The following is a 72,089-nucleotide window of genomic DNA, read 5'->3' as shown; positions in this document are numbered from 1 at the left end:
AATGTTGTTCTAGATACAAGAATTAGCTTTACCTAATTCACAAATATGAAATTAAAGCCAAATAATTAGGACAAAATTGCACCTACTTAAAAGGTGAAAATTAGTATTAACATTAAGTTTATTAGCTTTGAACAATACAGCTTATTTTCTTTCAAGTTCATGAGACTGAGGGTCATTTTAGAGCTTTCTTTTTATGTTAGCCTATTGGCACTTTGCATAACATAATATAAGAGCAGAGCTTTTAAGACATAAGCTCATAATGGCAATTGCATTTCTCAGCTGCACAAGAAGAGATCTTTGCATTTATTTCTAATTTTCAAGAAGTAAATTATAGGCAATACTGGAATATGAATTGAAATGCATAAGTATAAAGATGGAAACATCTCTTCCAAAGTTATTGCTTGTATTACTTGGAAACATGTATATTTGATCAGGATAAATTTGCATGAGATAGATAAAATATCAATCCAGATACATTGCAAAATAAGAGAAGCAAAATGTATCAAAGGAAAATAAAAAGCAAATGAAAAAGTGAATGGCACATTCATTAGCCATTCCCTGAAAACCTTGTCACCATATGATTTTAAATTTTCCTTCAGATAAATTCTTAAAACCACAAAAAAACGATAGCCTATTTGTTTTGCAAATTAAAACTTCACTAACTATATGCAAGAAAGATCATGATATTCTTCCAGACTTAAAATTTAGAACCCTTTATTTTGGCAATGGTTTATTTGTTTATAATAATTTTCTGAAGTACCAACACATTTTATTGCTTCTGTTTCTAAGTTTAGGAGCTAGTTCTATTTTATATCTTTCTGTTCCCCTGCTTTATTCTAGCAGTAAAGGGAAACATAACAGAGCATGATTTTCCTTTCTAGTTGCCTTATGTGCCTTCATTCTTGAAAGTTTCAGTGATTGCCCTCAGACTTGCACTTGCTTCAAGGTCATGCTTAACGCTGAGCATTTGGTTTGTGTCACAAGGGGACTATATCTGTTCACAATAAAAAAAATATGGGCATGGTTTTATCATGACACTGAAGTAAGTCAAAAGGAAATATTTAGGTCAGCTTCCTCTAGTCATACACTTTATGTCAGAACAGATGATAAATTTTAGATTTTTGATGTGAAAAAAAATAAAACTTAACAATGTAGTTTCTTCCACTTATTTTTACCTTACTAGAATTTCTGCTTTGCTTCTTACTTCATTATCCTAGAATATTAATTAATCCATTAAAGTTTATTTCCTTATAAACTAGCCTAGTTCAAGACTTACAATTTGAACAAATATTCAGTTTTGTGGGTGTCTGTTGGGCCAGAGAAGATAGAAGTGCAAATAAAATGAATTTATTTTCATTCTCCACTCTGTCCTAAAGCAAACAGATGGAGTAATGGATGAAAAATGTTACATTTAGAGTCATGGATACATGGTTCATCTTTAGCCAAATAAAGAGAAGTGATCCCTTTACTTCAACCTTTGTTTCCTTTCTTTGCCTTTTCTTCTCTGAAGAGTGATGTTGCAAGACTCATGAGATTCTCTTTTCATCATGGTGCTATCTTTTCTGAGCCTGGCTTAAAGGATGTTCACAAAAATTCATATGAACATTAGTAGAGTGAGAATAGCTCATATATTCCAAGTTTCTTTCCATATGTGTATCCAGCCTCATAGACAATATGTTCAGCAAATGGTTCCTTAGCAAACACACCCAAATCATCATATCCAATACTGAGCTCATGATTTTTGTTCTGAAACCTACTTCTTCTGCTGCTTTTCTTAGGGTATCCATTCACTTTGACGAGTCAAATGCCTAGAAGTCCTTCCTGGCATCCTTCTCTTCCTTTACCCACTTGTTTCCAGGAAGTCAATAAGTCCCGTTGGTGCTTCCTCAAAATCAGCACACAATTCTTTGGATCTCCAGCTTCGCTGTCAACACCATCACAACAACACCAGCATTTCTCACTTTGAGAAGTAACATCACACCTTTCTCTAAACTCAAATCAACTACTGTTGCTTTGACCTCTCTAGATTCATTTCATGCAATATTTTTTTACAAGGCATACCAGATTAGTGGTCCTTTTTCAGTTTTCCTAAGGCTCTGAGCTATACCTGAACCAGAGTCTTCTACAAGTTTTCTTTTCTTCTGATGCACTCCCCTCTCATATCACTCATTCGCCTCCTACACTTTATGACATAACTATTCCTCATTCGTGAGCTTAAGTTTTATGAACTCAGAGAATTTTATGTTATCTCTCTGAGGATATAATCACTTCCAGTTTTGTAATCCTAAAACACTCTGAATGTTTCCTTTACATTAATCATTGCATAATTACATATTTGATATTTGTCATCTCCACCTCCACTATACTGTGCACCCCACGAAGGCAGAGATTAGTTCTGTGAACAGAGACACATTTTGTTATGTTCCTTTTCGGATAATGTGAGAGCCTAACCAAAAAAACAAACTTTTGAAGAGAATTTTATTAAACATCACTATGAAAAGAACACTAAGATCATGCAAATTTATATCACAAACAGGTCATAATTTCTCATTATTTCATTTTAATATGTATTTCATAAAAACTAACTTTTCTCACAAAATTTATTATCAATTTCAGACAAATTTTCACCCCTAATACCTTTCTCCCTCATTCTTGTATCAAACTCATCACTAAATTTTGTTAATTTTATCTATAAGTAATTTCTCCAGTGTGTTTTGCTCCATTTGTGCCTCATGATCTCTCAGTGAGACAATTGCAGTACCTAACTGACTTTTTTTGTCATTTGTTCCAAGTATCTCCAATCCATTTTCCATATTGCAGGTGAAGTGATTCTTCTCAAAGTCAATTGTGATTATAGTATTCTCTGTTAAACGTAGAAAATTTCCATTTCATTTAGGTTAAAACTCCAGATCCTCATCCCCCACCAAAATCATTTCAAATTATCTCCATTCTTCATAAACTTTAGGAGAGTAAAAACATCACAAAACTCGCTTCAAATTCAGCAAATATTCTCTCCTTCAGAGGAAAAAAAAAGCATCAAAAGAGCACTCCCTCCACTTTGCCTTTTCAGTACTAAAAATCTGCCTACGTGGGAAAAGGACTCCTTTTTCTTTCTTTTTTTCTTTTCTTTTTTTTTCCATTTTTCTTTCCTCATTGTAATAGAGGAAAGTTAAGTTTCTTCCTCATCTTTGGGCCAGATCCCAGTTCTTTACCTAGAACATGACTGATTTTTTTCCTTCTGCCTCTTGTACATCAAACCTTTTTTAAATGAGTTTCTTCTATGCAATAGCATTTAAGATATTTTTAAACATTTCCCATTTATTAAATATTTGTTATTTGCACGATCACAAAAAGCACCCAGTGTTTGATTCTATTTTTATAAAATACAAAAGTATGCAAAACTAATGTATGATTTTAGAATTTAGAGCAAAGAGGCAAGTATCTAAGGTACCAATGATTTTTTGCTTTTTTATCTAGCTCCTGGATATGTGGCTAGGTTCACTTGGTGAGTATTTATCAAGATCTCCGCTTCTGAGATATACACTTTCTTGGTAAATATTTACACAATTAAAAGAAAAATATCTTTTTTTTCTACATCTCCTACAAACTATTCTGTTTTTCTCCTTATTGCTTTGCTTGTTTTAAAAAATATTTTATTTTTCCTCTATATAAATTTGTAAAATTTTATTGTACAGATTAATGGGATTTACTGTGATATTTCCATACACATGTACTGTGAATTGTTCCTGTCCATCTAAGTCTTCTTCTACTATTGCCTCCCCTCCTTCCTCTGCAAACTTCCTAGTTCCTAGTAATCTCTCTTCTACTTTTAAGATTCATTTTGCTTTGTCAATTTTTCTTATTTGGTTTCCTCATATGAGAGAGAACATGCAATACTTATTTTTTTGCGTCTGGATTATTTTGTTTAAAATGCTGCCCTCCAGTTTCATTCATTTTGCTACAAATGATGGGATTTCATTCTTCTTTGTGACTGCATAATGGATTATGATTTATTCATCTGTTAATGAATGGATAAAGTCTTTCTTCTTTACCCATTTTTCATAGCCTAGAGATGTCTTGGATTTTTCGATCCTCATCCCTCATTAAAATAAAATTTTATTATCACTTTAATAAAACTTCAATCCTATGGTAAACAACATAATTAACCTATTTCTGCTCTCCTTTCCTTTGACCTCATATTGATATTTGTCATTATGGAGTACCTCATCCTTTTTCAAACAGTCTCCTGCCTTGGCATCCACAATGCCAGGCACTTTGGTTTCCTAGTGTGTCTCTGGTTACTCCTTTTTAAAATCTCTTTTTCAGATTATAAAACTTTAGATATTGAAATCTTTTTGAGTAAAGATGGCTTTCTTGCCTCATAGTGTACCTTTCCTTTAGGCAGTCTGCTGTCTGTATGATAGTTATTTCAAGAATATTTTTTTCTTGTCCAGAATTTCCCATTGGCTAATTTTTCCAGATGTTTGCTTCATGTTCCCATTTGACTATTTCAAAGGCAGTTCCAATTCACTGTTTCTGATGAATTTATTCACCATTTTTCCTACTCTGCAAAACGTGGTCCTTATTTCTTTTACATCATCAACCTGTTAAATGAGGTTCTCTCCTTTGTGTTCTATTTTAGTTAATTATCATTTAATATCATCCATCACATCATCACCTACCCATTTTTACAAATCAAAATTTAGACAGTCAACTTTAACACTCTCTTCCTCATTCTTATATCAAATCCACTACAGAATTTTGCCATTATGTAATAATGTGATTATGTAACAGTTGTGATTCTGCAATCTGTATTTGGGGTAAAAATGGGAGTTCAAAACCCAATTGAGTCTAATGTATGAAAGATGATATATCATGAGCTCTGTAATGTTTTGAACAATCAATTAAAAAAAATTCTGCAGTTTTTCTTGCTGCATCTGTGCCCTGAAGAACTCTAAATGAGATAATTTGCAGTACTGTTTTAGCTGATTTTCATCCACTCCAAACATTTCCAATCCATTACTACAGGTGAAGGGACAGTTTTCAAAGGCAATTGTGATTACAACATTTTCTGCTAAACTCAGTGAATTTCCACTTCCTGTAGGTTAGAATGCAGGTCCTTCATCAATATACTTCCCTCAATAGCAACTTACCAATTCCTTTTTGCCTATATGGAAGCTTTTTACATAATCTCTGTTTAACTTTCTTAACAATAGTTAGAATTCACTTCCTATAGGGAAGTTATTTTATATGAGCTCATGAGGATTTTTTTACTTTTATTAACTAATAGACATTTGGTGTATAAATTTGATATTTATATCTTTCTTTGAATTCTAGTGGAATTTTGTTAGCCACATAATTTTTTTGACTTGTTTGTTTTCCTGATCTCTACACTTAGTTGCTCTGTTATATTCTCTCACAACATTATATGTTAACACATATCAACATTTATAATTTTACATTTTTTGTGTGTTTTTAGATATACTTACTCTTATAGTAAATAAAAGCTATAAATTTGCAGAAAACTTTATTTTCAGTTTTAAGAAAAAATTAAACAACATAATTTTTTTGCTTACTAGAAGTTTAAATAAGTCTGTAAAATATAAAAAGTGAATTTCATTTATTTTAAATGAGGTAAGTTATAAAGAAAATTTCCCAGTTTTGTTAATGATCATGGTTTTTTTTCTGATTTTCTTTACATTTTAAAAAATGAATCAGGTTATTACTGATTTTCTAAATAAAAATAAATTTCAGTTAATGAGTTTAGATATATTAACTAGTGTTTAAATTTTTTTCATTGTTATACCTTTGCTTATTTCAATTATTTTGTGTGTTTACTTTTCTATTCGTCAAAGTAGAGCTTCAAAAGTATTATTTTCTTGTTGGTTTTCCTAAACAAATAGTACTTGTATTTTTTGTTTCTATACAGTTTAGTAGTATATTCCAATTTTTGCTTTAACAGCTATAAAATGATTTTTACTTTCTCTCATAAATAATTTTGTTTTTTTAAAGATGTATTTCCTTGCATGCTTAAAAAATCTGTATTTTAATCTTTATTAATTATAACACTGTTTAGATCTTTGTACTTTCTCTAATTGAAAGTACAGAAATCAACTTTTGGTAATGTCCTGATTAATTTATCGTATAATATTTTGAATACACAAATTTCTTTTCCTTTTAGCTCATTGTGTTACTTTTTATTTTATTATCTTCTAAATGTTTGGTTTATAATTGGATATTTATACCTGTCTGAATTGCAGTGAAGTTATGTGGCACACACAATTCTAAGTTTCTTTTTTTTTTTTTTTTTTTTTTGAGAGAGAGAGAGAGAGAGAGAGAGAGAGAGAGAGAGAGAGAGAGAGAGAACCACATGAGAACCACATTCCCAGCCCCTCTATGTTTCATTTTGGACAACATTTTTTGTTCTGCCTTATTGATTTTGTCTCTTCAGGTATATGAAGAGAAAATGCTCTTCATGTATTTTGATTTTCAATTTTGGTTTCAGAAACATGATCTTTAAAGTCAAAGTTCCATGTGTTGTAGAGTTTTATCAAGTTTTTAATTTTTTTTACTCATGTTTCTTATTAATTTGGTCTTTGATTTCACTACTCTTATTTGGTATATAGAATTTTATACAAAAAGTTAATATTTTTCTACTTTATTAATATATACAATCTTCAGTCAGTTTGTAATCAAGAACTTAGAATTACTGTGTGTAGTAAAAAATAAAAAGTGTAATAAAGGGAAGTGAAATCCATCTTTGGAAAGCCAGAAAATAGTCACTAATCAGCACTCCTGCAGCACAGGCACAGGCTAATAAAATCAGCTGCAGGGAAGCTGGGGGGGTATCTGTCAAAAGGACCCAGAAAAGGAAGATGGTGGAGACATCTATGGAGGCCTTTGCTGTTCCATCTGGTGGTGGCACTTTGGGCAGCAGTATTAACAGCTGGAAAGATGAATTGGTCACAAAATGGAGGAAGCAAGGATAAGCTTGTTTCTGATAAAACCTTGGAATTATCTTTCCCCTCATCTCACCACAGCCACCTTCAGGGAGGAATAGTTGCTACTTCACTTCTTCCAGTCGTACCTAACACAAATTTCTTTTTAGACAATCTCAACTGCTCATCCATACCAGAAATTCTGAGGACTATATATCCAGTTTTTAAATTTGTACAGTTTAATATTATTATTATTTTTTTTTAAAGAGAGAGTGAGAGAGAGAGAGAGAGAGAGAGAGAGAGAGAGAGAGAGAGAGAGAATTTTTAATATTTATTTTTTAGTTCTTGGCGGACACAACATCTTTGTTGTTATGTGGTGCTGAGGATCGAACCCGGGCCGCACGCATGCTAGGCGAGCACGCTACCGCTTGAGCCACATCCCCAGCCCCAGTTTAATATTATTGCCCACTCTTGAATACTTGGCATTAACCTATCACTTTCCTAATTATATATATTTTTTAAATAAAGTGATAGGAAAAAAACATTTAGCTATCTCTTATACAGTTGAGAGCATGCTCACCTCTTTCCAAAAAGAGAATACAAAGATGATACATATCACTTCATTCATCTTTGAATAATGTGTGTTCTTTTTCCAACTGAGTCACATTATCCTTTGTTAACTATTACTTTAATACTGAAATATAACTTACTTACTATGAACACACTTTATGAATACAGGCATAAATGAAGAAAGACAATTGTGTATTTGTGTGTACATACATACATATACATATAAACATATTTACAGCCTAGACATTTACATATATATATACTATTTATATGCATTATGCAATTATGCAATGTGTACAATAAGAATATACATATATTCTATATGTATAAATACATATACACACACACACACATACATACACATAGGTGTGTATATATATACCCACACAACACATATGTGTGTTGTGTTTGTGTTCATGTGTATAAGCATATGCATATCCACATATTTATCAGCTTGGAGAACATAACTGGTTAGGGAAAAAAAGTACTGTGTGGTTAACAGTAGTTCTTCCTTAAATCGAATACACACATAGACCCATATGTAATTACATTTTGTGCATATAGCTACTGTATAGTCCTTTTTCCCTATAATTATTCATTTGGTCTAGGATGGTATTTGCATCTTCCTTCTCATCTACATATTCATTTTTTTTCTTTTGCCATTGTCTTAGTTAGCTTAGGCTTTCATTACAAATACCACAGAATGGTTGGCATAACAACAGACATTTCTTTCTCATAGTTCTGGAGATTAGGAGGCTCAAGTTCAAGGTGCCCATTGATCAGTTCCTGGCAAGATCCATTTTTGTGACTTGTAGATGGCCAGGAACCTTCTTTCTGTGTCTTTACATGGTGGATGAAGAGTTGTCAATCCTTCTTTCTTATTTTAAAGCCACTTTTCCCATCATAAGTGTTCTATCCTCAGGATCATAGTGTACTATTAAGTACCTTCCCCCAACTCTATTTCCAAGTAAGATCACATTAGACGGTAAGGCTTCAATATATGAATCTGGGAAAGGGGTGCAATTCAGTCCATAGCTGCCCTTGGCAGCCACCTCAGCTGCCATGGTTTCTTGCTGGATTACTTTTCCCAGAAGTTTACTCTTGGTCAAAGTTGCATTCCTGAAGGGTCTGTGACACTGGCTAGTTATGCCTGTATTAGATTGTTGCAATTTTCCTTAGGCTCATTTTAGGACACAAAATTACTAAGTGGTGCCAGGACTTCCCCATTCCAGTCATTCTCTTTTAACTTCCATCATGTAGCACCAACCATTTCCCCTTAATGATCAAAATAATCAGCTCTTTCTGTGCACGTTGGTTCACTAACATGAGGAGCACAAAATGACCCTGTGGCAGTTCCATTTTCCAGTTTAATGAAAACATTGCTGTGTCCCTAGGTAGAAATATTCCTCCCCTTGGAATGAAAATTCTTGACTAGCAGAGTCAGAGTTGCAGTAATGAGCAGGAAAGTTTTCACTAGAGGATCATTAAGGGCAATAATGAGAGGAGCTGCTCACCTTTGCACAGCATTAGTACTGGACTTATTAATGTTGGCTATGGGAGGAACAGCATTAGGTACAAGTCCCTTATTTAGAAGTGTCTCAGGACATCTCCAATCCTAGAAGAACTGCCCAGCCCCACAATATATTACACAGTGTACACAGAAATACATAACAGAGAATTCAAATGACATTCCATTTTTTCTGTCATGAGCTGTTGCAAGGTGATTGCAGACATGGTAATACTAGTAAATTCAAAATTATGAGCCCTTATCACACAGTATGTCCAATGAAGTAAGATTTTGGTTTAACAAAAACAGTGGGGTGGGGAAGGCAAGTCTATTCATAGGAAATGTCTATTCCTATGAGAAAACATGCTGCTGCTTCTGTTTTAGAAATGGGCCAATGTAATCAATCTGTCACCAAGTAGCTGGCTGACCCCTTTTAAAGGATCGTGCCATATCAGCAACTCTATTTATCACTGCTGCTGGCAATTTCTCATTTGGTGATGAGTCTGGGAAGATAAACCTTGGCAAGTGAAGTTAACCCTAATGAGTTCATACACACTACCATACAGTCATTATGACAATTTTTTAATGAGCCCATTGGGTATGAACAAGAGTAACTAGAGAGAGAGCAGAATTAATATCCACAGTAAATGCCATTTATCCACCTGATTTTGGGGCTCCTCTATAAAGGTTGCTATATGTGAACTTTCACAGGAGACAGATGTATTCACTTTCTGGACCCATTCAGGGAGATCTTTTCATGTACCACTTGTATAAAATCTCTTATCACAGATTTTCTAATTTTATTCTTTCCAGTCTTTAACTATGCAGCCAAAATATGAATGGTACACAGGAGTTAGAGAAAATCAATTTTTCTGTTCATCTTCTTCAGGTCAACTTATGAACAATGCTCACCATCCAGCCCACTGGAATTATTTCACTGGATCACTATCCTTCAAGGTTACTTTTGCATAGTGTTTTAATACTACAGCTGCTGCAATTCAAATTTGTGATTTTGAATCAAAAGCCAAAAAATCTGGCATATCACTTCAAATTGAGCATACATATTCAATTATTATTTTGAATTGATGACTCTCTGAGCAGCTGAACAATGTATGGTTACCAGTTTTTACTTATTATTGGGAGTGTGACAGGTGAAGTACAGTTTTGTTCAACACTTTATGCTATAGTTCTTATGTGAACACATAGAATTTTGCACATATTTATAGATTCAGGTTTCCCAGGGAAAGCAGAGAGTAGCTAGAAGAGAACCTGTGTATTCTCACATCACTGTGGTCTATACTTCCTTCCAGATCTACACTGTGAGCTGAGCATGACAGATCCAATGGAGGTATGCATCACTTTATCATTAAAATAACTTATTTTGAATTCAGGCAACCTCAGTATATTTAGGTCTCAATTTGGTATTATGTTGCATCATAGGTAGCTGAAGAGCTTAAATATCTTTTGTAAAGTTATCTGTTCTCTTCTAAATTCACTTTTCTCTTATATTGGAATACACTGACTTATTTATTATTTATTCATTTATTTCCTTTTTTATATTTGGGTCATTTCATTTGGTATTTCAAAACACAAAGGCTCAAATTAACATATTAACTGAAATCTATATTTGTTTATTGGACCCAAATAAAGATAGGAAATTCAATCCTATTAGCCTTGAACTGTTCTTTTGGTCTGCCAAGATCCTCTATATTTCACTTATAAAGCATATATGCTAAATATATATATAAGTGTATACATATATAACTTATATATATAACTTATTTATAGTCACATTTTATTTCACCTTAATATTTGGTAAGTACAACTTATATATCTTCATTTAAGTATTTAATAATCATAGTATAAAAGGACTGACACCTGAATGTTGATCACCAGTGTATTTTAGAAGTTTTTTGAATAAAAGAGAATCATAGAAACTCAATGGATGGAATCTAGTTTTTGACATCATTATATGTTGTTATTTTTTTAAAAAATAACAACTTTTTAAAAAATCAACAACACAATAAAGTATAAATTTAAGGAGAGTATGTGCTGTTTCAATTTCTAAATGTTCTGCTGAGAAAGAAAATACAATCAAGGCTAGTATTAAATACAGAGAGCACTATTTTCGTGAAGCAAGAGGATGATGGAGGTAGATACATGTTCATTGCTGTGTTTCTTTATATTGAGCGATATGCTAAAATATGGAGAGTTACTGGTTTTCCTCTAGGATGCATTATTGATCAGTAAATAGTTGAAATGAAGTCTAAAACAATTTAAGCACATGCTTACTTTTGGAAATAGAACACCTGTCAAGTGCTTTGAAGTCAAATAGGACTCATGACTTTAAAGAGGGTTAAAAGTAGTCGAAGGAGCATTAAAAACTAATGGGTGAATAAATGAAATGAAGAGAAAAAGATTTTGGAAATGTAAAATGGGAATCTTTGGAGTTCATATTAAAGTAATGATTCTAGATGAAAGTAATGGCTTCTCTACAAACAGCATGCAGTCCAAAAATAATTTTAATCAAGTAAAAAAGCTTCTTTTTTAAACTTTGAAAATGTGGCCTTAGAATTCATTGTAATGAAAGTAAAATAATACAAGCCCCTGTAAGAAGATAGACCTCAAGATAGATGAGCTGAGAAATCAGATAATCTTCCATTTTTAGAAAAATCAAAGGCATAAGAAAAGCTCCTCTAAATACATTCTACCTACTTTGAGTACAGGGAAAGGGACCTTGTGCACATTTTCATAAACTTAAACTTTGGTTTCCATTTTTTATTTGTTCTAATTACACATGACAGGAGAATGCATTTTGATACATCATACATAAATGGAACATAACTTCTTATTCTTCTAGTTGTACATGATGTAGAATCACACCAGCCTTGTAGTCATATATGCACCTATGGTAATAATGTCTGATTCATTATACAACCCTTTCTACTCCCATGCCTTCTCCCCTCCCTTCACACCCCTCTCTCTCCATTTTTGCACTTCATTGAAAGTATAAAAGTATAATATAAATCATTAGAATTCCATCATTCCTAGAACATGAATGTCTCCGGACAAATAGGCAAAGTTTTATATGGCAGAGACAATTTTTTTTTGGCAATGTCAGCAAATAAAGATTATATATACAAACCAACAGAGCAAACACATTTGAAATGCTGAATATAAAGGAAATACATATCTGATATACATATGCATACATTCATATTCATACATATTTTCAGTCATATGTGTATATAATACATACATGTTTGTGTCTAATACATGAATGCATGTATCTGTTATAAGGGAGGCACAAGCACATTTTTTTGTAGAATATTAAAAAGAAATATTTAGGTTGCCTCTGATTTAAAGGGTGGGGTACAAAGCTGAGAAAAAGAGAAAATTATTTATATTCTGAAATGATTCAGCAATGACTGGAATCAGGTCTTATCCAGTTCTTGCTAATAGACAGAATCTTTGTCCTGATGATATTTGTAAAGATTATTCTGTGAGGCTGTTCCTTTTCCTCACTATTAGTGCTCCATAACACCTAATTGGACTCTGCCATAGAGCTTGGGATGCCTCCAAAGACATTCTGATTCCCTTTTGTTGGAGGACCCTTTAACTCCTTGTTAAATGTCAGCACAGTGAGCAATTCTCCTGTTCAGCCTGTGTCTGCATAAGCAGGGGGGACGATAATGACAGTGCAGCACAGAGATAAAATGACAGAGGAGCAATGTGTGGTCCCCTGTGTGATGTGGCTTTTATGGGTGCATCTTCTGGAGCCTGGTGGTTACTTAGGAAATTACAAGGCTTGAGTGATTTTGCCAGTTTCTTTCTCCCAACCCAGGAGGATTGTTTAAGAGGAAGGAAACCCAAACAAGAATCTCTGGGGGAATCGACTGGTGAAAAAGATTCATTACAGTTGATTTCTCAAGTCAGGAAACTTGAGAAGTTGAAGGCCCTAAAAGGACTTTAAAGAATTCTCACCCACACAATCTACTCAAGGATCACAGGGGCACATGAAGCACCACATAGCCTAATTGTGTGGCTGTTTCTAATTTGTGCATTTAAAGCTGTAAAGAGAGGAAACTAAAGATAAAATAAGAAAGGAAGAAGCAGTGTTTATCATCTTTGTGGAAGATATATCTTATATCTCTGTTCTCCTCCTTAGGATTTTAAAAGAAAATAAGGTAGGAATAGAGGAAGTGAAGGAACAAAAAAGATGAAAAAACAAGGTTAATGTAAATTATTTCTGGGTACACTACTGTTATTTTGAAAAAATATTAAATGATGAGTGCTTTACAAATGAATGAATGAATATTCAACATGTTTTAAAGCAAAATTATCTTGTCTTGGACTGAGGTGGGAAGTGTCGACTCTGAACAGATAGTGTTTAAAATATTGGTGGTCATGAGTATGTAGACTTTTTATATTTTTTTATTTTGAGGAGAGTAAAACCAAAAGCAGTTTGTATCTCTTTTATTTTCCTTAGGGGAGCCAAGATATTAAAGAGTATCATTATGTTATTTTCTATTTCATTACATTTTTTTCTGTAGCTTCAGGTTTCACTGTTGAATTGTGTCTGTCTCCTCTGAATGTCCTTTGAGGTCCCAAGTTTTGTTTTCTATATACTTTAAAACAGAGAATAAATTCATAAATCCATCAGAATTGCAAATATTTTCATATTCTTAGATAGTTCTTCCAGCACATAAAATTTCTTCCTCTTTTATGTGTTCCAACAAAATAATACTCAGAATGGATTCCAAAGTGAATGATTTTACCAAGCATTTGAGCAGGTATGATATTGTAGTCAAGTTTCTTATGACTATAAGGACAGATATTTTTTTGAAAGGAGAGAACTTTTCATGAAAGATGGAATGATTTCAAATAAGTTTTTTTATAGTAAGCACCTTTGATCCTCAAGGAAGCAATCACAATAACTTCAAAAGCAATGCTTGTCTGATCTGTACAGTATCTCTTTCCACACTCCTGAATTATACTTATCATCAGTCCTTGCAGCCAGAATCAACTAGCTTGATTTTTTTTCTACTATGGAATCACAAAAGTAAGCTCAGATATTGTCTCACAGGACATGCATTCTGGGAGAAAGGATTATAATTTCAGGCTAAGTATAACCAGACCTTTCTCTTTATAATATCAATAGCTATAAAATTTTCAGAAAGACATAGTTGAGCTCACCAAAGCTATTTCTGGGAAGGGATCTTGACAATGATCAGATTTTTTTCCTCCTGATCTAAATGCCTTGTGAACCTATTGCTATACCCTTGTTGAGGTCTTTCGATTGAACTCCCCTGGCTTCAGCTAATTCAATTCCTAACCAGCAGGTATTGCTAAAGCATGCTGTGTGCACATAATCCTAGCTTTGATAATGCAGAGGGAGACTGCCAATGAATCACCAAATCAAGACAAACATGCTGTTCTTGCTATAAATAGTCACATTACCTTGGCATTCTGTTTCTTCTTAATTTCTCCTCTCTTTCATTCATCCATATACTGCCAATCTGCAATTTTAATTTCATGATTGCTTGGAAGGATAATTTGGGCATACACATTAACTATGGAAAGAAACTAGAAATAGTAAATTAATTATAGAATATCAGTGTTACTAGATAAGAATATCCAGTAACTTATTAAAGGATTCTTATTGTCTGGAAAATTAATGGATCAATCTAGCAAATTGATAGTGTATCCTGAAAGAAGCTACAAAGCATTTATATGATATTTTCTTTACCAATATAAAAGCATTGTTAGTAAAAACGAATTTAAGCAACAAATATGTATCAGTGATTGAATATCTTTAAACATTTTTGTTCTCTTATAAAATAAATTGATAAAAATAATATGATTGGGACCAACATAATTACCAAGTAAGATGAATCTGTGATTGTCTCCCCATAGAATCTATTCAAAAAACTATTTGTGCACAAAACTGCCTTCACAAGAGCTGCGGAAGCCAGTTGAGAGAACACAGACCTGCTTTTAGTATTATTATAGGGCAGATCCTGTTTGTCCCTGACTGCAGTTCATTGCCTAATATGTCGGCTCTGGGGGCATGCCCTGGTGCCAAGTGGAGAGTCATGACCCCAGTTAACTAAATTTGTATTTCAACAGGCAGAACTTGTGGCTGATTGCAGTGGCCTTGGCTATGAGTTCACCTCAGTAGTAGGATGCCTCTATCAGCCTCAATCAGCAGGGACTTTACCATATCTTCCTCATATTTTTTAATTGGCTCATTAGAGTTATACATATGATGAGATTTGTTGTTATATACTTACTTGTACATGTACCCAATATAGCAATATAATTTGCACAGTATCATTCCCAAGTATTTCTTGTTTCTCTCCCTGTCCCCGTCTCCCTTTCCTCTACTCTATTGATCTTCCTTTGATGTTCATGAGACACCTGTCACTTCTGGTAAAGAATGAAAGTCAGCATACTCTAGGGGTACACACATACCCATGTTTATAAAAGTACAATTCACAATAACCAAACTTTGGAACCAGCCTAGATGTTTGGTAATGGAAGAATGGATAAAGAAAATGTGGTATATATACACATGGAGTTTTATTTAACCAGAAAAAAGAATGAAATTATGTCATTTGAAGGAAAATGGATGAACTTGAGAACATTATATTAAGAGAAATAAGTCGAACTCAGTCAAGGGTTGCATGTTTTATCTTGTATGTGGAAGAAGGGGAAAAAGGAAAAGAAAGTTGGGATTGGAGTTAACTTGTTCTTGTCCCAGTGATGTACTGGTTTTTGGCAGCCTGTGGGTTTTAGGTATTATCTGTATTATAACATTAGTGGCCATAGGACTGTTCAATCCTCTCTTCCCTAAACCCCTGGCAGCACAACATGGAGAGGGTAATTGTCCATTGCAGAAAGGAAAAAAAAATGGGTCAGTTCTAAGTTGTAGCTAAGGGCCAAAGGCTAGATTCTTTCTGGTGAGATTTAGAGCTGAGCATAATCCTGTGGTTCCTGAGCACAAGCTAGTAATTGTAGATAAGACATCTGAGTCTATGCTGGGCCCAGGTGAAAGGAGGTACAGGAATGGACAACACTTTTTAGATGTTTCCAGTTCATTCTGAAAAATAAACATTGAGTATGGATTTTGGTACAAATCTTAGCCTGGGATGCCCTCTAGTGCTGAAATAGGAACAACACACCAACAGTGGATTTGCAATAAATTTGGATTTAGGTTTCCACCTAGTGCTTAAATGGTAGAAGTGTCCACAGATTCAAAGGAAAAAGGAATACTGATTAGAATTTCTGTTAACCATATGTATAAAGACACATTATGAACTGTAGGATAAACATCCCATCTTTCAATCTGAAGACAATGTTGTATGCTAAAATCCATCAATAACTTTCAGGAAATTATGACCTCACCTGAGGATCTTAAATAAGGCACAAACAAAACAAACAAACAATCATAGAGCAATCAATATCTGCAAACTCCTGGTAAAGAATTCAAAATGGCTGTCCTAAGGAAACTCATGGAGCTTAAACACACACACACACACACACACACACACACACACACACAGAGAGAGAGAGAGAGAGAGAGAGAGAGAGAGAGAAAGAGAGAGAAGAATGTCTCAATACTGAATCATTGAAACTTAACAGAGATTGAATTAATTTAAAAAACTTCAACAGAAATCCTTCAGTTGAAAAAAATATATTACACAAAATTAAAAACATGATATATCAATATTAGAATAGATCATATAGAAGAAAGAATTAGTGAATTAATGATACCCTATTTGAAAATACATAATCAGAGAAGGAAAAAATATAAAAAATGATAAAAAGCTTGCTAGAAATTTGTGACAATATTTATAAAGCAAATATTTGAGTTGCTGAGGTGAAAAGGAACTTGACAATGCCAAAAGGGTAGAAAGCTAACTTAGAGATAACAATGAAAACTTTCCAAACTTAAAAATGGATAGCAATACCCATGTGTAGAAAGGGCAGATAAAAACTCAATAATGTCTATGGAAGGTCATATTATAATCAATATCTCAAAAACAAAGTATAAAGAAAGAATTCTCAGAGCAGCAAGAAAATAGAAACAAATAACCAATAGAAGTGTTCTAATTCATTTGACAGTAGACCTAACGATCCAGGAAAGAGTGGCCTGTGAGGTTTTCACAGAAATTCAGGTAAAACAAAATTGGAGATGAAAAAGGGATATTAAACATTACAACTAATCTCACAGAAATGCAAATAATTGCCAGATATTATTAGGAACAATTGTATACCAACAGCTTGATAATCTAGAAGAAATGAAAAAAAAAATCTTGGACACATTAGAAACATGAGTCTTACCAAGACCGAATCATGAAGAATCATGAAGAAACAGACCAATAATGAAAATGGAGATTGTATCAGTAATAAAATATCTCCCATCAAAGAAACTACCTGACATTTAAAGAATACATACCAATTCATTTAAAATTATTCCAAATAATTGAAGAAGAGGAAATTCTTCCAACCTCATTCTGTGAGACGTGCATTACTCTGATACCAAAATCAGAGAAGTACACAACAGGAAAACTATTGACCAATATCTTGGGTGAATATACAGTCACAATTCCTCAACCCAGTACTAACAAACCAAATCCAACAACTTATTAAAAAAGTATTCATCATGATTAAGTGGGATTCATTTCAATGATGACAAAAAGTTTCAACATATGCTAATCAATAACCATGCTACACCACATGTAAATGATAAAGGGGGAAAAAATCTTAGAATCATCTCAACACATGCAGAAAGGGAATTCATAAAATCTAACACAACTTCATAATTTTTTTAAAAAAATGAACAAATGGGTTTAGAAGGAATGCACTACAATATAGCAAAACCATATCTAATAAGCCAACACCAATGTCATAATGAAATGGGAAAAACTGAAAGCTTTCTCTTTATCTGGAACAAAGCAAGGATGCCTATTTTCACCACTTTTATTTATCATAATATTTAAAGAATTGGGTGCTGGAATTAGGCAGTAGAAAGAAATGAAAGACATCCAAAATACAAAGGAGGAAGTAGAATTATAACTGAAGGCAAATGACATAATCTTATAAACAGAAAATCCCAGCTCTACCAAACAACTATTGAACTAATAAGTGAATTCAGAAAGTTGACATGATACAAATTCAGCACACAAAAATGAGTTTCATGACTGTATATTATTAGTGAATTATCTGAAAAAGAAGTCAAGAAAGCAATCTCATTTTTAATAGTTACAAATATATACAGTAGGAATAAATTTAACCAAAAATGTGAAAGATCTCTACAATAAAACACTGATGAAAAAAAATTGAAGAGGAGATTCATTAGCTACATTCCCAGTTCTTTTCACTTATTTACACATTTTATTCTGAGTCAGGGTCTTGGTAAGTTGCTAAGGCTATCCTCAAACTTTTTATCCTACTGCCTCATCCTCCAGATTCATTGGGATTATAGGTGTACACCACCACACCTAGTTAAAAAACGGGTTTTTTTTTCAATAAATGATCCTGAAAGCACTGGATATCCCTACTCGGAAGAGAAAAACTATACCCCTATTCCTCACCAATGCAAAAGTCAACTCAAAATAAATTAAAGACTTTAATGTGATACCTGAAATTAAAATAATTGAAGAAAGCATGGAGTAAGTGTTTTATACCATATTGGAATAGGCATGGATTTTTTTTGAAAAGTCCTTAAAAATCACAGTAAATAAGAGGAAAATTTAATTGCATCAAACTGTAAAGCTTCAGCACAGCAAAGAACACAGTAACAAGAATTCAGATATAACCTACACAATAGAATGAGATGTTTTAAAACTACTCATCTGAAAAGTGGCTAATATCTAGAATATATGAGACTCAAACAACTGAGTAGAAAAAACAAAACAAATAAACAAAAATCCTAAATAATATGATTAAAAAATTGTCAGTAAAGCTAAATACATATTTCCCAAACGAAGATGTTCAAGCAGTCAATAGGTATTTGAGAAAATACAAACACTCATCATTTAGGAAAATGCCAGTAACACCACAATGAGGTATCACCTCACTGCAGTTAGAATTGCTATTGTCAAAACATGAAATACAACTGTTAGCAAGGATGTAAAGAAAAGGGAACCCATGTACTCTGTTGTAGCCAGTGAAGATTAGTGTAGCCATTATGGAAAATAGTATGAAGACTCCTCAAAACTTAATATAGACTATATGATTCATCAGTCCTACTTTCATTATATATCGAAAGGAAATGAAATCAGTATGCTGAAGAGACTCTTCCACATTTAATGTAGCATTACTCAAAATAGCCAAGAAGCAGAATCAACCTAATTGTCTAGAAACACCTGCATGAATAAAGAAAATGAGGAACATATACACAATAGAATACTTTTCAGCAATAAAAATGAGGAAATCTCATAATTTTCAACAAATTAATGAAACTGGAGTTCATTATGTGAATTAAAATAATCCAGACATAGAAATAAAGTACCACAGAATCTTCCCCACATATGGAATCTAATGTAGTTGATCTCATAGAAGTTGATATTAGAATGGTGATTACCAGAGGCTGGGGAGAATGGAAGTAAGGGAGTCATGTGGAAAGTTGGATTAACAGCTTTATGGGTAGTCAGGGTAGATCTTTTGGTGTTCTCTTGCATAAAAATGGTGATTATAGATAAAGATAATGTGAATGTGTTTATATGCAAAAAGTAGACATCAAGAAGAAATGCTTTTGAATTTTTGCAGTAAATAATTGAGAAATGTTTTAGAAGATCGATAGATTTACCCTTTTCGATAATTACCTGATTATACAAGCTTCAAAACACCATGTTATCCCATTAATAAGTAAATTTTCCATGTTTCAGTTAAAAATTTTAAAACAGAAAAATTTAAAAATTCTCTCAGTGCAGATTATTTTGGGAGTTTTTTTCAAACAAGTTATTCCTAAAAGACATTTTGCAGTGGAGCCATGGATGAATGTCTTTTGCTATTCTTTTATCATATCTATTACACATTTCAATATAATAACATGGATAAAACATCAAAATTAAAGATGTAGAATGTAAACTCTTTTATTGGTGCTTAAGTGCAATTTGAAATACATTTTAACAATTATAAGAACTCTGTTGTAGCACTCTCAGGCATAAATATTTTTTTTGCATGCATCAATAATGAATATAACTTTCTCCCCTCATTCCCTAAGTAGGGAAAGTTGAAAACTTGCCACTGTATTTTCTTATAAGTCAGCCGAGAGAGCCAAAGGGCGAGAAACCAAGTAGAAAATTTCTAATTGAACAACACTGTTACTTCATTTTACTCAATTATCTCTTGTTGATATTAAATGTTTTAATCATGTGGGATTCATTTGATATACAAAGCCTGAGAAAAAATTATTTTTAGATTCAATTAAAATGTGAATACACTCAGTGGTGATAGCAGTTTTAAAATTCTTGTCATATGAAAACACAGAGAAAGTGTATTATTTATTTAGTTTTCAGAATTTTAATTTTATTAAAAAATATTATGTAAGAAATCATCAGTCAACAGAGTGTAGAGACAACATACACAATGGGAGACTATATTTGCAAACTCTACATCTGACAAGGGTTAATACCAATATACATCAGAAGCTCAATCAAGCAAAACTCCAAATAATCTGATTAAAATGGGCAACAAAGGTATTTATAGAAATAATCTATTTAGCTCTATTCAATAGAACCTCTAAATAGCAATAGTATGTATCTATAGCAATAAGGAATAAAAGCTTTTTGTTCTACAGTGGCACATGTATAACTAATAATACAGAAGTATGTAACAATACATATCTAGAGAAACTAAAAATAAATCAGTGTCTCTATTTCAGCTTTCAATGTTTTTTTTTTTTTTCAGGAAGTAGAGAAAATACATATAAGGAGTCAGGTGAAATGGTGTGCACCTTGGGAAGCTGGGGCAGTAGAATCACAAATTCAAAGCCAGTCTTAGCAACTTGATGAGACCCTGTCTGAAAATAAAATAAAAGGGGTTGGAGGTATAGCTCAGTAATGAAGTGCTCCTGGGTTCAATCCTCAGTACTGGAAAAAAGAGAGAGAGAGAGAGAGTTTTATTCATTAATGGTTTCCATGTATCAATAATTTATTATTATTTTCATAGTTGTTAGTAGTCACCATATAAAACTATCAATTTATTGATGAATACTCCTTGTGGTAATCCTATAAGTTTTTTTCTAGAGTTTGAATGTCATGAACAAAGCTTTGAAAAATACAGTACAATATTTTTGTAGATCCATGCACTTAAATCTCATGAGTACATAAAGTGTAGGTTTTCTTTTTACAGACTAGGTATGTGTGCTGGAATGATCTCATATCAGCCCACAGGATATGCTTATTAAATTTTATTATTTTATGAGCTGTTTTTCAAATAAAGACATTACTAACAATTGAATGATATAAATTATCAATGAAATTATATTAAAAGCAAGCTACATAATTTTTCAAGTCCCATTATTTCCCCATTACTATATTTTATTAGTATGATTCAATTAAGGTTACTTAAGGCTTTTATATTTGTATGTTGGAAATGCTACATAAATATGTGCTATTCCACAATTTTCCCAAATTCAACATTCAGTATTATTGCAATTAATATGGAATCCCACATGGCAGGACTATTTATGGGATAAAATTTGATAAATACTTAAATAAGCACTGGATTTATTTTTTGACTTAAATAGACATAAGAATATGATGGAAAAAATGTACTCTTAAAGATTAAACTTAAACTACATGTCATGTTTGTAAGCATTATGTTGTCAGTATCAGAAAAACTTGAACCAATATTGTCTCAATATTATAAAAAGTATTCTCTGATTCAAAAAAAAAAATGAGTTACACAGGTCATTGACAAGAGGTGGTGAAATTACTCATTATTTCACTTTTGTCTGACTGATCAATGACAACAAATATATCAACAAATAGAACTACATTTTTTGGTTAATTACAATCATAGGTTGGCTACAAATATAAAAAAAAAAACAATTCTTTTCAAGCATATTGTTTATATATAAGAATTATGTATCATAGTAGTATTTATATATTTGTTGTCACATCCATCAGAAAAGCAAAATTTAAAATAAATTTATATATGTACTTATATGTATATATTTATTTTTCATAGCTGGTGATAAATATTTTGAATAGTACACATAAATTGAAAAAAATAGTTAATTAAAAACTTAAGTATATGTGCAAGATTTTATAAGGAATGTATAAATATTTTAGTGTTTCCACATATTTTCTAACATTTTATGTAGCCAGACTTTTAAAATCATAATCATTTTGATATTTGGGCATATCAGCATAATTATATACATATTGTCTGTTTTTATCCCCAACATTACTATATGAAAATTGTGTTAAAGTCTATATGCATGTTATTTGCAATTTGGAAATTCCTAATGAAATGATTGTTCAAGAACTTTGTCCATTGAAAAACATTCAAAACATCACATATTGATATTAGGTTTTATAAAATTTATTTAACCTATACATAAAAACAAAAATTGTGCATGTTAATGGGATATACTATGATGTTTTGATAAATGTATACACTGAATAATATTTAGAAGAGGGTAAATATGTCTTTCTCTTTGAACAATTTTCATATTTTATGCTAAAATATTTCAAAATTCATTAAGTTATTGAAATATGCTCTATGATTATATAGGTCACCCTATTCTGTAACAGCACACTAAAACCTCTTACTCTTGGTTAACTGCAACTTAGGAGCCATTGGTCAGTTTTCTCCTGTCTCTCCTCCCACCAATCTCCTCAGTCTCTGGTTATAAGTGTTCTGCTCTCAATTTCTGTAAGATCAAGTTTTTAGATTCTACCCATGAATGACATCCATGTGGTTGCCATGACAGGATTTCATCACTTTTTGTGGATGAATAATAGCCCACTCTTTGTATTTACCACATTCCCATATATCAACTGATGGACACTTAGAGTGTTTCCATTTCTTGGCTCTGTGAATAGTGCTTCAGTTATGGCAGAGCAGATCTCTTGGATATACTGATTTCATTTCCTTTGGACATATGCTCACTAGTGGGACTGATGGATTATACTGCAGTTCTATTTTTAGTTTTTTTTTCAAAAAAACATGCTCTTTTCCATAATGACTGTACTAATTTTCATTCTAACAATATGAAAGACTCCCTTTTGTTTATATTCCCATCAGCACTTGTTATATTTAGTCTTTTTGACAATAGCCATTCTTACTGGAGTGTAGTTTACCATTGTGTTTTTAATTTGCTCTGATGCAGAGTGATGTTGAACTTTTTGTAACATACCAGTTGGCCATTTATATTTCCTCTTTTGAGAAGTGTATATTTAGATCTATTTTTAAATATCTTTTTTTTTTTTTTTTTTCTTTTTTTTTTTTTTATTGATTATTTATCGCATTACATAGTTCATGAAATATCATCTTTCATACATTAGACTCAAATTGTGCTTTGAACTCCCATTTTCACCCCAAATACAGATTGCAGAATCACATCTGTTACATATTCGCATTTTTACATAATGCCATATTAGTGACTGTTGTATTCTGCTACCTTTCCTATCCCCTACTATCCCCCCTCCCCTCCCCTCCCCTCCCATCTTCCCTCTCTACCTCCCCTGCTGTTGTTCAATTCTCTCCCCTTTTTTTTTTTTCCCTCCCCCTTGCCCCTCATAACCTCTTATAATTTTATGTATCCTTGAAGGTCTCCTACCATTTCCATATGCTTTCCCTTCTCTCTCCGTTTCTCTCCCCCGATTCGTCTTTGTTTACTGTAGTCTTTTCCTCATGCTCTTTCTTCATGTTCTGTTCTTAGTTTTTCTCTTTATATCAAAGCAGACATTTGGCATTTGTTTTTTAGGGCTTGGCTAGCTTCGCTTATCATAATCTGCTCTAATGCCATCCATTTCCCTGCAAATTCTATGATTTTGTCATTTCTTAGTGCTGCATAATACTCCATTGTGTATAGATGCCACAATTTTTTTATCCATTCATCCATTGAAGGGCATCTAGGTTGGTTCCACAGTCTAGCTATTGTGAATTGTGCCGCTATAATCATTGATGTGGCCGTATCCCTATAGTGCGCTCTTTTAAGGTCCTCAGGGAATAGTCCGAGAAGTGCGATAGCTGGGTCAAATGGTGGTTCCATTCCCAGCTTTCCCAGGAATCTCCATACTGCTTTCCAAATTGGCCTCACCATTTTGCAGTCCCACCAGCAGTGTACAAGTGTACCCTTTTCCCCACATCCCCGCCAACACTTGTTGTTGTTTGACTTCATAGTGGCTGCCAATCTTACTGGAGTGAGATGGTATCTTAGGGTGGTTTTGATTTGCATTTCTCTGATTGCTAGAGATGGTGAGCATTTTTTCATGTACTTGTTGATTCGTAGAAACTTAGCATCTAAGCCAATGATTCACTTCAAATCAATCTTGTTTTTTTAAGGCATAAATTAAGAGTTGTTACTTTTTGATTTAACATTTTATTTTGAAACAATTTCAGAATTAAAATTGAAAATAGAGCATAAAATTTCCCATTTATACTTTGTGCAGCTTCCCCATATTAATATCTTGCAGAAACAACACAATTATTAAAACCAGGCAGTTCACATTGATACAACTAGCTGATGTACAGCCCTTATGCAATCTTTGTGTGTGCTGCGAGATGTAGTCAAGATTCATTTTTACCATAGGGATATATAATTTCCCAGCACCACTTACTGAAAAGACCTATTTTATTTTTCCTTCATTAAACTATTAGTACTCTCTTACATTTATTTATAGGATTCTCTCTGCTTCTCATCAACCTTCTATTATTCCCACCTGATGGGGCACAAGGTGGGACAGGTCAGATTCTTACATAGTTTAATAGGATAGAGTCGTATGGGTCAAAGGATAAAATCAATACAAAATAGAACTCTATTTAAATAAAGAATTCATGTATGCAGTCACCTCATGGGTTGGAATTTTATAAATCTGAAATAGAATGAATCACAACGGAAAAAGGTCAAAGATAAAGATACACATATGATCATTAAAAGTAACAACATGGAGAAAGTCAAATATGGGAAGGTATTTGCCACAGGAGGCAAATGAAAATAAAGGCTTAGCAGACTTTGCAATGCAAATATCTTATTCAGAGTAATTAAAAACACTAGTGGGCCAATTGCTGCAAAATCAGTGAAGGTGAACAGATGCTTCATAACAGGAAAAACAGATGACAAACTCATAAACAAAAGTTTGGCCATGCTAATAATTAGGGAAACATGAAGTATTTATTTCAGTGTCACAATTTTCCTCTGAAATTAATGAATATTTTTAAAGTATGTAATTTACAATGATTTTGTGTTATGATGACATGGGCATTTCCTAAGCTTCTCATTCATTTAAACATCATTGCTAACAACTTTAAAGACATTTTAGCAATATCAATGTTATGTCCTTTACTGCTTAAACTGTTAAACCACTGATTACATGTAACCAAACACAGTATGCTGGCAATTTGGCTCTCAAAAAAAGAATAAAGCTCCAAATCATATCATTTGTGAAAAATTGTATTGTAAGTATTCTCATCCTGACCAGCTTCAAGCTACTAACATTTTAACATGCACTTACTAAATTTCACATTTATCTCCTGCAAATTAATATAAACTAGATCAAGAACTCACCCACATATAATCTTGGGTTCCTTTTCTTTTTATTTTTAAAATTATAGTAAACTGTAAAACAAAAGGAAAAATATGTAAAATTTAAAAGTAATTATATTTGAAAAGATAATTTTTAATATTATTTCTATTCCACATTTAAAATGTGCAATTAAAAGTCGTTGACTATATAGACTGTATGAAGGCTTTATAAATAAATATCAAGTTTCAAAACATGCTTAGCCTAACATGCATGAAGTCCTGGGTTTGAACCTCTGCATCATTAGAGAAAAATATTAAAATAGCTCAAATATTCATCTATGAGGCTAACCACTGTTAATATATTTCCCTAAACTCTATAGTCTTCCAACATCAAGTTTTTTTTAAAAGAAGTTATTTCACTAAATAAGAAAAAATATATACATAATAAATGCATGCATTCTTATATAAAAATCAATGTATTCAGTGCCTCTTATTGCCAACCACTTCTTTAAATCCATCTAGTTTTGTAATAAAAAAAGAGGGATGTTGTCCCTGCATTTAGAAGCTAAAATCTCAAGGATATTACATTTGTTAAAGTATACCAGCAGTATTTGGAAGGGACTTCAAACAAAGCCCCTTCCTTCATTACTATAAATTAGCAAACTATAAAAATGACTCTGTGTCTATGTGGCATGGCAGTCAAGTATTTAGTGGCTATCCAATTAGACATTCGTGAAAAATAGCAGGCTCAAATCCATACCCCTCACACACACTTCTAACAGGTTTATAAATTTGTACAATGCTGGGAAAAGTATATTCAGTGTTCATTAACGATATATATGTGTATACACACACACACACACACACACACACACGCACACGCATACACACACACACACAAAATGCTACCCAACTACCCAACACTTTTACTCCTAGCTATAAACTCAACAAAAATTTACATATACTTACAACAAAGAAAAGTATAAAGTACTATCACTGTTTAAATTCATCAAAATCTAAGTGCCCAGCAATAATAGAATAAACTGCATTATATCCATATAATATAATACTGTATAATAACAAGAATGAAAACAGGGATTAATGTAGCATACATGATAATGAGGGAAATCATTCACATACTTACTAAAAATTCATATTTTATGATTTTATACGTTTAAAACCCCAACTCTGGCTAAACTGCCAGGCATGGTGGTATGTGTGTGTAATCCCAGCTACTCAGGAGGCTGAGGCAGGAGGAAACAAGTTGAAGGCCAGCCTGGAAAACTTAGGGAGACCCTGTCTCAAAATAAAAATAAAAAGGACTAGGGAAGTAGCTCAGTGGTATAGTGCCCCTGGGTTCAATCCCCAGTACTGCACAAAACAAAAAAAGGAAAAAAGAAGGGAAAAAGTGGTTAATTATATCTTAATTAGGTGTAACTAAATAGGCATAGCTATTTCTTGATCTCAGTACTAACATAACTATGTTCATGTGGAAATGTATCAAGTGGCTCACTTACCTTTTGTACTTTTTACATGTATGTTTCTGTGACATGGGTGGCACTAAGCAGAAGTCAAGATGTCAGCAGAGCTCTGTTCCTTTCTTTAGAATCTAGGGAGAATTTATTTGCCGGTTAATTTAGATTGTTGGCAAAATTTCTTTTCTTGAGACTGTAGCACTGAAGTGCTCATGACCTTGCTGTCTGTCAGGGGAAGAGCATTCCCAGTTCCTAGTGTCCCCTCCATCTACCTTCAAAGCCAACAACTCTTGAGTCAAATTCCCTCCTGCTACCAATGTCTCCTGCCATGTCTTGCAGAGTCACATCTGTGACCAATTTATGTTTCTCTTCTATTTTTAAGGGCCTCAGAGATTACATTAGGCTTACAAAGATAATGAAGAGTAATCTATTTTAAGGTCTCTGACTTTGTTTCCATCTATAAAGTTCCTTTTGCCATGTAAAGTAGCATATTCATGGATTACAGTAACTAGGGCATGATCATCTTTGGGAGTCTTTTTATTCTGCCTACCACAATATGAAACTTCAAATTATATATTTTCATAGAAATGCTTCCAAAACATATCCAGACAGGTATAATTCAAGAGTAATTACTTTTCTTTAGAGCCTTCCTTGGGGTCCATACCAACTTTTTTCCATTTTCTCAAACTGATAAGCTACCTGAGATCATTCATAATTTTTCTTAAAAATGAGTCTGGTTCTACTTGAAAAATGTTTAATTAAGCATAGGAAATCTTTACTGTTACTTTCCTCCTTGGGAGTAATATTATGCATTAATATTTAAGGGTTCTGAGCTACTCTGTAGTAAAGAAATTCACATGATACAGTTATCTATATTAACGCAGTGTTTCCAAATATACTTGAACATAAAACGTAAAGAAAAATTTACATAAAAACTCTTAATATTACTTATAAATGGCTTTCCTTGGTCAAAATATTGAAACTGACTCCTTAATGTCACTCAAATTATCTTTAATTATATCACTGCTGTTACTGCCTTATTTTCTCCTGCTATTATTTTTAAAAATACCGTTGTTTGTACTCTGACCCTATTTTAAGTGTGTCTTCTTCAAATTTGTTACCCTTATTTCACAGTTGAAAAAACTTACCAGAATGGGTGTTCCTAAATCCCCTCAGCTAGTAATTGGCAGAGTTTCTTACCCCAACTCCAAGGGTCTCACCTTCCACCAAACTATCTTCATTGCAAGGTGAAAGCATCCTTCTAAAACACAGATTTTACTTCTTTTTTTAAATGGTTGCCACAAAGCCTTATTACCTCTAAGGTAGCATCAGAGTTGCTCAGTGTAGTGACTCCACAGACTGACATGGCCACAGATGTCCCTTTTTGTGAACATCAGTTTTTATTTGCTTCTTCACACATTCCTGTTTTTCTGCATTTTCTCCTACACTTCTGTACTCAAAGTGAGAGACTCCTATTCATTCTTTAAAGAACCAACTCAAAACATGCTATCTCTGAAGACTTCCCTGTCTCTTCCAGGTAAAATTCTCTTTCTCCTTCTCAATGGTTTTGTGTATGCTTGTTACTGTGAATTTAGGTTGTGTGTTGGCTCACAGAAAGTTCTTGTATATATTCTGATAAGTTAAAATTGTCCCCCCAGTGTGCATTCCGAAATTCTAAATTGCTTTACCTACTTGCAGTTACTTGAGAGATTTGAGGGCCCATTTCATGCCTCTAATCCTGGCAGCTCACTAGCCTGAGGCAGGAGGATCTCAAATTCAAAGCTAACCTCAACAACTTAACAAGTTTCTTTTTAAAAATTAGATAAATAAAAAAGAAAAAAGAAAGGGGACTTGGATTCTGGCTCACAGGTTAAGCACCCTGGGTTCAGTCCCTGATGAGAAAAAGAGAGATTGATTTGAATGAAGATTTTATAAATAATATCCCCTTTATCTAAATTTGTAGTTATTTTAAACATGATTTATGCCTTCCCCAGTTCCTCAAATTAGATGGTAGGCTTCTCAAGGATGAGGGCCAAAACAGTGGCTTACCTATGTTTTGATCTTTAGCTTCAAGTATTTTGTCTGATTTATATGTAATTATGTTCATTAAAGCTCTTACTGATGAGTGATTAATAATAGTGATGGGTAGAGTAAGTACAGGGTTGAGGTGGCAAGTCAATTAATCCAGTAACATAAACATGCTTCAGAACCAAAGGAAATTTTAAGAAATTTTGCATCTAAGGAAAATCTGCCTCTTCAAAACAACATCTATACTTAAAGCCCAATATTGAGGTCTCTTATCAATGATGATGATGATGATGATTGCCGCAGACTTGGCTGGGCACAGAATCACGAGCCACCACACACCTTGTAGATTCAAACAGCAATCTTTATTCCCGAACTCACACCGGCCTCTACACACGTTCTGGGGAAATCCAAGTTCTGCTGCCGCCCAATTCACCTACTCCACGAGGCTTTCTTTTCCAATACTCTCTGAATCTCATGAGAACACAACGGGAACTCAAGGATCAGGCGTGCCTGAGGCAGCAGGATACGCCCTATTCCCCCGCAGGGTACACCTTAAACCTGGAACTTCCCTAAACCCAAGATTGTCTTAAACCGGGAATGCCTTAAACTTGTCTTAAACCGGGAACGCCCTAAACCCAAGGAGCGGGATACTTCCTAAAACCTGCAGGATACACCCTAAACCTGGATCCACCCTGGTCCTTGAGCAGGGTCACCTTTCTCAAACACACATGCTGTGTCACAGCGAATTTCCAAGGCAAGTCCATTTAACATGGGGTACGCTGGCAAGGAAATTTCGATGCGTCATTCCTACTTGGCAATGGCCCTCAGCATCTCCCCCCTTCTGATTAACTAAACAACAAGCAATGTGGCTTAAGGACCATGCCTGGTAGGTTGTCCAATTCAACATATGGTTCTTACCCGTCATGGGAAAACTGACCTCTAGGCATCAGCCTCCTGACTTAGGTTGATACCACTGCAATCGGATCAACCCTTCACTGACTACTGGCCCAGCATTCAGCCATACTTGTGGATAGGCCTATGCGCCAGTGGGGGGGTGAGGTTCTTGCCTCACCTCTGTTGGCCCCCAAATTTAGCCTTGGTGCCAGTGGGGGGGTGAGGTTCTTTGCCTCACCTCTGTTGGCCCCCAAATTTTAGACCATCACCAGTAGAAGGGAGGAGGATACAGAAATACCACGACACCAAGCCAATTGACGGCTCCTTTGGAAAAATTGCGTCACTGGTGACACCATCAGCAAAGATATGGCAGCATTACCACAATTAACATTGAGTGCACTGGCAAGGAAATTGCATCACTGGTGACACCATCAGCAAAGATATGCCAGCACTACCACAATTCGCTGCACCAAACAATAGTTCACAATGCATACAAGTGATATATACTCCAGGCAAGTTCTGCAAGCAGTTCAAAGCGGAGGAGTCTATCAATATGTCCATTTCCTCCCAAAGTAAATTGAGTCCTTGATTGAGCATTACTTGTTGAGTTATATTCATTGATGCATCAGTTTATACAGTTTACTGTGATAGCTATCATAGAAGCTGTAGTTTGGTTTTATCTTAGTCTTCACCGGCACTGGGATGGAGATGGAAATTCTGGCAATGATGCTAAAGAGACATTATCCTGAACAGAATTATTAAATATAATGAAAAGCAAAGGTGAAAGTAAACAAACAGATCTGTTAACCACCTTTAAAAACAATCCTTAACAGCTGTTTACCTAAATTAAATTAGTAAGCAAACAGATCTGTTAACCACCTTTAAAAACAATCCTTAACAGCTGTTTACCTAATTTAAATTAAACCATTTAAATCATGTGAATAAAAAAAAATTTGGATCCATTTTTTCATGAGCGCTCCTCATATAGGAAATATGGACATACACACATACAGACATACAACACAAAACACAAATGTGCACACAAACGTACAACACATAAGACAATGATAAAGGCCTTGTAGTTTTACCTAGGTGAAATCTCCATTGCAATGTTTAAAAACTCCACAGTCAAAAAATTAAACTGATCAGAAAAACATTAACCTAGGTTTGTATGAGCTCAAAAATAAAATAGAACTTTATGATGTGGAAAAAATGCAATAATAAAATAGATATTGAAAAAAGCACCCTGGTTAATCACTGTCGCAGATGTAAGAATAGCCAAGCTGGAGCTCTGGATATCAGCTGTTATGGATTTGAGTCAAATCATCTTCTTTTTCTGTAGAAATTGCTTTGGTTAACCTCTCTGGAATCCAAATCGGCTGCTGTTCTTCCTGTGGAAAAACACAGACAGAGCCCCGACTCCAGACTATCACTGGGTTGGGACCTTTCCATTGTCCTGTTAGGATATCTTTCCAAAGTACCTTAGGCTTATGTACATTTTTTGGATACATATGTCTTTCCACAGCACTAAGTCCTGATGAATCCAAATTTAGAAAGTTTAGAGTAAAAAGGGTTATTTTAAGTTTATCTTTGGGGGATATATACCCCTTTCCAATTCCCTCTTTTTGCTTTAATAAGTACGTTTTAATAGTTTGATGAGCTCTTTCAACTATGCCTTGTCCCTGTGGATTGTATGGGATTCCTGTTATATGAGTAATACCAAATGATGAGCAAAATTGTTTAAAAGAGGTAGAAGTATAACCAGGACCATTATCTGTTTTTAACTGTTTAGGAACGCCCACAGTGGCAAAATTTTGTAAGCAATGAGCTATAACATCTTTAGTTTTTTCTCCGGCATGAAGGGAGCCCATCAAAAATCTGGAAGAAGTATCAACCGTAACATGTAAATATTTTAATTTTCCAAATTCTGGCAAGTGTGTGACGTCCATCTGCCAAATATGGTTAGGTATCAGTCCTCTAGGATTGACTCCAAGATTAACTTGTGGTAAAAAGGTCACACAATTTTGACATTGTTTTATTATATGTCTGGCTTGTTCCTTGGTTATTTTAAAATGCTTTTTTAAAGTATTAGCATTAACATGAAACCTTTTATGAAAATTTGTAGCTTCTTCTAGTGTAGAGAAAATATGTATGTTATGTGTAGTTTTATCTGCTAAATCATTGCCCAAACTAAGGGCTCCAGGCAATCCTGTATGTGCCCTGATATGTCCTATAAAGAATGGATCTTTTCTGTCCCAGATTAGACTTTGTATAGTGGAAAACAAAGAGAAAACGGTAGAGGAAGGGGAAATCCTACCAGCATCTTCAAGGGATATAATAGCATTAACTATATATTGACTCTCAGAAAATAAATTAAATACAGAATCTTTGAACATCACAAAAGCTTGTAAAACTGCATTAAGCTCTACCTTTTGAGCTGATTGTTTGGGTACTAAAAATGTAAAAGTTTGATCAGGGGTAACTACTGCTGCTGTACCATTATTAGACCCATCAGTGAATATATTTGGAGCATTCATGATAGGTGTTTTTCTTGTCATTTTAGGAAAAACTATAGGATGCTTAGACCAAAAAGACAACAAAGGATTAGATGGTAAATTATTATCAAATGAAACATTAGATTTACACATGATTATTGCCTAAGTATTTAACTCATTAGCTAACTCATCAATTTGATCCATAGTATATGGAGTAATAACTTTATTGGGAGAAATTCCAAACACTCCCTTTGCTGCTCTTATTCCTTTGAGTATTAATTGTCCTACAGCCTCAGGATACCTAGTAAGAATAGTGTTAGGAGAATAATATAAATGTATCCACAATAATGGACCTTCTTGCCAAAATACTCCCGTAGGAATATTTTTTGTTGGTAGTACAATAAATAATAAAGGCAAACTTATATCAATTCTATTCAGATTCATATTTTCCATATATGTTTCAATAATTTTTAATGCCTTTCTAGCTTTAGGAGTTAACATTCGGGGTGAATTTGGATCTGATGGACCTTTTAGAATATCAAATAAAGGTCCCAACTCTCCTGTTGGTATGCCTAGATAAGGCCTTATCCAATTTATGTCTCCCAATAACTTTTGAAAGTCGTTAAGTTATTTGAGTTGATCTACTCGTATTTGAATTTTTGGTGGACGGACCATGGATGAGGATAAGAACGCCTAAATAATTAATTGGAAAATTTAATTGTGCTTTATCTATTCCTATCTCTAGATTATAATTTTTTAACAAGTTTGTAAGTGTGGCATACCATTCCAGCAATGTGGTGTTTTTATCTTTATGTGCTAATAATACATCGTCCATACAGTGAAATATTTTTATTTCAGGATTTTGATTTCTAAGTGGCTGGATTGCTTCGTTAACATAGATTTGACACATAGTTGCACTGTTAGCCATCCCTTGAGGGAGTACGTTCCATTCATATCTCTGATCAGGACCTTCATGATTTAATGCAGGGATAGTAAATGCAAAATGTGGACTATCCTCTGGATGAATTGGAATCTAAAAAAAAATAATCTTTAATATCTATAGCTAAAACATGCCAAGTTTTTGGTAAAGCAGACAATTGAGGAATCTCTGATTGAGCAGGTCCCATAATAACCATCTCATTATTATTGGCTCTTAAATCTTGCAATAATCTCCATTTACCAGATTTCTTTTTGATGACAAAAATGGGAATATTATGGGGAGATACGGAAGGTTGTATATGTCCTTCCGCTAATTGTTGTTTGACCAGATCATGGGGTACTTGTATCTTTTCTTTAGTCAGGGGCCACTGAGGAACCCACACTGGTCTTTCTGATTTCCAAGTAATTTTGATTGTCTCAGTGGCCCTTTCTGAATATCCAACCCATGTCTGTCTGTTCCTTGATCTATTTGAATTGGTGCTGCTATACCTTGTTTTTGTTCTCCTAATCTTTTTTCTTTCCTACAACCTTGTCTAGCCCTAGTAGTGGGCGCATTAGGATTGATGTTATTTGTTAACGTCAAACCTAGTTGATCTAGGACATCTTGTCCCCATAAATTTATAGGAAGGTGATCCAATACATAGGGCTGTATAGTCCCTTCACATCCTTCAGGATCCTTCCAATCTAATATCATTGCACTTCTATGGGGATTAGTCGCCACTCCTAGGCCTCGAAGCGTTTGAGTGGCTTGTTGTAATGGCCAATGTTTTGGCCATTCTTGACAAGATATGATGCTAAGGTCAGCACCTGTGTCCAGTAGCCCATTAAACTCATGACCTTGAATATTTAGTTTTAGCATTGGGCGAGAATCTAAATTTAAAGACAGCATAGCCCAATCTACACCTGTGGAGCCTAATACCCTGTAACCTCTTTCTACACTAGGACTAGAGAATTTATTATGTAGGATGGGTATTATTAACAACTGTGGTATTCTGTCTCCAAGTGAAATTACTGATATACCTCTTGGAGAACTAGCTATAATTTTTATTTCACCTACATAATTGGGATCAATTTCCCCAGGACTTATCATAAGTCCTTTTAATGTAGATGAACTACGTCCCAATAATAAGCCTACTGTTCCCTGGGGAAGAGGTCCTTTTACTCCTGTAGGAATGATTTGAACTCCCATCTCTGGAGCTAGTACTGCTCTGGCAGAGGCGCAGATGTCCAACCCTGCCCTCCCTCGGGTTTGTCTGATGAGGGATTTAATGGACAATGTGTCATGGGCACCACCCTGATGGTGTTGCTGGGTTCCTCCACTGCCCCGTATATTTGTGGTTGTGGGACCCGGAGCATTGGGCCCCCCAGTCCATTTTTTGGCAATGAAGCCTGATGCCTTTCTCCACAATATTGTGGGTAAATACCTGATGCTTGTCCGTTTTTTGATAAAGGAGTACCTTCTATGCTGGTTTGAGAATGGCATTCACTAGCCCAATGTCTCCCTCCATGGTATCGTCGGCAAATACCCGGTATTCTATTCCTTTGATTTCTAGTTTTGTTAAACCCTCCTCCTATGGGGCAACTCCTTTTAAAATGTCCTGTTTTTTCACAAATATAGCATGTTTTTGGCCTGGCATCTAAAGCCTGTTGTACTGCAGCTGCCAAGACTTGCCCTTGTTCATTTATATCTCTACATAATTTAATATATGCATTTAAATATTCATGTCTCCATGGTCTAATAACCTCTCTGCAGCAACGATTTGCTTGGTCATAAGCCAGTTGTTTTATTAATGGCATTGCTTGTTCTGTATCCCCCAAAATTTTGGCAGCTCTTTGAATAAGCCTGTCTACAAAGTCAACATAAGGTTCATTAGCTCTCTGTATTATCTTAGATAGCTGACCTTGTAAATCTCCATGTCCTTGTAAAGTCGTCCATGCCCTAAATGTGTCTGCAGCAATTTGTGCATATATAGCAGGATCATATTCAATTTGTTGCCGTTGACCCTCATAAGGTCCTTTTCCTAACAACATGTCTAGATTTCTTTGAGGGTAACCGGCTGCTGCATTTCGCCTAGCTGTCTCCGTGCAAAATTCCTCATTGGCAACCTTCCATAACAAATATTATCCTCCATTGAGCACAGATTTACACATGCTAGCCCAATCTTCTGGCATCATGTCCAAGTTAGTAATGGACTCGACCATGCTTACCGTAAAGGGAGCTTGAGGACCATAGGTTGTTACAGCCTCCTTTAACTGCTTCACTGTTTTAAAATCTAAAGCATGGTGAATTCGCTGCCCTCCTACCTGTTCAAGTACAGGGCATGCTAATCTTTGAGGTCCTGTCTCAGGATCCCACTTATCAACTACGGGGTTTAAGAGCCACTCAGCTGTCTCCATCGGTGGGGCTGTTGGTTAAATTACGCCCTCTGGTAATAAAATGGAGTTAGTAACAGCCTCTTGTTGTGGCCTTTTTCCTAATAACCCCTTTTCCTTTAAATTTTCTTCCCCTGTCTGAGTAGCTCGAGAGACCTTCTCTTTTGCTTGATCTAAAATGTCTTTCTCCATGGTCTGAACCTCTAACAATTTACTTAACACCTTTTCAGTTTGTTTTTTTTTTTTACTAATTTCTAATCTACTATAAAGATAACACAACCCAATAAGTTAACACAAAACAAAACCGCAACTGAATGAAACAAAAATGGAATAACAATTCACTGTATCAATTTTCGCTTCCTTGGGGCTGACAAACTTCAAACCTTGAGCCAACCATTTTTCCCAGTTTGCCTGAGAAATTTCTAGGGATAGGCAGCTTGAAATAAAAACAAAATAAATCAAAACAAGAACACATTGTTTTTTGAAATGGTCACCCATTCTCTCGCCTTCCCTCAGGGGCGAGCAATTTCACTTACCTCCAAGTTTCAGACGTTCCGCGTACGGAACACCAAATGCCGCAGTCTTGGCTGGGCACAGAATCATGAGCCACCACACACCTTGTAGATTCAAACAGCAATCTTTATTCCCGAACTCACACCGGCCTCTACACACGTTCTGGGGAAATCCAAGTTCTGCTGCCGCCCAATTCACCTACTCCACGAGGCTTTCTTTTCCAATACTCTCTGAATCTCATGAGAACACAACGGGAACTCAAGGATCAGGCGTGCCTGAGGCAGCAGGATACGCCCTATTCCCCCGCAGGGTACACCTTAAACCTGGAACTTCCCTAAACCCAAGATTGTCTTAAACCGGGAATGCCTTAAACTTGTCTTAAACTGGGAACACCCTAAACCCAAGGAGCGGGATACTTCCTAAAACCTGCAGGATACACCCTAAACCTGGATCCACCCTGGTCCTTGAGCAGGGTCACCTTTCTCAAACACACATGCAATGTCACAGCGAATTTCCAAGGCAAGTCCATTTAACATGGGGTACGCTGGTAAGGAAATTTCGATGCGTCATTCCTACTTGGCAATGGCCCTCAGCAGATGATAATGATGATGATGATGATATTTAAATCACTTGAATCTGGCATGTTATAAGTGTTATGTAATATACAATACACTTATTTTCTTTCAAGAAAGAACAAAAAGATACATTTAAACATTACATTAAGAAATATATTTAATTTCTGTGATTATATATCTTCCCATCATTGTAATTAAGTACCTAAAGTAATTAACTTATAAAGAAAACATTTATTTTGGCTTACTGTTTTGGAATTTTCAGACCATGATTGAGCAGTCTGATTCCATTGCCTTGAACCTCTGGTTAGGGTGCCAGAAAAAAAATGGCAAGGAGTACAAAAAAGAACAAAATCACTTAAAGTCCTTCAAATCATTAGGTATAGCTATAGTCAAAGGTCACACTTCTATAGCAATCTTCTTTATTAATCAGCTTTGCATTATTATAATGTGGTAGTTAAATGTAAAGAAAAAAAATGCTTTATTTTGGGTAATGATTTTCAAGGTTCTGTCCATGATTAATAGGCAATATCATTTTGGACCTCTAGAAGGGGTCTTAGATAGCCTTGGTAGGGATCATGGGAAAAATGGCTATATCATGAGCCAGGAAGCAAAAGAGGAAGAGACTGTTGCCTCATGATAAAGAGCATACCCTTAATGACACAAGATCATTCCACTAGTACCCAACTCTAAAGGTTCCATTACCTCTCAGTATTACCCCTCCAAGGACCCATCTCATTCTGTCATAGAGTATTAAGTTGATAATAATTTTAAGAATACACTCTTGTGGATTAATTCTCTGATGGGTACATAACACCTCCTGAAATTTACATTTCAGAAAAACAATTTATGACTCTCTTATGCCTCAAGTGTAATTTCAGCATTTCAGGAAAAAAAAAATGTTACTGAATAGTTACTGGATGACAGCAAATCATACCTTTGGTGTAAACAAGTGGAGTGCAAATGTTGTCCATTATTTTTTGCCAATAGACAGTAATAATGACCACATTGTTGAAAGTTGTGTATGAGCACTTGCTTTTCTTCCTCAAATACAATTTGTGTGATTTCAAATAGGTGAGCTGTTTCATAGATAACAAAATTGTAGTAAACCATGTTTACTGTTCAAGGGAAAGTTATAATGATGAATAATACTATTGCAAATCTACTACCTATAATTAATTGGCACCTAAATACAGGTACTATATATATTGTGGGTAACAATGAAATTAGAGAACAACTTTTATCAGGGACTTTTCAGAGCAAGCTTAGAATACAAAAAAAATGAATTACTTTCTGGAATAGTTACTACTCAGTTTATATGGGAAGTATTCTAAATGATTATTGTAGAAATATCATGTATAAACTGATTCTAAAGCCAAATCTTATTTCACATATAACATCCAAAGAGTAAAAAGCTGGGCTTTTGATTATGTTACATATGGTGTTTACATTTATGCTTAAAACACTTACGCAGAGGTTCCTCAGTACGGAAACACAATTTTGAAAAAAAAATTAAAACATGTCTGAAGGTAAATTTTTACATAAATGAATTTAAATTAAAAGTACATATGTTTAACATGGAAACTTATGGTGGTTGTTGCATTTTCTAAAGTTGTTCCTAGCAGGGTTATTTAATAAAAATACCACAGATGCAATTTTCAGCTTAATTTTTACACAAAGATTGGGAGACTTAAGTACCAAATGCCATAGCAAAGCTGATGGAAATTGCATATTTCAAACCAAGCATTTGTCAATGTCAGTCCTTTTCCCACACCTCAATTCAAATTTGATGAGTATGTTGCATTTATGATTTTTTTTTTAAAAAATTGGATTCTTGTTGATAGATATTCAGTGTAAGAAGCTATACTTAACTTGTTCTATAGGCTCAGGCGGTGGTACTCCTGTAAGAAATTTTGTAACTTACTACAGGGAAAGAACCTTTGTGGAAGTCATAATGCCTTTCTTTCCAGCTCATTTCACATTTTTTTTTCTTTCCTAGTGCAAATTGTGACTACATTTAAACTATCCTAAATTGCTGTTTTCTGTATAAGGTAATAATTATTACATCATTTTCAGTCTTCTCTTTATACATTATTGTCCATCAAATTCTGTTTGAAATTTCTGTTTACAAGATCAAATTATAATTTCCTCCTACTGGTGGCAAATGATGACACAATTGAGTGAATCTGCACTTTTGTTTTTTACATTACACATGTAAAGGTGCATGGGCTCTCTCTCATTCAGTGAGGAGCTCCATAGAACAGGGTAGAGGAGAGTGTGGCTGCCAAGTTGCTAATCAAGACCTCTGGAGACCAAGTTGGAAGCAGGTCTGATTTTATTGTGAAGTTACCATGTATATATACTCAGGCAGTAGCTAAGTGGGGTACAGGCAGCCACCAATACAATTTCAGTCCAATTGCCCTTGCAGCGACCAATAGAGGAGTGGGCTATGGAGCAAGTGCAGGGACTGCAACACATGGCTTCAGGGTTAGGGCTGTGCCTGTAGAGTAACTGATTTCCAGATCCCATGCCTAGCACAAGAGGAGTGGTTTGTCACTCAGGCGCCTTTAATGTATGTATGCCATGTACGCAGTACTCCATGCACTTGTCCCCAAATAGAGGAACAACTTTCTAATTCATCACTACCATCAATATTAACACAGAATTATTTTTAAAATGATCCAGAAAAAAATAAATTTTCAGTATGTGGTAATTTCCTTCCACATGTGGATTTCTTTTTTTTCCAGGTAGTTTAAAATTAACTTTGTTTCCTATCCTGAACCCAAAGAACTTGAAAATATCTACAACTGTTATGGTTTAGATGCAGTGGCCCCCCAAAAACTCATTTATGAGACGATGCAAGAAAGTTTGGAGGAGAAATGATTGGGTTATAGCTTTAATCTAATCAGTGAATTAATCCCTTGTGGGATTAACTGAGTGGTAACTGGAGGCAGGTGGGGTGTGGCTGGAGGAAGAGGTTCCTTGGGGGCATGGCTATGGGGTATATGTTTTGTATATGGAGCAGTGGAATCTTTCTCTATTTCCTATCATCATGTGAGCTACTTCTCTCTGCCACACACTCTTCCATGATGTTCAGCCTCAACTGGAGCCCTGAGGAATGAAACCTGCTTTCCATGTACTAAGACCTCTGAAACTGTGAGCTCTCAATAAACTTTTCCTCTGCTAAAATTGTTCTGGTCAGATCTTTTTTGTCACAGCAGTGAAAAAGCTGACTAAAGCAACAGCTAATTATGAAAGCCTTTCAGATATTCGGATCTTACACATTGACATAAAAATTTGTTTTCCTAATTTTCCTACATGTTTTCTTTTTGATGTATTTTTATTTGAGGTCTATATTCATTTATTTTTTTTCTTGAAAACCAATATTTCAGTATAGCCCTAACTTTTCTATAAAGTTCCAAGCCCCTTGTGGGGCTCACAGGTTTCCAAACAATTCTACCTTGACTTCCCTTTTGAGGTTACTCCTTCTGTGGGCACTGCTGGATGATCACCTCATGGAACTATGAGTGTTTCCACTGTCATCACTCATCTGTCACATTGTGATTGGCACCATGACTCCTCAGCCTGCTTACATTCTTGACCCCTTTCCAACAAGAGATTCAAATGGGAATTTTTTTTTTCTTGCCAATGAAACCACTATATTCTTTTTGCCAGACCCCAACTTGGGGATAATTGTTACTTGCAGGAAATATCTTTGATGCAAGCTTAGCATTAGTCTTAGAAAACATTAACTGATATAAAAAAGTATAACTGATGTAGTTATCAAGTCAATGTAATAGCAATATTGAATTTACTCTCTCCCAATTTGAGATTGAGGATTACTTCAGGTAAATATTTTCTAAAGAAATTTAAATTAATTTAAAGTTTTTAAGTAGATTGCTCATAATGTGTTAAGAGATCATGGCATTTTGATTTATTAATTCATATAACATGTACTACTTTAGGGCTAATTATCTAGATACAGTTCTGTAAAATACTGTTATAGACAGCAAAAAGAAAAGTTGTATAAAATTAAAGTATTTCAAGTCAAACTTAAGGGAGCCTTAGTCTAGGAAAGTGACCAGAAAGATAAAGATAAGGGTGTGGACATGGTTTAAAATGTTATAAATGGTTATAAAATGTTGAAATTTACCAATCATTTAGATATTGAGGCAAGAGGAATATAAAGGGCACATTAGTGATAGTTAACATTTTAACACCCGAGATAGGAAAATTGGAGTTGTGAGAGGAAGGAATTTGGGATTAAATTGTGCTTCCAGTTTGGATGTTATGTTTGAGACATTTATAAAGCACCTGTATATAGATGTCAAGAAGAAGGCAGATTCAAGTGTCTGGATGTCAAGGGAGAAATCAGAACCAGAGAATATTTGTAGAAAAAAATAACCTCAGAGAAATTATTTAAAACTATGGGGAAAAGTGAGATTACTTGGATAAGACAGAGATAAAAAACAAAGGCTCAAAGAAGTTCCTGATTCTGGAGGAAGATCAGTAATAGAGTAATAGGTGACTCAGGATAGTGACGGTAATCTTAACTGTAAGAGTTATGATTTATCATGCCATTATTCTGAATCAATTGATATTCTAAGCACTTTACACAGGTTTTGAATATTCATTTAATCCTTATGACAACCATATGGTGTGTTCACTATTATTAGATTCATTTTGCAAGAGGGGTAGCTAAGTCACAAAAGAGTGAAGTGACTTGTCTGAGATGAAGAGTTTTGTTTATTTTTGTTTAAGAAGGAGGCACTTAAGCACATTTATGTGTCATTAGACCTAAGAGAAAGAACAAGAAATTTCAGATGGAAGGAAAGGAAGAAGATATGTCCTTCAAAAAGTGGAAGGGAAGATAATGCAAAATTAAGAGTTTAAGAGAAGATGCTGGACTTCTTACATTAGTGTAATTCTTAGGAAGGAAATATATGTGTGAATGTATAACATGACTACCGTGAATGAGTCACTTGCATATGGGAAGATAAGGATATTCATTTTTTGTTTCTATTTTTTTAATGTTTTTTAGTGCATTAGTTATACTTAATAGTGAGGTTCATTAAAATGTAATCATGCATGCATGAGATATTATTTCTCACTTCAGTTCCTAGTACTTCCTCTTTCCCTCTACTCTTCTCTCCCCCTGTTCTATTTCCTCTATTTTACTGCTCTTCCCTCTATTTATTAATTCTTAGTTGGTGCTTTATAAATACACATTAAGGTAAATTCACTGTACTATATTTATATATGTACATGGCACAAATTTGTCAATTTCATGGACATTTTTTTTTCCGTTTCTCATCCTTTCTTCCTCCCTGTCAATCTCCTTCATCTATTCCACACATCTTCCCTCTGTTTTCATGGGTCCAGCCTTCCCCACTTTTTTTCTTATTTTGATTTAGCTTCTGTATATGTGAGAAAATATTTGACCCTTGACTTTCTGAGTCTGGTTTATTTCACTTAGCATGATATTCTCCATTCCATCCAATTATCAACAAATGCCATAATTTCATTCTTCTTTATGGCTGAGTATATCTATATATCTATATATATATATATATATATATATATATATATATATATATGCTGGTCTATAACTTGGCTATTATGAATTTCACTGCTATAAACACTGATATGCAATGGTCATTATAGTATGTTGATTTTAGATCTTTTGGATAGATATGGAGGGGTGGAATGGCAGTGTCATATGATGGTTCCATTCCTAGTCTTTTGCGGAATCTCCATACTGCTTTCCAAAGTGGTTGTACTAATTTGCAGTCCCACCAACAGTGTATGAGTATAACTTTTTCCCCACATGCTTGTCCTTATTTATTATTATTTATATTTTTGGTAATTGACACTCTAACTGGAGTGAGATGGAATTAAAATGTAGTTTTGATTTGCATTTCCCTGATTGCTAAGGATATTTATCATTTTTTTCCAAATATTTTTTGGCCACTTGCATTTTTTTTGAGAAATGTCTGTTTATTTCATTTACCTATGTATTGGTTGGGTTTTGTTGTTGTTGTTGTTGTTGTTAATGTTCTTTCTAGTTCTTTATATATCCTGGATATTAGTCTATGTTGGAAGAGAAACTAGAAAAGATTTTCTGATATTTTGTAAGTTTTCTCTTTATGATCTTGTTTCCTTTGTTGTGTAGAAACTTTTTAATCTGGTGCCATCCAACTTATTGATTCTTAGTTTTATTTCTTGAACTTTAGGGGTCTTGTTAAGGAAGACAGTGCCTTTGCATTTATGTTTGAATGTAGAACCTATGTTTTCTTTTAGCAGTTGCAGTTTCTGATTTAATTACTAGGTCTTTGACCTACTTTCTTGCAGGGTAAAAATAGGGATGTAGTTTCCTTCTTCTACATATGGATATCTGTTGTTCTTTTCTATGGAAAAAGTCAATTGGGATTGATTTGTGGAGAGGAGCCTGATTATCATGCTTTCACAAATTCCCATTGCCAGTCAGTGCAATAAATATAACACAGTCAAATTTATATGTGGCATGAATCATCTCTTCACCAGAACCCTTGACATAACTTAGTTAAAAAAGCTAATCCAGGTGAAAGACGGTAACAGTCTACCAACTCTCAAAAAAGGCTGCATTTAAATTCAGTGATCTTGAAAATTTTCATAGAGAAAAACACATTTCAGCAGAATAAATGGGATTGTATTGACAGAGTTTTGGGAAGTCTTTTCCAGGTGGAGGTTGCAAGTTGAGCAATGGCATGACCAGCAGTAATGAAGCTGATCTGGCTTAAACATAGGATGAATAAAGTGGAATATAATTCACATGGGATATTAGGGACAGATTGTGAAGGTTCTTGAATATCAAGCTATGTACATATTCATTCTGTAATAAACTGTGAGACATGGGGGGTTTGTAAGCAGTAGAGTGATAAGACAAACATATTTGGAAGTACATAATGAACCTGTTTTTTAATTTAGAATATATGATTTTTTAATACAACTCACTTACCTGGCTACACTTCAGGCTGGCAAAACTGCTATTTTTTTTTTTTTTTCTATTCTGAGCCTCAGGCAACACATGAGGACAATGCTCTATTGTACAATTGGGTAAGAATGTCCTAGATACAGGTTTCTTTTTCTGTCTGGTAAAATACAGCTAAGTATTTTAACCACTTAGTATCAAACACATTTCCACTTTGAAAAATATAACTCCAAAGTGATTCTTGTCCACTAGGAAAGCTCCTGATGACTTCTGCTAGCAAGCTGAATAAACATTTCTATAAATGTTTAACTAGTCCTACTGGCTTAGGATAAATTTTTTATTCACTTTTAACAACCCAAACAACAACAAAAAAATCAGTATAACAGATGTTTTCAACAACAACAAAAAAACTGCTCTACCTTTTAGGATCTCACTAAATAAAATATTTATTTTTTGAAATGGTGTATCACTGTAGACATTTTGCTGAGTGTATAGAGACCTAGTAGATATATGTTACATAATTCCTAGTAATTATTTCCCCTTGGAAGTACTTAGGAAATCAGCTGTAACCTCTCTGTTTCCTCCTTCACTGTTTTATCTTGACGTCTCTAGAGAGTTAATGTAGTGCCATAGGGGAACTGTCCTTCATGAATGTATTCAACTGAGATTGATATATTGATGCAGAAACTGAACTCTCATTTTTTTAAATTTTTTATTTACACTGTGTGTATTCAGAATATTTCATCCATATAAAACAGAATTGTGTTTAGAAAACAAAGGTACTCTGATCAGTAAATCATTATAAAATGAGCATATTTGTACAAAGAGGTTAAAAATTAAAACAACAACAACAACAAAAAAAACAGAACTCCAGAAACGCTTTTTGCAGCAACTCAATCACTATTCTCACCTTAACCATGTTCTGCTTCTAATAAAAATTTTACTGCCCCAATTTTTAAGATTATCATGATTAATGAGAAATTTTTTATTATATCAGACCTAGCAATAATTTATTTTCATTTTTATATAGTATGATATTGTAGGAATATTCTACAAGTATTTACTCCTGATAAAATTTTGGTTATTTATTGTTATTAGCTACTTTTAACTGTACTACAGTGAATATTCTGATATTCTAATAGAGGTCTTTGGCTAGGTATTTGGTTATGCATTTTAGTATAGTTACATGAGGTTACGAATACATTGATTCTCTTATATTTTTACCCTGAAAGATTTCTTGTAATATTAATAATCTGTTGCACATGTTTATTTTCCCCTTTTCATTTGCATTTATATTTTATCAATGTTATATGTATAAATATTCTTTAATAACAGTCATACATGTTCAGCAAGACCACATATTATAATAAATTTATATAGTATTTTCCTCTTAATCTTTTATTTTTTAATAAATTAGTATACTGTTGGTTCTGCTAAATAGTTTTGGTACTTCTTTTTTTGTTATTCTTTTTTTTATTGTTGGCCGTTCAAAACATTACATAGTTCTTAATATATCATATTTCACAGTTTGATTCAAGTGGGTTATGAACTCCCATTTTTACCCCGTATACAGATTGCTGTATCACATCAGTTACACTTCCATTGATTTACATAATGCCATTCTAGTGTCTGATGTATTCTGCTGTCTATCCTATTCTCTACTATCCCCCCTCCCCTCCCCTCCCCTCCCCTCCCCTCCCCTTTTCTCTCTCTACCCCCTCTACTGTAAATCATTTCTTCCACTTGTATTATTCTTCTCTTACCCCTCCTTTCCTCTTATATGTAATTTTGTAAAACCCTGAGGATCACCTTCCATTTCCATGCGATTTCCCTTCTCACTCCCTTTCCCTCCCACCTCTCATCCCTGTTTAATGTTAATCTTCTTCTCAAGCTCTTCCTCCCTACCCTGTCCTTGGTTACTCCCCTTATATCAAAGCTGTCATTTGGCATTTGTTTTTTAAGGATTGGCTAGCTTCACTTAGCATAATCTGCTCTAATGCCATCCATTTCCCTCCAAATTCTATGATTTTGTCATTTTTTAATGCAGAGTAATACTCCATTGTGTATAAATGCCACATTTTTTTTATCCATTCATCTATTGAAGGGCATCTAGGTTGGTTCCACAATCTTGCTATCGTGAATTGTGCTGCTATGAACATCGATGTAGCAGTGTCCCTGTAGCATGCTCTTATTAGGTCTTTAGGGAATAGACTGAGAAGGGGAATAGCTGGGTCAAATGGTGGTTCCATTCCCAGCTTTCCAAGAAATCTCCATACTGCTTTCCAAATTGGCTGCACCAATTTGCAGTCCCACCAACAATGAACAAGTGTACCCTTTTCCCCACATCCTCGCCAGCACTTGTTATTGTTTGACTTCATAATGGCTGCCAATCTTACTGGAGTGAGATGGTATCTTAGGGTGGTTTTGATTTGCATTTCTCTGACTGCTAGCGATGGTGAGCATTTTTTCATGTACTTACTGATTGATTGTATGTCCTCCTCTGAGAAGTGTCTGTTCAGGTCCTTGGCCCATTTGTTGATTGGGTTATTTGTTATCTTATTGTCTAATTTTTTGAGTTCTTTGTATACTCTGGATATTAGGGCTCTATCTGAAGTGTGTGGAGTAAAGATTTGTTGACACCTCTCTCACCACTGAACTCTTGTTTTTAACATCAGTGAAAAGTTAAATACAGATGATATTTTTAGGAGAAGAATGTGTCATGTGTACATTAAAACACTGTCTTTCCCATATGTTTTTCTTGTGAAAATGCTCCAGTCAAGAAACAAAGTCATCTTCTATAGGAATGAGGTCAACACTTAGATACTGAGTGTATAACTTAAACCTATAATTTAACAGTTCTTCGATATGTATCATCCATTAAGCATTTTTTTTTTAGTCTGCAAGTATTTTATTTATTTATTTATTTTTTCACATCTTCATACATGTATTTTGTATAATATAATGATGAGGGTCTCCTTCCACTATCCATGCTATTTCATCTTCTCCCTCCCTTACCCACCCACCCCTATTCCCTATCTAGAGGTAATCTTCCTCCCTTGCTCTCCCCCCTAACCCTATTTTGAGTCACCCCCTTATATCAGAGAAGACATTCAGCATTTGTTTTGGGGGGATTAGCTAAATTCATTTAGCATAATCTTCTCTAATGCCATCAATTTCCCTGCAAATGCCATGATATTATTCTTTTTTATTGCTGAGTAATATTCCATTGTGTATAAATGCCACATTTTTTAATCCATTCATCCACTGAAGGACATCTAGGTTGACTCCACACTCATTAAGCATTTTAGCAAGTACAGGAAATGGAAATTGAAATAGTAGTTAGCCATTTCCTTCAAGGAGTCAAAATTTTTGTGGAAGCAACATTAGGATAAAAAAAAAAAAAACTTAGGAAGTATGTACCCCTTTGTCTTCTGTCACTTCAGACTAATTGTTTGTAGCACTTATTGAAAACATTTTGAATACTTACAGTATTTAAGATACTATTTTTTCCAGGCTGTTAATGAATTTTCTACATTTTCTGATTCTGTTTCCAAATTTGTATTTTTTAATTTTTTTGTTCTTAAGGATCAAACCTAAGTAAGGCCTGTGTATAACAGACACATGCTGTACCACTGACCTATGTCTCTACCGGTTTTCTCAATTATTAACAGCTAATAATAATTGCTTACGTCTAATGTTCACTCACTATGTGCAAAACCATTATGTAAGTACTTTACACATGTTCTTTATTTTCAAAATTAATATAAGTGGACGATATCATTCACATTTATAAATAAAATCCAAGACAAAATGTTTTAGTGACATGCTCATTGACAGAAACATACTTCCATAAAGCCTGAACAATTTGGCTTGAATCCCTCAGTTTTAACTAGTTTAATTATATGGTTTCCCTGGAAACAGAATAGAGGCAGATGCCATTAATTTTATTATCAATGTGGCAAAATACTCAGAAAATAGATATATGGAATTATGCAGCCTTATGAAGTGATATTTCTGTGTTCTGCCGTTGCAGTATTCACATTTCCACCTTCAGATAAACAGTTATTTCTAGTTGGTGGCACTGCTGTGTGTAATTCTTATTCCTCTGTTAGGCAGAGAAACTGGCAACTTACTCATTTCTTCATTCATTCACTCTTCTATACCATGTGCTAACCACTGGGTCAGAACATACAGTAGGTATGGTGATTAAGAGATGGATAATGCACATAAACGACTGTGCTTGTTCATCTTGTAGTTCTGAAATATACACATGTATGGAAAAAATTATATGGTCTTATAAGTAGATGTCTCTAAAAAGTGCTATTCGAAGATAAGGATAAAACAATTTATGCTTAAGGATTTCAGTGAAAAACTTGTGGAGATGAGGACGTTTATAAATGAAACTTGACGCTTGAGAATAAATTAGTCAGGAGGAGATAGTTCCACTGGAATTGAAATGAAAGAGCAGAAACGATTGGGCAAAGAAAAAGTTGGGGATAGAGTTGTGACTCAGTGGCAGAGCCCTTGCCTAGCATGTGCGACTCACTGGGTTCTATCATTAGCACCACACATAAAAGTAAACAAAGTAAAGGTATGCTATCTGTTTACAACTACAAAACATAATAATAAGTTGGCCATAGTGGCTAGAGTGGAGAGTCTCTGCAAGAAGTGATGAAAGATAGGACACTAAAACAAGTTAGAACAACATTTTTATAAAGTTTAACTTTACTTTGTAAAATATACTTGCAAATACTATCATGTTGATAGAGACCATTACGAGTTTCAGTACCATGCATTTTCTCTTGGAGTCAGCTAAAGACAGACTGGAGGAGAAGGAGAGCAACAGGCAAATAAATGCAAGAGCAGGAGCTTCATTTCACATGACTCCAGCTTTCCTCTGGGAGGCATCTGAGCTCACTTACCCCAGGGGCTCTCCCATCCTGTGCTGCCATTTCCTGGCACCACTCCGTCAAATCAGCAAGAGTTCTCTTTTATTTAAGAGAAAAGGGTCATGACACAATCATTCCTCAATTTCCTGTTTCCAAACAAAAATTTCCCTATATTCTGGTTGGGGTCACGTTCTTGATGTTATTGCCTCTTGTCCTCCCTGAGGCCTTGTTCTGTCAAGTACTTTTTCCATCACAGGTGTATCCCTTCTCTTTTGGGTCTTTTTTTCAGCCTCACATAGGCCTGGGCTATGCTAAGAAATAAAATTAAACAAAACAACACAGTTAAAAACTCTTCTTTTGATCTCAAATGCTTTTCTAGTCATTATCTTTTTTGTCTCATCAGACTTTTCTAAAGGAACTCACTTTTACTACTTCCTGTCCATCCATGTTCTCTTCGGTCCACTGTAAACTCTGTGGCCACTAGGACTACACAAAAATATCACACTATCAAGAGTTAAATTTAGAAGGTGTTTCTCAAGCACAACTATATTTGGAATCTTCTGGCACCTCACATGGTTTATTCTTAGAACTCTCTAATGTCCTCACTTCCATAATATTGTTCTCTATATAATTTCCTATTTCTGTTTCCCATACGAATTCTGTCCTAAAGTGATGGTCCATTTGATGTTAGTCATGATGTAAATTAAGACGAAGACCATTTGGCTGGCACTGTAGTATTTGGCAAATGGATAATAGCTGGCTAGCAGTCTGGGGAGAAGCTCTGATTTGTAGCATTTGTGAATTTTGATGGTGTAATTGTTCCCACTCGGGTCAATTTCAAGCTAACACTGTGAAGTGAACCAAGTTTATAAATTCCTTAAAAATTTGTCAAGTGCCTCTCACAAGTCAATAAAGGCCATCTCCAGTGCATCACTGGATTAGGAAACTGTTTTATCTCTATACCATGGGAAATCAGATTACAGTTAGGGCTAACTTGATACAAAGAGCAGTTCCAAGTGATTTCACTGGCTCCAAAGTTATATTAACTTTCCAACTCTCTGCTCAACAAATTCAACTCTCTCCAAATACAACTCTGTAAGTAATATCACATCCATTCACATCCATTTTAGAGAAAGAAACCTCATGTAAAAAGGCCATCATTAACCCTAATACTGGAAAAAAAAATTATTCCAGAAAAGGTTTTTAACTCAAGAAAGAAGAGAGTCAAACACTATCTAAATACTGTGTAGAAATTTAAAGCAATCCTGTTACAAATTAGGAAAAAAGTAGCAGTTTTAACATGGCTGTCTGAGTATTTACTACTACTAGAATTTTCATATTATATCATTGAAATTATTATTATACCTTAATATTCCTTCACAGTTGTCATTGTACTCAAATGACACTTTCTTGTTATTTTTACTAGGTTGATTTTACACCCTAACCAACTACTTATTGGAGCAGCCTCCATAACCTAATTTCTACATTTGTTTCTGGAGCCTGCTGCTGTGGTTCACCTTAAACAAAGGTGCATGAAGTATACATGATATATTGTTGCCATTTTGTATTCTTTGGCTGTAATTTTGTCCAAATATTTTAGAATGGGTTTCCAGTACTATGGGTGCTGATAGTTCTGACTGTTAGCTAGCATCACCTTATCACAAATGGCAGCTCTCCAGAAAGAAAAAGCCCAGCATTAAACAAAACAAAATAATTTTTTTTAAGAAAATCAGTATTATAGGAATTTAGAAAGTAAAAATGTTTCTTTCTCTTTTGCTATGGTTTAGATAAGAGTTCCAGAAAACTCATGTGTGAGACAATGCAAGAAAGTTGAGAGTTGAAATGACTGGGTTATGAGAGCCTTAAATTAATACCTGATAGGGATTAACTGGGTGGTAATTGTAGGCAGGTAGCAGGAGTCATTGGGGTGTATATTTGGGATTTGTATTTTGTCCTTATTGAGTAAAGCTCTGTTTCTTCTTCCTGGGCACCATGTCCCCAGCTACTTTCCTCTGCCATACATTTTTTCCATGACTTACTGCATCACCTCAAGCCCCAAGGAATGGAGCTGGCCTTCTATGAACTGAGATCTCTAAAACCTCGAGTCCTAAAATAAACATTTCTTACTCTAAAATTGCTCTTGTCAGGTCTTTTTGTCACAACAGTGAAAAAAAGCTGACTGAAACTTCTTTTTTTTTTTCCTTCAATATTAGAACATTTGTTTTTATATTATTTTAGTCTGCTTTATATAGAGACAGAAATAAACATTCACATTGAAAATATTTGAATACAAATGGATTTAGCAAAGTAAATTATCCTAAAGCTACTTACATTTTTCACTTAACCCTTACATGAATCTACTTATGTAATATACACAGAGATTTTTGTTTTTTTCTACTGGATCATAGCACACATACTTATGTTATATTTAAGCAAGATTGCTGAAACTGCTATTTAAAAACTAAATGGAAAAAAAAAAGGAGAGTTTCATTTCCATTTTCACCCATGATTCGAAAATTAAAGCAAATGATGCTGATTTTCCTCCTGTTCCTAACTCCGTTTCCAGGGGAGGGAGGCTGTTGGATACTCATTTTCCCAGAACCATCTGGAGTGACAGAGGCAGTGCCCTTGAAGATGAATTCATTCTTTAGCAGATGAAGGAAGGAGGAATACTGGGTACCAAAACCAATGATATTCACTAAAAGTGAAATCCCTCCAAATGTCAATGAAATTGAAGTCCATTTAGAGAGAAATCATGATTTATATAGAGGAGTTTAAAGCAAACTATCCCAATATTTTCCATTTATAGGGTAAAATAGGTTGTTTTAATTCTGGAGTTCTATCGAGGATTACGTATTACATTTAGTTTTCAGGCTCCTTTAATATCTATAAATCTATATCAGTCAGCTTACTGCTACTATAACAAATACCTGAGATAATTGACTTATAAACACGAAATAATTATTTCAGCTTATAGTACTTGAGGTTCTAGTCCATGCTCAGTTGGATTCATTGTTTGGGCTGTGGAGAGACAGGACATCATGTAGAAGTACATGAAATTATAACATTGCTCATCTCATGAGTCAAGGAACAAGAGAACCCAGAGTGGGTCAGTGTATCACAATCTCCTTTAAAGGCCTAACCTCAGTGACTTAAAGACCTTCCACTAGGCCCCACCTAATAAAATTTTCACCACATCTCAGTAGCAGAATAGGCTGGGGACCAAGCCTTTAACATACAGGTATTTGGTGGACTTTCTAGATCAAAGCCATAGCCACTTGAAACAGTTCTCAGAATGCCATAGATTTTTATAAAAATCTCATTTAATAAGTTATCTGCCAGATTTCTTTTCTCTAAGGTAACTACATTTCTTTCTGAAATAGATTTTACATGGAGATATTTTTAGACTGTGAAAATAGCTTGCTTTTCTTCAAAATTTCAGCCACTATTTAACATATTTTTAATGATTATTCCTGAATCGATTATTATTATGATATCTGCCAAATGGTAATTTTTGGCAGCTCTAGTATTTTTTCTACATTTATTTGTTGACATCATGAGGCGGTAAAGAGGATATTTTCTTCTGCATCACTAGGTTATGTCTGTACTCATTTCTATGAATAATCACTCATTGATTTCCATTTCATTCAGTAAATGATTAACCACCACTACCATATATTTTGATATTGAATTTCAGGTAAGACACTTGAAACATCACTGTTGTGATGAGGTTTTTGTTTGTTTTTTGTGGTGTTAGGGATTGAACCCAGCCAGGGCCTTGTCCATGCAAGGCAAGTGGTCTACCAACTGAGCTATATCCTCAGCGCATGAAATTCATTTTAGTAAATACTTTGCTATATTTTCAATGAGTGTGTGTTTGTATGATTTTCATCTTTGTAGAATACTTGGAGTGGAGTGATGATCACCAAATACTCATTGGGTGGATGGAAAGTTATAAGAGCTTTCAATGCCAATTAATTTTGGCTTAAATATTTTATGAAGCAAAGTGCAATACACACAAAAGTTCATAAAGTTAATGTATATCTCAATTATGTAAAAGTGACCATTTATGTAAACACCATCTTAATCAAGAATGACACCACTATGAACATCCCATAAACTCCCTTTACACTCTCCCAGATAATAACCCATACTTCCCCTTTAAAGGAAGGTGCCATTTTGACTTCTACGTTATTAACTATTTTTGCCTGGTGTTCTGTTTTGTGTAGTATAATCAACCAATACATTCTTGGCACAGTGTTATTCTTGTGAAATTCATATGCTTGTGCTCAATTTATTTTCATTTTTATTCTTATACATAATCACACTATATGAATAGCCACCCTTAGTGACATTTGAACTTCTAGTTTTTCATTACTGCATATAATGCTGATGTATATATTGTTTTATATGCAATAGTGAATTCTTATACATAGTTCTTAGTGCCTGTGAGCATTGGTTTACCCCCTGTGTGGAAAGACAGGAACATAGAATGCACATGCAGATTTATAATGGTTAATTTGAATTGTCAACTCGATTTGATTAAGAGATGCCAAAGATTAAGAGCTTCTGGGTGTGTCTAAGAATGATTTGCATGTGGGATAGCCAACTGAAGTGGAGACCCTCCCTAATCATGGGCAGCACTGTCCAACAGGATGGTAGCTTAGATGGAATAAAAGTTGGAAGAAGGAGGAAGCAGCAGCAGATACAAGTTCGATTTTTCTTGAATGCATTCTTGATTGCTGCTGGGATGCCCTGAGGATATCAGATTCTTACCCTTTAACTCTTTCAAAGCAGACTCTACCAGTGATTCTAGTTGCCTTGAGCCTCAGAGAAGACTTTAGAATTGAACTTTGAGCTACCTCAGAACAGTTGAGACTATGGGGACTCTTGGGAATGGACTGAATATATTTCGCATTGTCAGATAAGTGTGAGCTTTTAGAGGCCAGGGTAGAATATTATGGTCTGGATGTGATGTGTCCTCCAAAAGCTCACTTGTGAGACAATGCAAGAAGTTTCAGAGAAGAAACTATTGGGTTGTCACAGTCTTAACCCAATGAGTGAATTGATCACCTGAAGGGGTTGAGTGGTAACTGAAAGCAGGTGGGGTGTGGCTGGAAAAAGTGGTTTACTGGGGGTGTGGCTTTAGGGTATATATTAGTATTTGGCAAGCTGAGATCTCTCTCTGCTTTCTGATCATAATATGATCTGCTTTCCTCTGCTATGCTCTCTGGCCATATTGTTCTGTCTTACTTGAGCCACAAGAAATGGAGCTGGCTGTCTAAGGACTGAGACCTCTGAAACCACGAGCCTTCAAATAAACTTTTATTTCTCTATAGTTGTTTTGGTTGGGTCTTTTAGTCACAACAATGAAACTTCATTTTCTTTTGGCATCAATGGATGTGTATATAAGTAGCTGTAATTGGGAGCAATTGTACTTAGCATCTTCTTGTTGACTAATAGAGTTAATTGTATCTTCACATGGATCTTGGCTTTTTAGGAATCACCTTTAGTAGAGGTCTTAGGCAAGTCTTCTGCATATATTATTGGTTTTAATTTTAGTTATTGACTCATAGGGACTATTAACATAATTTGACATGAATTCTTATATAATTATTAAAATTGTTATATAATCTGTTATAACTTCTAGTCTGTTACTTGTTTCCATGCTCTGTGAGGCTCACTTCTAGTGCTTATGTTTCATTTTTTTAAATTCAATTTATTTCATTTATTTTTGTTTGCTTCTCTTGTTCAGTTTTCAGTAGTTTTCATCTGAGGTATTTAATATTTTTGTCATTACAAATGATATTTTTCTTATCTTTACATTTATCTTTATATGTACATTGTCAAAATGCAAGTAACTTTATTTTCATTGTGTATATACTTTTATTTATGTTCTTATTTATTTCATTGGTAAACTTCAAGTACATTGCTAAAGAGAAGTAGTGGAAATGAATACTTTCTTGTTACCTTCTCAGATGGAAGCTTTCAGTATTACATTATAAAGAATGATATTTTCACCTTTTATCAAGTTAAACATTTTCCATTTTATTCCTGCCCTAAAAAGCTTTGTTTTTTAATGTAATGAGTGTTGATGTAAATCAAATTATTTTACTCTGATAAAAAGTCTCACTAACTCATTTTGGAATATTAAAATTATTTCTGAAATTTATCAAAATTTATCATTATGCATTTTCATTTAATGCTAACCTGCATTCAGTTGAATATGTTAAGAATGTTTGTGTTTGTATTGTTTAGTGAGATTAGGTAATAGTTTTTCTTCTAAAAGAACCCTCATTAGTAATTAGCATTACCTTTATAATTATTTTCTTCTTTACATTTCTGTAAAGAAGTATTAACCAATGAAATATCTGTACTTGAGAATTTCCATGTAGGAGGATTTCAATTATAGATTTTACTTTATTAATAATGAAAAGAGTCTTCAAAGTTTGTGATTTTTTTCATGCCAGATGTGGTAATTATTTTCTTGTAAAACATTATCCATGTTATGTAAATATTCAGATGGGGGGTTGTGGTTATTTGACTAGTCTCATATATTTTAAAAATACTTTTATTATTTATGATGAAGTTACTTTCCAATCCTTATTTAGTCTTATTATGGGTCTTCAATTTTAAATAATTCCTTCAATAATGTTTTTGATTTATTATTCTTCCATTTGTATATTTGTTTTGTATTTCAATCATTTATGTTCTTGTCTGTTATTTTCTTTTACTTTCTTTGGGCTTAATTTAATCTTCCTTCAAAACATCTTAAGATTGATGGTTAGTCGTTGCTTTTAATCCTTTCTTTTTTTTTACATTTTTTTATTGATTATTTAAAGCATTACATAGCTCATGATATATCATCTTTCATACATTTGACTCAAATTGTGTTTTGAACTCCCATTTTCACCCCAAATACAGATTGCAGAATCACATCTGTTACATATTCACATTTTTACATAATGCCATATTAGTGACTGTTGTATTCTGCTACCTTTCCTACCCCCTACTATCCCCCCTCCCCTCCCCTCCCCTCCCATCTTCCCTCTCCACCTCCCTTGCTGTTGTTCAATTCTCTCCCTTTTTTTCCCTCCCCCTTGCCCCTCATAACCTCTTATAATTTTATGTATCATTGAAGGTCTCCTACCATTTCCATATGCTTTCCCTTCTCTCTCCATTTCTCTCCCCCCCATTCATCTTTGTTTACTGTAGTCTTTTCCTCATGCTCTTCCTTCCTGTTCTGTTCTTAGTTGCTCTCTTTATATCAAAGCAGACATTTGGCATTTGTTTTTTAGGGCTTGGCTAGCTTCACTTAGCATAATCTGCTCTAATGCCATCCATTTCCCTCCAAATTCTATGATTTTGTCATTTTTTAATGCAGAGTAATACTCCATTGTGTATAAATGCCACATTTTTTTTTATCCATTCATCTATTGAAGGGCATCTAGGTTGGTTCCACAATCTTGCTATCGTGAATTGTGCTGCTATGAACATCGATGTAGCAGTGTCCCTGTAGCATGCTCTTATTAGGTCTTTAGGGAATAGACCAAGAAGGGGAATCGCTGGGTCAAATGGTGGTTCCATTCCCAGCTTTCCAAGAAATCTCCATACTGCTTTCCAAATTGGCTGCACCAATTTACAGTCCCACCAACAATGAACAAGTGTACCCTTTTCCCCCGCATCTTAGGGTGGTTTTGATTTGCATTTCTCTGACTGCTAGCGATGTTGAGCATTTTTTCATGTACTTATTGATTGATTGTATGTCCTCCTCTGAGAAGTGTCTGTTCAGGTCCTTCGCCCATTTGTTGATTGGGTTATTTGTTATCTTATTGTTTAATTTTTTGAGTTCTTTATACATTCTGGATATTAGGGCTCTATCTGAGGTGTGGGGGGTAAAAATTTGTTCCCAGGATGTAGGCTCTCTATTTACCTCTTTTATTGTTTCTATTGCTGAGAAAAAACTTTTTAGTTTAAGTAAGTCCCATTTGTTTATTCTTGTTATTAACTCTTGGGCTATGGGTGTCCTATTAAGGAATTTGGAGCCCGACCCCACAATATGTAGATCATAGCCAACTTTTTCTTCTATCAGACGCAGTGTCTCTGATTTGATATCTAGCTCCCTGATCCATTTTGAGTTAATTTTTGTGGATGGCGAGAGAAAGGGATTCAATTTCATTTTGTTGCATATGGATTTCCAACTTTCCCAGCACCATTTGTTGAAGATGCTATCCTTCCTCCATTGCATGCTTTTAGCCCCTTTATCAAATATAAGATAGTTGTAACTTTGTGGATTAGTCTCTGTGTCTTCTATTCTGTACCATTGGTCCACCTGCCTGTTTTGGTACTAGTACCATGCTGTTTTTGTTACTATTGCTTTGTAGTACAGTTTGACCTCTGGTATCGCTATACCTCCAGATTCACATTTCCTGCTTAGAATTGCTTTTGCTATTCTGGGTCTTTTGTTTTTCCATATGAATTTCATGATTGCTTTGTCCATTTCTACAAGAAATGCCATTGGGATTTTGATTGGCATTGCATTAAACCTGTAGAGAACTTTGGGTAATATCACCATTTTGATGATGTTAGTTCTGCCTATCCATGAACAGGGTACATTTTTCCATCTTCTGAGATCTTCTTCTATCTCTCTCTTTAGGGTTCTGTAGTTTTCATTGTATAAATCTTTCACCTCTTTTGTTAGGTTGATTCCCAAGTATCTTATTTTCTTTGAGGATATTGTGAATGGAGTGGTTTTCCTTATTTCCATTTCAGAGGTTTTGTTGCTGATATACAGGAATGCCTTTGATTTATGCATGTTGATTTTATAACCTGCCACTTTGCTGAATTCATTTATTAACTCTAGCAGCTTATGGGTGACTTCAACACACCGCTCTCGCCATTAGACAGATCCTCTAAACAAAAACTGAATAAAGAAACTATAGAACTCAACAGCACAATCAATAACCTAGACTTAACCGACATATATAGAATATATCAACCATCATCAAGTGGATACACGTTCTTCTCAGCAGCACATGGATCCTACTCAAAGATAGACCATATATTATGCCATAAGGCAACTCTTAGTAAATATAAAGGCATGGAGATAATACCATGCACCATATCTGATCATAATGGAATGAAATTGGAAATCAATGATAAAAGAAGGAAGGAAAAATCCTACATCACATGGAAAATGAACAATATGTTATTGAATGATCAATGGGTTATAGAAGACATAAAGGAGGAGATGAAAAATTCTTAGAGTCAAATGATAATACAGACACAACATACCGGAATCTATGGGACACAATGAAAACAGTTTTAAGAGGGAAATTCATTTCTTGGAGTTCTTACCTCAAAAAAAGAAAAAACCAACAAATAAATGAACTCACACAACACCTCAAAAACCTAGAAAAGGAAGAGCAAAACAACAGCAAATGTAGTAGAAGACAAGAAATAATTAAAACTAGAGCAGAAATCAATGAAATTGAAACAAAAGAAACCATTGAAAAAATTGATAAAACTAAAAGTTGGTTCTTTGAAAAAATAAATAAGATAGACAAGCCCTTAGCCATGCTAACGAAAAGAAGAAGAGAGAGAACTCAAATTACTAACATACGGGATGAAAAAGGCAATATCACAACAGACACTACAGAAATACAGAAGATAATTAGAAAGTATTTTGAAACCCTATATTCCAATAAAATAGAAGATAGTGAAGATATCGATAAATTTCTTAACGCATATGATTTGCCCAGATTGAGACAGGAAGACACATACAATTTAAACAGACCAATAACAAAGGAAGAAATAGAAGAAGCCATCAAAAGACTACCAACCAAGAAAAGCCCTGGACCGGATGGGTATACAGCAGAGTTCTACAAAACCTTCAAAGAAGAATTAATACCAACACTTTTCAAGCTATTTCAAGAAATAGAAAAAGAAGGAGCTCTTCCAAATTCATTCTATGAGGCCAACATCACTTTTATCCCAAAAACCAGACAAAGATACTTCAAAGAAAGAAAACTACAGACCAATATCTCTAATGAACTTGGATGCAAAAATTCTCAATAAAATTCTGGCGAATCGAATACAAAAACATGTCAGAAAACTTGTGCACCATGATCAAGTAGGATTCATTCCTGGGATGTAAGGCTGGTTCAATATACGGAAATCAATAAATGCTATTCACCACATCAATAGACTTAAAGACAAGAACCATATGATCATCTCGATGGATGCTTTTAATCCTTTCTTATTGTGTTAGTTTTTCATTGTTGTGACAAATACTTGAGAAAATAACTTAAAGAAAAACAACTATTGTATATTCTTATAGATTATTTTCAGTTTATTCTGTTACATAGGAGGATGAAATATTAAGTTATGCCTTATGATTATAGCTATCTTTGATATATATAATCCATGTTTTTTGTTGTTGGTGGTGTGTGTGTATGTGTGTGTGTGTGCTGAACCTAGGACCTTGTACATGTGAGGCAAGCACTCCACCATCTGAGCTATATCCCCAGCCCCATGCTTTTTATATATTTGGTATTATATTTTGGCTCAGTTTCAGAAGTTTCAGTTCATGGTTGACTGGCTCTATTACTTTGGGCCTGAGCTGAGGCAGAGCATGAGGGCAGAAGAACATGACAGAGGAAAGAGGATCAGCTAAGGGCAGACAGGAAGGAGAGAAAGGAGGGGGTAAGAAAGGGGCCAGAGACAAGAAATAACCTTCTAGGACACACCCCCAGTGACCTGGTTCCTCAACTATGACCCCCCACCCACAGGTTCCAATAATACAAAATAATGCCTATAAATTACTAATCCACTGATGAAGCCCTCATGTTTAAATCACTTCCTAAAAGTCCCACCTCTGAACATTTCTGCTTTGGGGCCAACCCTTTAACACAAATCTTTTTAATTCAAAATGTGACATTATGATTTCTTTTACTCATGAAATATTTAGAGTGTGCTGATTGATTTCCTTACATATGCATATTATATACATATATTACATATAATATATATTCCCCTGTTAGCTTCTAGATAAATTGCACTTAAGTCTGAAAAAAAATAATTCTGAATAATATCCATTTCCTTAAACTATTTGTAAATTTGTTTTAATTCAAAATATGTTTGATTTTTAAAATATTTTATGTGAGTTAAAAATGTATATTTTGCAGTTGATACAGTACCATTATTTATATGCATGTTTTATTATATGTATATGCAATATATGTACATATGGTATAATGCTTTCTAGAGCAAATAATTAATAGTGTTTTTCAACTATTGCATATTCTCACTGATTATGTTCAGTTTATTCTGTCATATATGAAGATAGAATATTAAGGTATACATCTTATTGTGTCTGTATTTAGGCTTTTTCATATATTTGTTATTCTTTTTTTAAACTCAGTTTTATAATTTCCATATGTTCCATTTAAATATTTTTTATATTTTATGTGTCTTATAAACAAAAGTAAATTTAATATTTTTAATATGTGATCATCTCTATTCTTTAAGATGAGCATTTATTAATTTCCATGACTCTTACATACCTATTGGTTTGTAGGCAATCCTTAACATTATTTGTCCTATAGAGACATACACAATCTCTGGCTTCATCTTCACATGGTATTCTTCCTTTGTGTCGGTCTTCAAATTTCTCACAAATCATATTAGATTAGTTGTTGATCCTATACAAGTATGACCTCATCTTACTTAATTACATCTGCCATAACCTTATGTGCAAATAAGGTATGAGTTACTGAGTGTTAAGACTTCAACACATAAATTTTGGTGGAATACAATTCTATGCAAACAAAGCTTTTAGCTATTTTATGCTCCACATAAATACTAATACATTTTCTTTATTTTGTTTTGTTTTGTTTTGTTCTTTGGTATCCTTTGGTACACAAATTTTTTAAATTTGAAAACTTACAGTCATCCAATTTACCCATTTTGTTTTCTTCCCTTAGGATTTTATGTCATATTTAAAAAATCATTCCTTAATCCAAGGTAACAAAGTTGACATCTTTGCTTTCATCAAGGAGTTTTATCAGATTAGTTCTTATGCTTAGATTTATTAATTGTATTTTGTATGTGATAGAAGGAAGTAAATTCATTTTCTAATGTTTCTCTTTCTTTCTGTCTGAGAATTCTGGCCATTATAGATTGAGTTAACAGGATTTCTTAGACTCTGTGAGGTCAAAAGGATAATACCTTGGAGAGAATCCCTCATCTTTTGCAGGTTCAGGGCACATATGGCTGAGAACCAATTCTAGGTTACCCTTGTAAGGGATGCACTATTACATTTTTAATTCTTGGATCTCTTAAAATTAGATAAGGTCTAATCTGGTAGGGGAGAGACTTTATCTCCATCTCGTGTCATGGTGTATATGAATTTAGCCCAAAGGTTTCTAATAGATGCAAATAAACTTCATGAATAGGTTGTTCACCTTTCCATAGTACCTTCTTTTATTGGTGGCTTTAACTCTTTTTTTTTAAAATCCACTCTGCTAACATCTATTGTTTCTTAATATTAAGTAAGAAAGGAGAAAATATTCTGCATTTTAATTTGATTTCTATCATTAAATCATAACATGAAAAAAAATCAAGATGTAAAAGAAAATATCACTTATGGAGCAAATTACAAACTTTTAAATCATAACATAATTAACAAGCTGCATTTAAGTGATGACCTGGGAAGTCATGATTTTAACATGTTTGATTTAGTCTCTAGAAATACTAGCATAGAAACTATTAGTGTTATCTCTCAAAAGTTTTACAACTAGTCTAAGTTATTAAGTTCAAAATATGACCTAGGTAGTGGCCGCAGTCTGGCTGGGTACAAAATAACCAAGCTGCTACACAGCCTTGTAGGTTCCAAAACAGGAACACCTTTATTCTCTGCACTCCCGGGAACAGGATGCATGCGGCCTTCTCCCGGGACACACCACCCCTACCGGAAATCCCTCCTCGGGAAATCCCTCCTCCGACACTTCCTCAACCAATGGGAACTCTCCAGGAATGCGAGAACTCCAAAGTAGCCGGCTGAGGTGGACAGCAGGGGTCTAATATACAATTGAATACACAGCTTAACATAACCATTATCATCTCAATGGCTTGCTGGTGTCACCTCTCAACTACTCCATTCTGGCAAAAATGCCATGGTCATTCTGACTGGGCTATGGCTCTCAGCAGGTAGTATTGTCTAATGAATACTATTACATTGCATTACCATGTGAACCAAGTGCTCTTTTTATGTAGGATTTGTTATAATTTGTCATATGTTCTGAGAAACAGTCTCCAAATCACAAAAATCAAAAGTACATTGACAAGTTACTGCCATCTTCTTTATAAAAATTATTTTATAATCAGCCTTCTTAAATCTAGGAAGTATTTGAATTATAGTGTGAGATTATTCCAGAGGTGGTAATATAACTTAGTTATTAGAAACACAGGTTTGGATTCAAGCATACATGTAGTATTTAAATTTGTAGCTATGCTTTTATAATAATTTTTATTTTGTTTTAATTGACATAATAATTGCACATATTTATTGGATAAGCATAATATTTTGATACAAATATACACTCTTCTGTGACAAAATTATGGCATTTAGTGTACCCATCACCTACAGTTTTAGATAGTGCTATAATTGTTGGTGATCTGTTTAGGCTTTTTGTCCTTTAGTTTTGAAATGATTGTAATAACATCTACATCTTAGTGACATTTTTAACATTATGTAGTACATTAAACACATGTACATCCCTGTTTGTGAGTGTGCCTACACATGATAGAAATAATGTTTTAAAGTGAAATATCTCACCCATAAAATTGTTGTTTTATTTCTGTATTTTATTCTATTCCCACCTGATTTTGAAATCCTTTCTACTACTTTCTCATAGTGCCAACAAAGACTTTATTAGAATAAGATGTGAAGGTTTTGCTATCTGTCCATATTGGCACTGGTGATTACTGAATATATCGTCGCAGCTGTTTCTCAGATTTTTTGCAGACCTTCACAATAGCATCTGTTTCAATGCTTTATCTGCATCCTATCTCTGCCGTTTTGTTCAGTTATGATTGAGTGATGAACCCCCTCATCCAGATGCTTCACATCTGTCAGCTGTTACCTTAATTCACACCCTTGCTACCCTCTCTCACTCCCATCCTTTTTGATGTATGCTATGTGGATATATTGTTTCATGCCTCTTTGTCTCCGGTGCCATAATTCCAAAAAGAACTGTGGGGAAAAATACCTTCCAGGAATCTAGAGAAATTGCACAAATCTCTTCAACTCCTGAAAACTACGTGAGTTTTCACCCCAGTTTTCTTTTTATATTCACCATGGAGATACTGTTTGCATCTGTGTGTTTTCATACCACTATCTCCCAGTGCAGAATATTTGTATCATCCTCCTTCATGACAGAAATGAGAAGAGCACTACCACACTCGGTTGAATAGACTACATTATTATTTTTTTCATGACATAGGCCTTCAAAGCTCCTAAGGTAAGAATCAGGTTTCCTTTTTTTCTCTAGGGATTTTCATTATATCCAATTAAACATTGAAGAGTAAATATGAAATTTCTAAATAAGTAGGCAGGGGAAAGAATAGACAATAGGATATATGAAGGGATTATAGAATCTCTCATTGAGTATCCCTCATTGCCTCATTGAATAAAATTTCAAACTTTCATGCTTCCAAAAGCCTAGCACTTACACATAGGATCAAAGAATGAATAGCAGCCAGACCACTAATCATTCCAATTTTAGTAGTGATATTAGTAGTCATTCACTCATATAACAAAATTTGAATTTCCTTAAGCTTCTGCTTTCTCCAAAGGTCACCTAAAATAGAAGACACTTTTATCTGAAAACACAATGTCTGTGGACATATGGCATCAATGGGATGTGCCAGACAATTTTTTTCAGAATATGTCCCTCCCCTTCTATGACACCTTCTACTTCCATGGTGGTATCTACTCAGCTAAAGCAATAGAAACTTATGAATAAAGACAATTATTAAGCATAGGTGCTTTCATTATTTTTTAATATTTTAAGCCTTTGCAAACATCATTTTTGTGACATAGATCATACTGAAAAGTGAATGAAACATACTGAAGCACTTCTATGAATTTCTATGAGTAATTATTAAATTAATATTCATGTAACTTGCTTTTCAATTAAGAAATTAAACATGCAGGTACCCTTAGATCCTGTAGGTCCCAAGAGGACCATATCACATCCATTTCCTTGGAAATAAATATAATTCAGAATTTTATGTTAATCATTTAAGATGCTTTAATTTATGGTTGTTTTAGTCATCTTTTTCTCTACTGTGACTAAGGGACCCAACCAGAACAACTATAGACGAGGATAAGTTTATATGAGGGCTCACAGTTTCAGAGGTCTCAGTCCTAGAAGACCAGCTTCATTCCTTGGGGCTTGAGGTGAGGCTGAACATCATGGCAACAGAGTGTGGGGGAGGGAAGCAGCTCACATGATGATCAGTAAGCAGAGAGAGAGAGATAGAGAGAGAGAGAGAGAGAGAGAGAGACAGAGAGACTCCATTCGTAAGATTCAATATATATACCCCGTACCCATGCCCCCAATTAACTACTTTCTCTTGCCACACCTCACCTACCTTCAATTACCAATCAGTTAATCCCATCAGGGATTAATTCACTGAATAGTTTAAGGCTATTGCCCAATCATTTCTCCTCCAAAACCTCCTTGCATTGTCTCACAAGTGAGCTTTTGGGAGAAACCTTATATCCAGACCCTAACAATGATCATATCATCTTTTGAATATATTCCTGTATTTGAAATATATATCTATACAAATAGAATTATTTATTTGTGTCTCTTCTTATTTTTTCAACATTATGTTTGAAAACAACATTTTGGTGCCCAGAGTAAAAGTCATTTTTTCTCATTGCTTTATAATATTCCCTTATTTAAATGTGTTACAATTTATACTTTCATTCTACTCTGCATAGACAACTTGTTTGTTTCCAGTTTGGGGTTATTACCCACAATGCTACGGAAAAACATTATTGCATATTCTTTCCTAAGACCACAGGTGTGTTAGGAAGTTTTTATTTTAATGATCTGAAAAAGCTCTTAAAGGAAAATTGTCTATGATGTAACCTCTGTGAGATGTTATGTTTCCTAAAAGTCAACCTAGTGCACTTCATTCTACTTTATTTAGCCCTTTAAAATGTTTTCATTAGTATTTCATTTATCTTAAGGGAGGTTCCAAATTACCTAGCTCAACATTATAGGAATAAAAATTCTATCAACCCTTTTTATTTTTAGGGGTTTTTTTTTAAACATAATTGTGATTATAATGTACATCCAATTTTGAAGCTCTTGTTTGAAGCAAAAACGTTTATATTAGTTTTCTGTGGTCATGAAATTATCTAAAACTTTGTGACTTAAATCCTCATATGTTTGTTTTATCATGGTTTTCGTGGATTTGGAGTTTGGGCACAATTTAGTTAGTTTGCAGCTCAAGGATACAATAAGTTTGTTGGGCTAATTGAATCCTCATCTGGAGACTAGGGAAGAATGGATGTCCTTCAGGTTGTTGGTGAAATTCATTTCTTTACTACTGAGGCATGAAGGACAACATTTTGCTTTCTCAAAACTAGCAGTGGAGAGAGGGAACTGCTAAAATGTGACTCTAATTTGAGAGAGTGCTTCTTTTAAAGGACTCACTTGATAGTTCCCAGGATAACTCTTTTTTTTGTTAACACATAGTTCAATAATTAGAGCTCTTACCTGCCTATGCAAAATTCCTTCATTCTTTGCAGTAATATGTTGATTAAAAGAAAGCTGTACCTTTGAACTTTACTAAATGGAAAAAAAAATAGAGAGAGAAGGACATGTATGCCAGGAAGTGGAAATAATAAGAAGAATAAAGTCTAACATACATTGTTACACATATTTTCTTAATTTTTGAACTGTTCTGGACTTTTCCTGACTGTTATATTCCAACATAAATTGCGCTATAATTTCCTGCTAGATTTTCCAGCAGATATTGAATTGTTATGTGTGGAAGTTCTAATCATGTGTAACAGATATTTAGGTTCTAAATCAGAGATTTAAAAAAATGGTATAAAAATGAATAGTGGGAGAATCACTGAAAAGGCATGTGGTGTTTAGTTCTACTTTCAAAACCCTGGAGATAAATAATAACACTAGATTTATCTTGCTTAAAAAATACTTTAAGAGCTTTTCCAATTAATGTCTTGAAAACAACTACTTAATAAAAACGAATCATTATTTTGTATAATAATTACTGACTGTGAAATATGATGCCCAATTTAGACAACAGAGTACTGCCAAGAAATTTACAATAACATTTTATTGTCTGAAAAGCCGCCATATCCATCCTTCTGGAGTCAGACTCTCCGAGATTTCACCTTCAGTACAGTGATTATTACAGCATGTCTCTAACCCTCATTTAAACAGCCCAGATACCTTGGAAATTAGACTTTCTCAAGCAAAATTCATTATCCTGTATCAAATTCAAACCTCTTTTTTCCCTATGGTCTAATGAATACCAGCACATTTGCAACTTATTCAAGCCAAAATTGAGGAAGTCAACCAACGACCAAGTTATAAAGCATTTTTGACCTTACTTTCTCATAGCCAGAGAATATCTGGAGTTGATCCAATGGCTGCATTTTATAAAATTTTTCTTGGTTGGCTTGAAGTGATTAGTGATTTCTCCTAACTAAGTTACTATCAAAAATGCCTCAGGGAGTGAAGTAATAGTGACTGTCAGATGTATGCTAAGTATGTTTACTTGCTTCAAACATCATAAAATATTTGTTTGGGGTGTTTTTTTTTTGTTTGTTTGTTTGTTTTTCCGCAATTGCGCTGTAGCCCAGAGCAATATCTGTCAAAAACATCTCAATTCAAATATACTTTTTATAATTACAACTCTGCTAATATGGATGATTAGATATTAAATAAATTTGAGTTAGTTACTTTTAACTTTTAAGTAATTTTATGCAAAATATGTACTCAATACATAACATTTAAAAATATTTGAGCTATCTATAGGTTTATATTTCTGAATATAATGTTTTTTCTACATTTTTAACATACTATATTTGTTATTCTTTTTTAATATTTATTTTTGTAGTTTTAGATGGACACAACATCTTTATTTTACATTTATGTGGTGCTGAGGATCCAACCCAGTGCCTCATGCATGCTAGGCGAGCACTCTACCACTGAGCCACAACCCCAGCCCCTCATATTTGTTATTCTAATGTTTTAAAAATCATAACATAACCATTTGGGATTAGTTTGTCTACAAATAGCAGAGACTTCAAAAATTAGTAGTTGAATGGTAATCCAGATTGGTTGAACGTATACATGACAATTGGTAATGCCTCTGTCATCACATTGACTTATGATCTCTCATATTCAAGGTTACCTTCATGTTCAAGTTGACTGCTCGAGTTTTATTTTTCATGTTTAAATTATAGTTTAGAAGAAAGCAGACTGAACAAAGGACATGTAAGGCATATCCCAACTCAGTCATCTCCCTTTAAGCCTTCTCTGAATTCACCTGTCATAGGAAGGAATGATTTGCACGATTACAGCTACCTACAAAAGAATCTAGATGTAAATTTTTCATTCTGCAAAACAATATGACAGATGAAAATATTTGCTCTATTTCTAAACAGTAGAATAAAAAGATAGGGTCACTAGTATTTCTTCATACATACACACACAGGCACACACACAGATATACATGTTGACTTGCAGTATATGTGTGTGTTTGTATGTGTGTGTGTATATATACAACTTTTTTCACATGAAGTGTCCATGTCAATTTTACTTCTTTATGATTGATAAACATTTTAATAACTTGATTAAAATTTACCAAGGTGATGCATCATAGTCCCCCTAGAGTTGGCAATAGACTGTTGCACGTCTTTACTGATCTTACTCACTATGTGCTACGTGATTACCAGGTTGTTGTCCTTATTTAGTATAATTATGGAATATTCATCCTGGGGCCGTCATTTTGCTAAACAGTTCAGACATGTGGTAGGCGAATAAAACTGGTTCTTACTCCTAATTTCAGACTTCAACTAGCATAGTACAGATTTTGGAGGAAACACAATATCAAATTTCAGAGACACATAAAAATTATGCAAATTTTACCTAAAGTCCCCCCTCCCAGGAGTAGATGAGAAGGGTGCACTGCCAAAAATGCAGTGAGACCTCATAATTGCTCTTCCTTTCTCACTTTCCTGAGGGGAAAGAAAGAAACAGAAATGAAGAGAGAAACAGACAAGGGGGAGACAGTGGGTGGGGGATGGAGAGAGAGAGAGCCCACATTAGCACATTGATTTCAATGCTGTAAAAGCTTCCATATGGTATTAATTTGTCAAAATATTTCTGTAGGAGTACTGTCGGAACTTTCCACCCGCACACATATTTAGTATTTAAACCGTCAGAAATTTCGCTCCTTTCTTCTGTATATGTGCACATCTTTCTTTCCTTGCCCATTTTTCAGAGCTTCACTAAGTCTCAGGGATTTAGTTAGATGTTCAAGTCAGATATAACTAGGCTACCATAATGCCCACAATAATAAAAAGCAAAAGAATAAACTACATTTTTTTCCTGAAAAATTATCCATATTTGTAGATGCCTGAATTCTTTCATACAACATCTCTGAATCTTGCCATCATCCTGTCTGCATTGCTCTGCAACTGTACTTTAATTGCTATGGCAACAGCACAGCTGAACCAGTATTACCACAGGGACCACAGTTACACTGAATGTTAAATATCATAAGGAATATGAAATGCAACAGATAGCTTGACATCTCAAGTGCTCAGAGACTGTATTACAGAATTTCAAGGAAAAAATAGATAAACTGCTAAATTAATTAATGTCCTTTGATTTAAATGCTAACTAATGACATTTAAATTTGCTGTATTATTTGAATTTATTTTAACTGATAAAGTAAATCATATTTATGGGGTACATGTGATGTTTTGATTCATGTGTACATTGCTATTTTTTGCTGTAGAAGGCTTTGGCTATTCCTGTTTTTTGTTTGTTTGTTTGTTTGTTGTTGTTGTTGTTGTTGTTTGTGCCAGCGATGGGAGCCGGGAGCACTTAACCACTGAGCCACATAACCCTGCACTTTTTATTTGTTTGTTTTTATTTTAAGGCAGAGTCTTTTTAAGTTGCTTTGGGTCTTGCTAAGTTACTTAGCGCCTTGCTAAGTTACTGGAGGATGGCTTTGAAATTGTGATTCTCCTGCCTGAGTCTCCCAAGTTGCTGGAATGACAAATGTGCACCACCATGTCTGGTTTGTCAACAGTATTTTGATAAGAATTTTATTGAATTTATAGATCCTCTTAGGTACTATGAACATTTTAACAATATTAATTCTTCCATTTTAAGAATGTTGAGAGTCATTCTATTTTTATATGTCCTCTTTATAAATTCTTTCATTTATATTTTGTGGTTTTAATTATAGGGATCTTAGACCTCTTTGGCTACATTCATTGCTAATATTTTTGTGCCTAGTTCAAATGGGATTGCTTTCTTGATTTCTGTTTCTATCACCTTGCTATTGACCTACAGCAATACTACTGACTTTTGTATGTTGATTTCTCCATGTGGAACCATCTTGGTTCTGAAAGTTTTTCTTGATGTTTTCACTAGCATTTCCTGCTTGGAAAATCCTGGGATATGCAAGCACTTGAAAATTTGACTTCTTTTTCAAATTGGATGCTCTTTATTTCCTTCTCTTGCCTGATTATCCTGGCTAACAGTAGTAGCACAACCTTGGATAAAAGTGGTAAAGTGACCATCCTTTTTTTGTTCCAGATCTTAGAGACAATACTTCAGCTTGTACTTATTTAGTATAATATTCATTGCTGGCATATTTGTTTGGCCTTTATTATATCAAAGTACATTCCTTATATACATAGTTTGTTCAGAGCTTTATCATGATGAAGTGGTGTGGAATTTTTTCAAATACCTTTGGGCATATATTATGGTGTTCAGATGATTTTATCCATCATTTTGTTTATACATTGTATTAAATACATTTATTTGCCTATGTTGAAAAATGATTGCATCTGTGGGGTGTATCTACATGATCATGTTGATAATCTTTTTAATGTGTTCCTGGATTTTGAAGATATTTGCATCTTTGTCCATCAAGGATATTGGCCTATAGTTCTTTCTTTATTGTTTCATCATTTTTTTTGTTTTTTTATTTTATTTATTTATTTTTTGGTATCAGAGTAATGCTAGAATGAGTTTTAAAAATTCCTGTTTTTCAATTATTTTCTTTTAAAAAAGATTAGTATTAATTCTTCTTTAAATATTTGGTATGAGCAGTTAAAAGTTCTGGTCTTAGATTTTTTTTTAAATATATCTTTTACTACTGTTTCATTTTCCTTACTTGGTCTATTCAGGTTTTCTATTTCTTCATGATTCAATCTTGATAAAATGTATGTGATCAGAAATTTGCTTCTTTCTTCTGCAAAAGTTTATCATTGTTGATAAAAATCTAATGATCCTTACTATTTCTGTGGTGTCAGTTGCAATATTCCCCTTTTCATCTCTAAGTCTCTCTGTTTCTTAGTCTGGCTGTCAATTTTGTTTTATCTTTTGGGAGTGTCTCCTTTATTACTGCTCTAATCTTTATTATTTATTCGTTTCTGTTTAATTTTGTACTTGATTTGTTTTGCTTTCCTAGCTTTTGAGACGAAATGGTGGGTTGCTTATTTGAGATCATTCTGCTTTTATGATGTAAATATCATTTATTATAAATTTACATTGAGCACTATTTTTTTATACAATAGGTTTGTGTTGGTTATTTTTCCATTTTCCTGTTTCAGTTGGTGGAGAATTTTCTTCTTTAATTTCACGTTTGATCCATCAGCTGTTCAAGAGTAAGTTATTTATTTTCCATGTATTTGTATAGTTTCAAATGACTTTCTTGTTATTGATTTCTAGTTCTATTGCCTTATGGTAAGAAAAAAACCTTTCTCAATATAATTCTACTTTTTAAACTTGTGGAGACTTGTTTTTACCCTTCCACATTATCTATTCTACAGAATGTTCCAGGTGCTGAGGAGAATGTTTATTATGTCATTGTTGGAAGGAATGTTGTCTAGATGTCTGTTAGGTCCTTTGAGCCTCAGATGCAATTTAACTCTGCTATTTCCTTGTTGATTTTTCATCTGAATGATGAGCTTATTGCTGAAATTTGGGTGTTAAATTATGCAACTATTATTTTATTGAAGTCTATCTTTCCCTTTATGTCTCTTAATACTTGCTTTGTTTATTTGAGTGCTGTGATACTGGATACAAACATATTTAGAATTTAGAATTATTATTTCTTCTTGCTGAATGGACACCTGACCTTCCTATCTCTTAACTGCTTTTACTTTAAAGTTTGTTTTACCTGGCATATCTTTTTTCATCCCTTTACTTTCAGGCTATGTGTTTTCAGCAGTAAAATGGTTTATTTTCTGCAACATAAAAATTGGTCTTAGATTTTGTTGTTGATATTGTTATTGTTTTATTTATTTCTGGCTTTTGGAGGCTTTTTTTTCTTTTGGTACTGGGGCACTTAACCACTGAGCCACATTCCCAGCTCTTTTTATTTTTGATTTTGATACAGGGTCTCACTAAGTTGCTTAGAGCCTCACTGAATTACTCAGGCTAGCTTTCAACTTGAAATCCTCCTGCCTCAGCCTCCCAAACTGCTGGGATTATAGATGTGCCCCACCATGCTGAGCTTTTTTTTTTTTTTTTTTTTTTTGCTTTTAATGGAGTCAGTTACTCTTTGTCTTTTAATTAAAGAATTTATTTTATTTATATTTCCTTAAGGAAAATATAGATAGGAAAGATCCTACTTCAGCTGTTTTGTAGCTTGTTTGTTTTCTAGTCATGGATTTTTTTTTCTTCCTCTTGTATTCAAGACTTCCTTCTTGGTTAATAATTTACTATGGTGCTGTGTTTTGATGCTATGTTTATTATTTTTGTGTATATTATTGAATTTGGTTTGTAGTTAGCATATGGCCTATAAACACATCTTTTGATTTTAATGAACTATTATGAAAAGATAGCAATATAACATGATTATTAGGGCATAAAAAGAAACCAGAAAAAAGAACCTACTAAAAATTTAAAATTACATTCCA

This window comes from Spermophilus citellus, assembly GCF_964194105.1.
Source record: "Spermophilus citellus genome assembly, chromosome: 4".
NCBI classification, from domain to species: Eukaryota; Metazoa; Chordata; class Mammalia; order Rodentia; family Sciuridae; genus Spermophilus; species Spermophilus citellus.
This window is presented reverse-complemented; position numbering follows the sequence as displayed.